At 39.8% G+C, this 72,089-nt stretch overlaps 1 protein-coding gene across 1 annotated transcript; it reads left to right on the top strand.

The window, feature by feature from the left end:
- The first annotated feature begins 41,662 nt into the window (after positions 1–41,662).
- tada2a (transcriptional adaptor 2A) lies at positions 41,663–56,507 on the top strand. Its single transcript, XM_034207050.1, has 15 exons — positions 41,663–41,802; positions 42,269–42,372; positions 42,454–42,513; positions 42,604–42,695; positions 43,132–43,289; positions 43,876–43,964; positions 44,191–44,263; positions 44,364–44,427; positions 45,662–45,705; positions 47,462–47,572; positions 48,318–48,389; positions 49,036–49,168; positions 54,030–54,073; positions 54,457–54,536; positions 55,799–56,507. Exons 1-15 carry the CDS (start codon positions 41,778–41,780, stop codon positions 55,982–55,984), a joined length of 1,335 nt encoding a protein of 444 aa, XP_034062941.1. The 5' UTR covers positions 41,663–41,777; the 3' UTR covers positions 55,985–56,507.
- Positions 56,508–72,089: the final 15,582 nt, after the last annotated feature.

Genomic DNA, 72,089 nt, shown 5'->3' with positions numbered 1-72,089 from the left:
AACAACTTTAAGGTGCATACCGCCACCTCCGGAGTCGGCTTGACTCGGTTTGCATTTATAAATAATGCACACATGTGTTTAATCAACCCAGTCTCACGGCATTTCGTGTTCACCAACACGATTTTTAATCTATTGATTCGTGTTCACCAACACGATTTGCCCCTTTTCTTCGTGTTGCACAGCACGATTTTAAAAGCAAAGTATTTCTACTGCCTGCAGCACGTCTTTTTCTCCGGTCGGGTCGAGGAAGACCGGAAGCTGTGTGGTTCATAAAAACATGTTCTTACTCAATATCAAGCCACAGTTATTGCTTTTATTTGAAATCGTATAATTTCGGACTTTTGTTGCCGTCTGTGAGGAAAATAAATGGGGCTCAGAGCCTCAGGATACTGAAATCTGTATTTTTTAAATCTTTTTTTCCTTCTAATTTGTTATTCTTTTCAAAATAACACACTGTTATTTACTCACCAATAACACACAATTATCCTTGCTTTTATTTATTGGTTTAATTCCATAATCTCGGGCTTTTTTGGCGTCCGTCAGGAACTGAATTTCAAAATAAAAATAACCGGAAACAGACGTAGGCATTTCGAGCGATTACCCAAGATCCTCAGCTATGGTTTTAAGCTCGCTTATTGGATGTTTTAGCCGCAATGCATGCTGGGATTTAGTGTTTATATGATATGAAATCCGAAAAACATTTTAAAAGAATAAAAGAATACTTAATTCCGAGCGCTCTTGCTTTTCTCTTTGAAAGTCATCACATAACGGCATTGTAATACACGGTTCGGCTGCATTGTATATTACAGATCTGCCGTAGTTCTTTATTTATAGAGCCCTGATGAGAAGACCTTTGGAAAAACTGAGAAAATGCCGCCGAAACTGAATACTTGACGTGGATCATAAATATATTCAACAATTAAACAACATCTTCAATTTCTCTTCACACAATACGTCTCCTTGCAGTATCAACACTAATTCGGCTGACTTTTACATTTGATCTAATTCACAGATAGGTTATATTTACACCATAACGGTGCACAGCTGATATAAAAGGACTGTAGTTTTAGATATTACTGATTTTCTTTGAATGTAAGAATGTAAATACTGAGTCTGAAATAGTATAGCAATATGCTGTAAAATTATGTGAAAGCATGCATAAAACTACACATTTTCAGAAAACAAAAGTGTCCTACACTAATAATACAAAGTTATTATGGCTGTGTGTACCTTGTGTGCACCGCCTAGTGGTTAAAGCACGTTATTGAATTATTGTGTTTTATTTGTTAAAAATATTAAGAGTACATACTTTCATAGGGGGAAAGTATAAATATAGAATATAACAAATCAAGAAGATACTATAAGTGATCTCTACAATAAAACAGTTTAGTGCAGAATGTACAAAGATATTAATAGGAGGTGCAAAACAGAAAAACGAATTAACCTTTATTTAAACATTAAATAACAGATTAAGGTCTTTTTTTAAATAAGAAAAAAACTTTGGGGGTATCTATCTACAGATAAATATTAAGCCTGACAAAGTACATAACGTCTAATATATTGCTTTCCTGCAATGTTAACTATGTTGAAGCACTTATTTTAACTGATATTATACATATGAATTATACTCTTATGTATGTAGATAGAATAAGAAATGTGCAGAATATGACAGTTTAATGGTGGAGGTACACACATATTGATAGATGTCTTGTAATGCACTGTTGAGGAACCTGTGACCCAAGTGTTTCATTCATTGCATAACTACACTATAGTTGTGTATATGATATGTCAATACACCTTTGAAAATCTTGAAAGGGATTTGCAAAATAGCCATAATATACAGTCTTTAATTAACTATTAGTAGAGAATAACGAGTAATGAATATACTTTATTACTCGTTTCCATTCATGTCAATTGCAGATACATGTTTAGTCTTCTCAAGCACCAACTATCAAATATCTCTCCTGATTGTTGGCACTTGACAATCACCTTACCTGAATTTTACTCAGGTGTAACTAAAGTCTGATTTAAGGGTTGTTTATATTTCACATAATTAATCAGAATCTGCAAAGTAACTCAAATAAATGCAGTGGAGTAAAAATACTAGGGATGCACCGAATATTCGGCCACCGAAAATTATCGGCCGAAAATGGTTAAAAAAGGCCCTTTCGGCTTTCGGCCGAAAAAATATCACCGAATGTCAGAACAGGCTTACGTTGGTAACCTAACGTGTTGTTGTGATTACGTAATAAAGACGCGGCGACCATGCTCGCGGCTGGCTCACAGGGGGGGGGGAACATTGACCTTTGTCATCGAGATTGCCCTGAGCCTTTAACAAATCGTATTAAATAATCTGATGACAGACTGTAAACAGAATAGCTGAAATTTTAACAAACTAAATAACTCAGTTACCTCTAATCATTAACCCATGTTTGTATCATGTAGTTAACTCCGTGTGTTGCTGCTAGCATACATAACACCTGACGTGGAAACGTTACTCGTGGATGGGGCTACAGAGCTGCTAGAAAGACGGTCGAACCCGGTACATTCCTCCGTCTGCATGCGGTGCACTTTTGCTAAATGTTTAGACAAATTGCTCGTGCTTACATGCTAAACTCTTACTGCACTTATGGTAACAAGTATTCTCCACATCGAGACGGGTAAAGTTTAACCACACCTCGGAGCGCGTTCTCTCCGCCATCTCCGCAGTGTTATGGAAGCAAACAAGAGACAGAAGTATTTGAATTGTATTAGACACCGAATTTATAGCATTGAAAATAATTACTTTGAAAATCATGTATCTAAATGTTTTTGCTCCGAATTTACCTATGTGAAATAAAAATGTAAAAATTCAAGTGAAAAAAATTCGAATGTTCAAATTCAGATCCCAAAAATTCGACGTCAAAAAATTCGATGTCAAAAAATTCGATGTATAAAATTCGATGTCCAAAATTGCGATGCAGGAGTTACGCAGACAGGATAAGCAATCGAGCCCTAATGCAACTTCGACTTCTGGCCTATCAGAGCACGGCTTTGTCAGTCATGTGATCACAACAACCCGGGAGAAAAATGACGGAGAACAGCGGGGCTCGCCGCTCGGGTAAGTAGTCAGTTTGTGCTCTTTATTTTACAAGCAGTGAGGGCTCGACAGCATTTGCATCTTACATTAGCTAGCTAAATGAGTGAAGTAGCCTTGTGCCTTGCTGTTAGCAAGCTCCGTTACCATTAATTGAAGTGAATCACAACGTGTGTGTGTGTGTGTGGGTTGGTTGGTTGGTTGGGGGTGACGGTTTGCAAAGTAACGTAACGATCACTTCGGTTAGATAAGTCAAGTAGACCATGCTACACTATACGAAATACTCTCTTACAAAAGCCCTGCATTTAAACATGTTAATGTTACTTTAGTAAAAGTATGCTAGTATAATTAGGAAAGTGTTGTTAAAGTAGACACAAGTTATACTATTATATTATATCATTTGATTTATTGTTATTACCGATGCACGAGTTGACTTAACTGTTGTAGTTGGAGCTCATTTTGAACAATGAGCTAACTAATTATTACTTTCATAATGGTGTAATGTGCCAACTATTTTCTACATTAATAGATGAAGGTCTGGTTTGTTAAAACTCTCAAAATAGTAGGACCAGAGCCCTAGAGAGTCTAGGGCTCTGAGTAGGACATGCTGTCATTAGTCCGAAGTGACACCTTTACAATGTTAAAGCTGTTAGATAAATGTAGTGACGTAAAAACTAAAGTATTCAAGATAGTGTAGTGAAAAAGAGATGTTTTTTTTTTTTTAAATGTTACCAAAACAAAATCTCTTGTTTTGGACTGACAGTAATAATTCAAGAAATAGTAGATAAATAAATACACACACATCAATTTGTTGTGGATGGAACACAACACATGGTGCTCTTACCTGTGATGCCTCCTCCACACATTATAACCAGACTGTATCATTCAAACTATAAGTAACAGTTCTAGCTACTTGACTTCAGACAAACAATTCAAAAGACAAAATCAACACAATTTATTGAAAGACCAATCTTTATTTCTCTCCTTTTGTTTGTGTTATTAAACCCTGTCAATCTAAAAAACTGAGCAACTCAACAGTTAACTTTATATTTCTTATTGTCCAAAGCATCTATTACACTATTTGTTCCCCTCTCATATTCACAGGATGGATGATTAGAGACTTTGGGGGAAACCTCAGCTTTATGAACGTCCTGTCTGTTGCGTTGGCCAGAGAGGGCTGAGGGTCTGAGGGAGGAGGACCAGACCTGATGGAGGAGGACCTGCACCAGCTGCACCTACAGAACTTAGCCCATGCTGGGCATAGCTGTTACCACCTGCACAGGCCTAGCCTGTCAATTAACAGATTAACATTTAGTGTAACTTATGTATATTATTTCGTTTTTATTTAAAAAAAATGGTGATGGTTCATGCTTGATAACTTTTAGTTCACATTTCAATAAATTGTATTTGCACTCCTTTTGTCCGTTATTCTTGCTGAAAATGTTAGATTACACATTCACATCCGACTGAAGATTGGCACCATTTATTTATGACGTTGCAAACTCTGCGGTACAAGGCACAAGTGATGTGAAGCTCATAAAGTGAGGCAAATGCATTTGATCAGCTGACTTTTTTTTTTTGCCAAACTTTATAGGCCTGACAATAATCACACTGTCTCTGAGGTGCAACGTAAAACACAAAACAACACAAATGAAGTTCCTGTTAGACTACAAAACTATTCAGTGTGCAGGTCTTTGTGTTACAATACAAGTGTCTCTTAGTGAATGTCCTGTACTGCTCTTAAATCTCATAACATCAGCTTCTCCTTTCCCTCTTGGATGTTCTTCTGGACCCTCGGAGAAAGAGAACATGGTGAAGCAGTCCTGTCTCTCAGGCATGTCCTTTCCTAACAGAAATATCAAAAAACATATTATTGCAGAGCAAGTGTGTTATTTAAGAAAGAGGTGTGTGTAAATGTATTATTAAAATAATATTTAACTGTTATCAAAACTTAGTGCAACTGTAGAAGCTTGCACTGTCCGGTTGTCTCACTGAAAGACAAAGGGTCGCAGCTCTCACTATGTTCAATAATATTTGCCTTAAATACATTGAAATGTGAAAGTTGAACAAAAAAGTGATGTTGCTTGGTAAAATGTAAATGTAACCTTTTGCTAAGAAAGTCCACTCAACATCACTGATGTGTAGGTGATCTAGTATTCAGTCATGTTTAATGGCATGTATATCAATGTATTAGAGTCATTACTTTATGCATTCTTTGTAAAGTATGAAAAAGGTGTACCTTGGAATCCGTGCTGAAGTTCTCTGCTGCTAGGACTCCAGATCTGTCTCTCCTCCTCTGGTCCAGCCTGTCTGGATCACCTTAAGGACACTTTGAACAAACAGATGTAAAGTTACATGTGTGGGTTACAGACTTCTTTACATGCAAACTACTTTGTATCTTCTTTTAAAAACAGGTCATAATCTTATTGTTATACTTAAGAAATTGCTGGATATCACAGTCCTTATACTGTATCAGTTTGATTGAGTATTATTTTGTAGGTCCTTTTTATTTTACTGTTACTTTGGATGAGGTTTTCATGAGTCAGTCAAATTAATTTGTTTTCAAATGCCATATTCATATGTATCACACACATAGGGGTAAGACACAAACCTATTGAACAAATGCAATGCAATGGATAAGCTTAATTTCCACTGAAGTCACAGATAACGTCATATATCATATTTAAACAAATCATTTCCTTGTCACTAAAGCATTGACTACGCTATTCATCGTCCTTAAATGCAGGAATTAAGTTACATGTTCCGTTGTACAGCCACGATAAGGCTGTTTCTCAAGTGTGATGATAATACAATTAAAAGAGGCATTGGTAATAATATTAAAAACAACAATGTTTGGGTCGTTCGTCGGATAGGCGGTTAGCTGCAATAAATAACTCCAGTTCAACAAACCATATTACAATATCTAAGGGAGCGTTATTTCTGGACCATCTTGAAATGTGACGTTCATATTTTAAAGATACACACATTTCATTGTGAGGTTGATTTAATATACACTAAGCCTCTCTTCAACAATACGTTGAAGTTAGCTAGTCTATTTTATGCTATAGTAGAGCATAGCGAATTTAAATGAACCTTAACAATGCATACAGTAACCTAAATAGCAAACTAACTATCTAACGTACAAGGATGACCTTATTTTAGCAACCTCAAACAGAAGCCTTTTGGTATACAGTAGCATCCCACTTAATGTTTTACACTCTTGGATGCTACGCATAGCATCGTTAGCACAGATGGAGCTACGATTGCTCAAATGCTACCCCAACTCTAAACATTCATTAACGTTAGCTTAATAAAAACACCAGTAACATAACATAAAGTACGCAGGGTTGACTTACCGAAGAAACTGCATTCATGGACGGTCTGTTTCAACCGCAGATAAATCCTATATTTGCAGGACGAATAGTCCACCAGGAGCCAACACAACAAACACGTTCCGAGTTCAAGTAGTGTTCTCCTCATGAGCTGAGCCGCTGTAGCATCACGGAGCTAACGGAGCTAACGGAGCTAGGAGCAGCAGTCCCGTTGTCATGAAGGGGGAATCTAACTATATACAGAATATGTTTTTGTAGATCCAGGCTAGAAACATGTTCATTTTCTTATGTTAAGTTGGACATTTTAATATAGGGTCTACGGGAATTGCTCCCATCTGCATCCATCGCCTATAGTTTGCAGCATTGGGCTTCACCGCACTGTCCCGGGGTTTGCCGCTTGGCTCTGATAGGCCAGAAGTCGGTTTGATTGCATTAGGGCTCGATTGCTTATCCTGTCTGAGTAGCCCGGATGAGGCTGCATCGCAATTTTTGACGTCGAATTTTACACACCGAATTTTTTGACATCGAATTTTAAACACCGAAATATTTGACGTCGAATTTTTTTCACTTGAATTTTTGGGATCTGAATTTGAACATTCGAATTTTTTTAACTTGAATTTTTACATTTTTATTTCACATAGATAAATTCGGAGCAAAAAAAATTCAGATTCATGATTTTCAAAGTAATTATTTTCAATGCTATACATTCGGTGTCTAATACAATTCGAATACTTCTGTCTCTTGTTTGCTTCCATACAGTGTGCTCCGCTGCATGTAGCAGCTGCGTGTGTGTAAACTGCCCCGCCCCCTCGCACACAGACGGGGGAGAGAGATCTCGTCTGATCGAAAATACATCATAGACGCATTTGTTGTCTTTGCATATTAGAAACGAGTTGGCGACACTAAGACTGCGATATCATGTTTTTTAGCAATAATACATGACATATATAAATGTACTGTATGCATTCAAAAGTGCTGAATAAATGTTTTATGGACCCATAATAGTGATTATTATTTAAGTTAAGTTTTGCCATAATCATGTCTATTTCCATAATCAGGTAGCTGAACAACATTGGTAAAAAATGTATACATTATATATATATATTTCTATTAATCATTTTCGGCATTCGGTTTTCGGCCAACTGTTTCCTATTTTCGGTATCGGTTTCGGCCAAGAATTTCCCATTCGGTGCACCCCTAAAAAATACCAGGTTAACCTCTGAATTGTAGTGGAGTAGAATTACAAAGTAACAATGAGCTGTCATGTGGGTATTAATGCTGCGCATTATGGACACAAGCGATTTTCACCCATTTATTAATTATATGTTTTACATTTGATAACACCAATGTGTTTAATACTGCCAACTTCTAATTGTGGGAAAAACGAAAACGTTCAGTAGAGACGTCCCATAGAACATTTTGTGAAACACAATAGCCAGCATGTGTAGTTCTGGGGGGGCGTTCGATTCCAGTTTTGGATAGTCTGGCGTGGTTTCGTTCCATTTCACACAGCTGTTTGACGCTCTGCGTAACCTTACGAGGACTGTAGTCCTAAACGATAGCTGGGGATTATGGGTAGTGTAGTGTCTTCGGCCATCCTAAAATCAGAAATGTTGACAATCGCAATGATGCTCGAAATGTCCCTTATAGGCCTACGTCTGTTTCCGGTTATTTTTATTTAGAAATTCAGTTCCTGACGGACGCCAAAAAAGCCCGAGATTATGGAATTAAACCAATAAATAAAAGCAAGGATAATTGTGTGTTATTGGTGAGTAAATAACAGTGTGTTATTTTTGAAAAGAATATCGAATTAGAAGGAACAAAATATTTTAAAATACAGATTTCCGTATTCTGAGGCTCTGAGCCCCATTTATTTTCCTCACAGACGGCAACAAAAGTCCAAAATTATACGAATTCAAATAAAAGCAATAACTGTGGCTTGATATTGAGTAAGAACATGTTTTTATGAACCACACAGCTTCCGGTCTCCCACGACCCGACCGGAGAAAAAGACGTGCTGCAGGCAGTAGAAATACATTGCTTTTAAAATCGTGCTGTGCAACACGAAAAAAAGGGGCAAATCGTGTTGGTGAACACGAATCAATAGATTAAAAATCGTGTTGGTGAACACGAAATGCCGTGAGACTGGGTTGGTTTAATCGTTAATGTCAGATATGTACTAAGTAAATACATTTGTTCCTGCTCAAGATTAGATTCAACTGTATTGTTATTGCACATATTACAGGTACTGAGACAACGAAATGCACTTTAGCTTCTAACCAGGTGCAACAAGCAGTAAAGTGGAAAAGTAATGTACACAATAGACAGAATAAAATATAGAATGAATTGAATGATGAATAAACAGTGAGGGGTATGAATACACTAGATATACACAGCAGCCTGAGAGCAGTATGAACAGTGTGTATGAATATGCTAAGATATATAAAGTATGAAAACGGTAAGCAGTGCAAGTATAGTATAAAATATATGGATATTAATTTAATGATGATAAATATTGTGGAACAATGATGAAAAATGTGAATGGAAGTGGCGACGTAAAACTGACACAAAACAACAACAAACTATTGCCCAGCCAATTGGAGAGTTTCATCACCAGCACGTGGAAAAAACCACCAATGAGCGCTCAGCTCGAGATACCAGCGAGTCGTTTCCCATCAAGCATTTCGCTTCCGCAGCCCGTGGAGAGGAACTGCGGCGCCTCGCCGCGCCTCGCCGCGCCTCGCCGCGCCTCGCCGCGCCTCGCTCTCAAGGCTGCGGGCGTCTTTGTCCCGCGAGATTTCAACGTCTCATGTAGGCAAGCCTCCAGAGCAAGTCGGACAAAATGACTAACCATCATGCAACGCACGAGCAAGACGTTGATCGAAATTGCGCAGGTCTGCGCAGGTCTCGCTTGTCTCAAACAAGCCTGTTGTCAAATGCCCTGCGGAGTGCGGACTCGTGTTCATATTTTCAAAACAAATGTCCATTGCAATCTAAAGATACCACGGTTGGAGGAGGAAGAAGTAATAGGCTACATGAAACACGTGAGTTAATGAGCCCCAAGATATCCGAATATGAGTTTAATTGAGAGACATTGCAAAACTTGGAAAGTTATCTTGCAATGTGGAGAGACTTTATGCTACAACAAACGGCATTAAAACCAGTGACCAGCAGTTATCTGGACAGCACAGCTTCACTGGATAGTGATGAATCCATCTCCATCTTCCACTCCAACCACCCCGCCTGCGTCCTGTGATGTAAACAAACCCAACACCATGTGCCCCACTAACAACCTGTGGTAAGATAAAATACTACTTTTATGCCCACCATGGCCATTCAATATAAATAATATACTGTGGTTATAAACTGTGGTGTGTACTTTTCCTAAAAACACATTTGAGGTGCTTGTAATTGAGTGTTTTCTAGAAATTAATGTTTCTTTTTTTCACACTAACTCAATAACAAACACTACATATATTTACATTGCAGCAATTAAACAATTAATACTCAAAGCTGCTCATCATGGGTATTTTAAGCACAAAAACAGCCAGTGGTTGACACCTCCGATAGGATTCTCTGACAGCTCTGATGAAAGAAAGGAGAGAGGTGTGAGAGTCTGTCGCCTCTGTTTTATATAGCTTAGTGTATGACAGAAGTTTGTTGAGGAGGTTTATTCATATCTGTTGCTTCCTGATATGTATGTGACCCGAAATAATTATGATCTTGTGACTGCTGACTGCATACACATCAGTGTTACCGAAGTGTTGAAGTGCCTTGATTTTCGCAGGAAGAGCACAACCCTGTGACAATTGATAAATTAACATGTATGTGTTTAACATAATGTGCTAGTAATAGTTACAATATTGGAAATTACTGTACTCTGATTCCTGTTGGCCATCTATAATATTTCTCCCTGACTAATGTGTAATTTAAGAAATAATTGAGTTAGCAAAGCAAAACTACAAGCATTGCCAAAAATCTGTGGCACCCATTGCGTTAGATTTCTGTGTATTTTTTTGTTATCTATATCCTTTTTTTCCTTTGAACATCTGAGAATAAAGTTCACTCCCAGAGTTTGGCATATTAATCAGCACCTTCTCAGATAAACAGTGCATGTTTAACTTTCATGGTCATGTGTGCAGCGTGTACGCAGGAGGTTTGTGGTTTGAGTCGCTGAACCTGAAAGGGCTCTTCGCTGACCGTTGCTTACACGAGTCGACATTCATGATGACAAATAATCCCAGCAGCGTGTGAACCTCTGGAGGCTTTCTGGTCATCAACAAAATTCTCTGTTGAAGAATGTCACTCCGACTGTACTCTGTGTCCATGTGGTGTGCTATCCACTACTTTATTCTTCAAATTCCCCTGCTACCTAGGCAGTTCTTCAATTCCAGTCCTATCCAAAGTGAAAAGGACACCCCTCTGTTAATAACTCAACCTTATTTATGCCAATGTTAATACTCACTCTCAGATCTCCTTCTATTACTTTCGGCCATAGCAGGCAGCTGTTTTCTGTGTTAAAGTTCTTAAGACACACAGCAGTGAGGCAAACATTTGGACCAGTCGGTGAAGAAGTATTTAGCATCTAAACAGCCAGATACTCTCAGGAGTTGGTTGAGACCAAACACCGAGCTAAATTCACCAGGTTGAGAGAGAAATACGACTTAAAAATAAATGTTAATTCTGCTTTGTAACAGCTGGATTTGTAAATGAGCAATTTAAATGGCAATAAAACAACAATGTTTTGTTAACATTGCCCATATTTTCATTCACTAGATTTCCGCCCAAAATAGATTTTCAAATCCTTTCCATGTAGGACTACATGAAAGCAGGAAGTTGATATGAACTTTGCTATGATTTTGTTGTTTTTCAATAGTAAAAGTAGCATTGTATTAACACTTATATTATTAGTTTAGATCGACCAGCCACACATCTTTAGAGAGGTTTAGCCAATGTCCCACAGTACCTCTATGGTTAAGATAGCATTACTTAGAGAAATAGAAAAGAGCTGTCTTTGCCTGAAGTCCAGCAGATAATCTTAACTCCAGCCTTCAACTCATAAGTAATGGCTTTCTGTGGCTCCAACTATGCAACCCATAATCTGGCTGTATGGTAAAGGCCACTTGGGAGATACATGAGCAGAGCAAAAGACCTTAAGATCTTCCAGGCCAGACAAAAATAGACATTTTATTGGTCTTTCAGCCTATTTTTATAGCCCATTTCCTGGAGTTCAACTGTACATTTTGTAAGATAACTAGCTGGTATCGTGATAAGTGATATTTAGTTATATATAGTAAAAGTGTTTTTTTTACCCCACATTAGGAATTTGTCAGAATAGGCAATGACAATACGTAAAATACTACCAATAAAACATATCATGCCTGATTTCTGTTGAACTTCAATCACATCATTTTGATGATTTGTTGTCAAAAAAAGAAAAAGCAATCTTTGAAAAATATTGTGATCAGTGCTTCTGTCTCTTAGAAACAGTGACGTTTTTTTAGATCTGTTTAGGGCATCCAATACAAATATCTTCAGCTTGAAGTTTCATGAAACTTGATTCAGTTGTGTAACTATGGAATAATCACTTTATTTGTTAAAACATTATTTTACTGATTAAAGAAATACTTTCTTGATTCTGCCAAAAGTAGTTTGCTTGTTTTGTGTTCCTCAAACAGCAACAAGCTGATCATAAATTGCTGTAATTTACCCATCCAAATTGAATATTTAAAAAAGCCATGAAGTAAACCATCATATTACATAACCTCTCTCATGTTTTTTTTGCCAGTTGATCACCTAAGATAAAAAGTACAAAAGCAGATTTGTAGCAGTAACTTCAACAAATAAAAAATAAAAAGTGTATTAAGATAAAAAGTCACAAATGAAGATTGGAGAAAGAATGTTAAATCAATAATTAAATACAATATACATTATTACTGTGAAATAATGTGTGGCAAACTTCTCAAAGCAATCTGATTGAAAATTAAATATATGTCTTCCTTTTTTTAAATGACTCAAAAAGATACTTTTCTTCAGTCCTGAGCCTGTAAATACACAGTAGGTTGCATACTACCAACAGTATAATTCAATGTTGTACTCATGGAGTAATGCCCTGCAGTAGCGATGTCACACTCCTGTCAAGCCCAGTCTAATCCTATTACAACCACTTTCATCATCACCAAGATATCAAGATTACATTTCCTGTGTCAACAGCGATTATACTGGTTGGGCAATGGGATTGCTGGAGCATCCAGATGGGCAGAAGCAACTGGAAGTGATCAGTAATAGTATAAGTATAGATTATGTAGTTCACCACAGGATTGGGTTGCTGCACAAGCCTTTGCCCTTCATGATATAAATGCTGCTCAATCATCCATCTGAAGAAGTAAAATCAAATCTATTTGGCCCTTCAGTTGCATTTCAATACTACAAAAATACAATATTTGTTCATCCCTTCATGATATAAAAAAAAGAGGAAATCCAGAGAAAAAGAGAGAAAAAATCTTGGCCAGATGGTGCAGCCAAGATTATCCTCTAAAAATGGCTTCCAGTCTCTCTGAGCTGGCAACACTGTCGTTTCAAAGAAGTAAACACATTCAACTCTGTGTCAAGCAGGTCTCTCCACAGGGGGTCTGCATGTTTAGTGTCTCTGTGTGTTTACTGTAACGCGGTCAGGGAAGGGTTAGTCAAATAAGGGTGGTTTGTCTTTTGACCCAGCTGCATTGAAACACACAGCACCACCCACACTCACACTGACCCCCCCCCCCACACACACACACACAAGCTGCTGCTATAGGCAGAGGACGCTGCCTTCCACATGCTTGCCTCATCTCTTACTCATTTGGAGACACCACCCCCGACCCCTGAGATCACCTCACTTCCTTATGTGAAAAATAAGCTCTGGTTTATTGAGGGAATGGTTTTCCAAAAGAGCAGGATATAACATGTAAAACACAGAATCCCCCTCCTCTGCTCGGTCAGGGTTTACCTCATCCTGAGCTGCAGGAACGGCTAGTTTCACTTCACCGGTGGGTGTTATTTTGACCATCTGAGGGAGAGAGAGAGGACGGTGTGAGGGGTGTCACTGAGCAGAGGTAGATTGGAGCCGTTGCCACGGTGAACGTGCTCTGTTCCACCAAGCTGGCCTCTGATTGGCCACAGCCAGGGCTGAGGGAAGGAAATTCTGCCAATTGGAAACAATTGATGTTTTGTTGCCGGGCCAAGCTGCCCTAACACAAAGCAATGTATTGGCAACAAGGTTGCTCCTCAGGTTTGAAAAGGTGACTCTTTAAAAAAAAGAAGAAAATCATTGGTCGTGTGCTGATATTTTTCCAAAATAAAATCCCATATTAAAATAGGAAGAACTATTCTGATCTGGGTATTCAGAAAACAGCTACTACACATCCCAGTAATTAAATTGTCAAATCATATTTAATTTATTTTTTAATAACTGTTATATTGGCTTATCGTCTCGTATCCAATATATATAACATCTCATTTGTATCATGGCAGACTTTTTTAATATCGGAAAATATTGAATCGCTTTCCGAAAATTACTTGTATTATTGCATTGTGATAAAACATAATTATGTTTTACATCCATAACAGCTGAGGCTTTATCAGTGTTTGTAAATGGTTGTCAATATATTTTCTTTTACAACTTGTTTAACAGGAAAGGTGTGCTCTTCTCTACCAATATGCTTACTAATGTGTTAGATATATGTCGAAGCCTGTTATTAAACAATGAAAATTGGTGAGGTTACCAAAATGTTTGGTTTGTTAAACCAGCAGACACTGTCTCTAGTAGCACATTAAAACTATTTACTGTAGCCATTCATAAATGAGCACCCAACTATTCACATTACCAAATATACAGAAACTTGTGTATCGATTTATGCAGGCTACCAGCTCAATAAATACTCTGACTACTGTGTCATCAAAACCCATGAGATAAGCAGACAACGCTTGTATCAAGTTTACATATTATTATTAGCTGCTGATGGCTTACTTTCTGAAAATAGCAGATTACCTTCAAAAGCTGAATATATCAAATAAAAACGTATTGCTGTACATCTCCGGCTTGCAATATGTAAGATTCAGGATTTATTTACTTACTTTATTACATTTGAGCTGTTCATACAAACAGACCCTCCTTACTTTTAATCAAATCTCATCCCTCTATTATGTCAGTTTGAAACTGTGGGACATAAACTTTCTGAACTTTATGCAAAGGATGAAAAACAATGAGCTCAGCATGCTCCATAGAGGCTTCTGTCTCTTCTGAGTATTCTTGTTTTTTTATTACTTCCTTTATAACTTGGTTGTGAGCAAGACAATGTATTCAGCAAATACTTTTATTTCCTTCTTATAATGTAAAACTGTTAAAGGTTGACAATAAAAGCATTCTGGATCTAAAATTAATCGTAAAATCTGTTCTTATTTACTTCCACATGTTGCACAATAAAAACGTAAAAAAGTTTTCCTCCACCAAAAAGTAATCTGTAGTTATTTTGATGACTGTGTCTGGCATGTGTAAAGCAAGTATGCAGCATGTCCTGATGTCTTTCATTAGTGGAACATCTCAAACAGCCAGAAACGGATTGTCAGCTGCACATGAGTAATTGAATCGGGCGCATGCTTAGACACTTGGCTCTAATTGCATTGCTCTTTTGGACCATAGCGACTTTTGTCGGGCTGAAATGTGCCCTTGCAGTACTGCTAATTGCATATGTAAATAACCAATATTTGGCCCCTAACAAGAACGGAGAGTTAACGCGATAAAAGGAATGTTCTTATTGTGGTTGATTTACAGCAGGATTGGCTGCCGTCCATTGTGGAGGTTGAAAACAGGGATCTGTTCAACTTTGTTTTATAACCGTTTCTATTACAAGAGATGATATTATTGGCTTTGTTTTGGTATGAAAATTATAAGGGGGCAGAAAAGGGGGAGGGTTTTAAGGGTGGGTAGTCTGATGGAGGAGGATAATGTACCAACTTACTAATTAGCCGCAATATTTGATCAGTTAGATGAATAAAAGTGTGTGGATTTTGAGTTAAAAAGTAATTAGTTAATTCTTACAAACAGTTCATTCATCTTCACATCAGCTTTTTTTATGCTTTGACAAAAGCAGCATTTATTGTTCCTATTTCAAAACTTTATTTAGTTTTAGTCTACCATACAAAATATGTCTTTATGATTGTTGTTGAAGAAATTAACAAACAATTAACTTCCGATATGTGTGTTGCTAGTTATATTATTGTTCCATTAAGATATAAATTGGAGTCAGTCAAATTAAATTATGTAGAACTAATTGTTAATGTTTGAGTAAACTGAAATATTGTATTTGACATTTTGGCGATTTAACGTTTTTAGACAGGTAGTTGCTAGATAAGCTGCACAGGAATATCCCTCTTATTGAGTTAAGACACTGGTGCCAAAGATCTGCCACAGCATTGAAAACTGAGAGCAGCAGAGGAAGGAAAGGCTTTAAAGTTCATCAGCATCGAGATGATTGCCTCACAGAGGTTGTGTCAAATCTAACAGGTTGAACTGAAAGTGATATGATTGTTTCAGTCAAGAGGGGGGTCCAAAGAAAATATTTTCACCACACTGCCAGGGCTTTGCTTTTTTTTAAACAAACATCTCCGACCCTATCCCTACCCAAATCATTTCCGTACAGTCCCTTGAAAGTCTCCTCAGAGTGAGTTATGTGTCCCACAGGGCGGGGCAGGGAGCATTGAGGACGATGGGGTCACGTTTCAATTTCCCTGCAGCGTTTCCTCCTCCCTCTCAATCCTGCTGCGGACTCTTCCTTATCCTCCTCCTCCTCCTCCTTAGGGTGTGTTGAGCAGTCATTCACATCTGGAGCCGCAGCCATGGGGCCAAACATGGCGCCATACCAGTACTGAGCCAACACCACAGAAACACAGAAACACAAAAACACACACATCCCTGTTGTGCCAAAATGCTGTTGTTTGGTGGCACCAGGGAGTTTGCTGCTCACACTTAACTCATTATTTATGCATGGAGAAGTACTGCATGTACAGTTGTTTCAGTAATACTACTGTAGGTTTTCATGTGGGTTGACAAAGTAGGGAAAAGAGTCACTCTACTTAGAAAAATCCCTCCCACTGAAGTGCCCTTGAAAGCTCCTTAAATTAATCCTGAGAAATTAACATAAGCAGATACCATTCCTTTCTCATTGAGGCAGGGCAGACCCTTGTGCATGTTAATTGTTCACAGCTTTTATAATCCAGTCTTCCACATGTGGGACCTGATCCAGTCTGCCTGTTTCTGATTAAGAATCGGACACGTGGAACGAGAGATGCTGAGAGGGATCTGTGGTACATTTTTCTGGGTTTGCAGGGATTCAAAACTATTGTCTTGATTGGCCGGCTGAAACTTTGCTGTCATGCTCAAACTTGTGATTATTGCTAATTTTCCCAGCTGGATGAAAATAATACATGCCTAGAACAGCTGGGTAATTATATCTGTGGATGAAGCAGGCAGAAGAGATTGGAAGATTCCTTCTTTTTTTGTTGGTAATATTTTAAAACACCACCCTAAAAAGAAGAAATTACGTAAAACTGCGAGAAAAAAGCGCAAGAGCACAAAATGTCTATCATCTTGTTTGATGATGGCGTCTAAAACAATGCACTGCTTTCCTTAGCACGGAGACCTCAGGAGAAAAAGATAGATACATAATAAGACTAGCAACAGTTCAGTTAATGGTCATACAATATTTTACAATTCCCTGACAAGAGGCTACAGGTGATCATGTGATTTTCCCGATCTTGCTGAATGCTCAGAAAAAGCTAGTAAATTAATATTTAAAAAAAGAAATGGCTAACTTATCATCTTACTTGATAATTGTTCCAACCTTTTCCTAAAACATAAAACACAAAAAGTTAAACCAAACCTTTCTTTTGATATTCACAACTAATTCAGCATGTTGTTTATTCATTACTTTAAAGTTATAATCTTTAGTGACTATGTATGTATATCACTCAAAAACTAAGGTTATCTACTTTGCAAGGACTGTGTAGATCAGATGTGGTTTGTCTGATGTAGCTAAATTCAAATGTTGCGGAGCTCTGATTGGTGCATGTGACATCACCCTTTTCCTGTGGTTGGTCGAAATACTAATTTAAATAATATAGAAATGTCCTATGTAAAAGAAAACATAGTTTTCAGAAAAACACATTTGTTTAAAAAAATGTTTTACTTGAATTAGGAAACCTTTGATATTTTTTACGACCCACTTATCACGCCATCTACTGCCGCCTGCCCATTCTGTGGCCCCTGTAGTCTCTTTCTTTATGGCCCTTGGCTGTATCCTGCATGCTGGAGCAGAGCAGGCTGCAGGTCTTGGGGTGATGGAAGATGAAGAATATGATCATTAAGCGGTGCTATTCTATATTGATGGGTCACAGGGGAGTCCTCCATCACCATCCATTCTGTTGTGCCTACACTCTCCGTCAGTGTGTCAGGTTTCAAACACATGGAGTGGATTAGCTATATGTGGCACTTTGCTGGGGAGACGTCCACCACACCCCGACTAAGCAGTGGCTGGTTTGTTAGGAGGTCCTGCTTTGTTTTCTCTATAAACACAATGTACATTTAAGACTTGTTGTTGCAGGATGGTGCCCATTTACTGCAGCCGAGGTCGCTGTTGTAAAGCAGTCTGAGGAATGTTGCTGGAATTTGACACCTATTGTAGAGCAGAAGAGTAATTCAATTAGACTAGACCATGTTGAGATTTTACTTTTGTAATTTAGTTCTCTTTTTGATACAGCTAATCAAAGCACACTGCTAATAGAGTGCCAGAGTGACGCATCCTAAAACCCGGAAGTAATAACTTTTATAATTTTCTAATCATAAATCTAATCAATAGATTTATTAATCGAAAATTATAAAAGTAGGGTAGACATGTGGATATTATCCGGCTGAAGAAAACGTGATCTGTGTCTTCAATTTGTGTCAACCACAGACCTTATTTCGAGCTATTTTCCAAAATCCTATGGAGAAATTGCATTGGTTTTTGTCGAAGGAACCGGAAGGAGTTTACTTCCGGGTTTTAAGATGCGTCACTGTGGCACTCTATAGAGGGTCATAATAATTTATTTATCTTTTTTTGTCAAATAGGGCAATGGAACAAGATGAAAATACCAATGTTTTTTTCATCCAGCAAAAATGTTACAACTTAAGCATTTAGCCCTTGTTCGGACCACACCTATCTTCAAACATGCCTTCATCATGATCGTAAGTTCGAAACTACACATCTATAAAGTTTTCTGACTGCATCGGTTCCAACGCTATCACTCTGACATAATATGTCCACAGACAGACAGAAATATAAACACATGGCAAAGTGAAAACAATATCAGCTCAAATCCTAATCAAAATCCTAATCAAACTCAACTCCTGAACAACAACAAGAAGCCCACGTTTTATGTACACAACGATGGAGAATCTTAACAAGCAGTAGTGGTCCACTGAAGAGACCAGCTACCCACTGGGAATCTGGTCTTCCGAAGAGGTACAGAGGAAGCTGGAGCACAATCGGCCATTGTTGTTGTTGTCGGTGTGAGCTGTGAGGGGTTTCCGCGCGGTTTGGCTTTATGAAGCAGGCACGCAAACGGTTACGTCATGACGCAAACGATGACGCAATGACGCAGCACCAGTCGGACTCTGGGCGGTGTGAAAAGAGCCGGAGCTAAACCGAAGAGCCGGTTCTGAACCTGAAAAGCTCTAGCACGGAGCTAGAACCGGAGTTGCGTTCGTGTGAATGAGGTAAAAGACACTTCAGAAATCCTGTGAGCTTAATTGAGATTATGTTTACATTGCACACATCCTCTGGTTGGACAGCACTCAACATTCCTGCTTTTTTAATACATCACAGTGACTCCAGCGTCCTTTGTGTCATTGTCAAAGCGGTTTGCCATGATTCACACATTCCACTTGTATAGATGCAGACTTTTACAGCCACAAGAAGAGTAAAACATTAAACCATGTACCACAGTCGAACAACTCAGGGACTTTCAGCTTTCATCATGAGCCACCAGTGATAAACCACTTGAGCAATTCATTAGCACAATATCAATGAACTTCTCCCTTTCAAAGAATGCTTGGCTGCAGTCCCAGAGCCTGGACACAATGGAGCTGAAACTGGAAGGTGCTCTTGCACTCTTACACATTAAAAAAATTGGACATTCCAATGGTTTCTCCAAAACTCCCATAAAAAAGGGAGGAGATTAAGCTGTCAGGACTGGTAATTGTGTCAGGAGACAACAGCGTAACGCCTAGTGTCAAATTACAAGCCATTTCAAACACTGAACTCTTTGCCTGAGGTGTGAAAACTCAGGATTAGTTAGACATTTTTGGAAATACCCTCATTTGTTTCCTGCAGATAGTTAGATGAGAAGATTGATACCAATCTCATGTACTGTAATTATGAAGCTAATACTAGCAAAATGTTAGTTTAGCTAAGGGAAACGTCTGCCTCGCTCAGTCCTATGGAAACACAATCTGCCTACCAACACCTCTAAAGCATTCATTTACATATATTTATATTTATATATATATATATATATATATACATACACATATTTTAAATGTATTTTTAAATAATATAAGCTAACCAGCTGCCACACCTTCATATTTATCTTAAAGAGGTGGAATTGGAATCAATCTCATTTGAATCCACTTAAAACCAAACTGAATTAAGTTTTCTCACCTTTACAACTGCTGAAGTTTCAGCTGTAAGGTATGAGAGTGTCACAACCACCTCAGCAAATCAGGTTCACCTGATAATATATAATATAAACTACATAATAAAATCTTGACTGATTAAATTTGCATTTGATTGAAAAGTGCGGGACTGAATCCACATGACAAAACACAGAACAGGAAAGCCAATGTGCCAAAATATAGGTTTGCAGTGACAATCCAGGTTATCTATAATAATCAGCAGTTAGGAGGAAAATTATGTCTTTGTCACTTCCCTGTCCATAACCCTTCTCCTCCAAGTCTCAACACTGCATACATAATAACAGCGTAGACCTGGTTAAGCCCACTGAAAATAGATAATGATGTGTTATCTCAGTCACTGGGGCTGTACAGTATAACGCTGAAGAAATCGTCAGGGAGGATGTGTCACGTTTCAATCATGTTCCTTTAGATGCAGCAATGCTCTGCTATGGTAATATCAGAGCTGTCTTATCAAGTCATGTACGTCTGTAACAGTGTCAGACTGACAGGATGTGCATGTGAAGGAGGGCACAGCTAAAGCTGGGCGGGTGTAGGAGCTTTGAAACATGCTTATGAGTGACTCAGAGGGTTATCTATAGTCTGGAGAGTCAACATTACGATGAAGAATTTACATCTGAGAGACTTCCTTCTGCAACAGTGAGTCTCGGGAAGTTTTAAAGAGGAGTCAGATCCAACAAACGTATCTGGTCATACAGTTTTTGATTCATAAGCAGATATTTTGAGGTATAAAGATGTCTAAGATCTCTGCCTCTGCCATGCAAGAGACAGGATTCTAATGTGTGGAGCTTGCAGCACTGAAATACGCCTCTATAATTTAAATTAAATCCAACTTGTCTTTCCAAATGCAGTGTCACTCTTGATAATCCACAAAAGAGATGCACTTTTTCCTTCTTCTCCAACACTGTGTATTGTATCGCACAGGTGTACAAAGAAAAGTGGCCGTTGAGTGTAATGCTCTAACCAAAGTTCAGAGTCAGCATGTTTATAAATTATCTTACAGTTGTTGTCTTTTATATATATTTTTAGTTTATCTTCCTTGCAAAATCCACAGATGAAAACTGTTTCACGATGCATTCTCAGTCCTCTCAGAGAGACAAAAAGAGAAAGAGTTCCTCTTACAGATATATAGCATCCCTGGAATCCACAAGGGAAAAGGACATCCCCTTCAACTCAAAACAATAAATCTACTGTAAGCCTCTTAAAACCAGTTTGTTACGTAACATGGGTGACAAAAGACACAACTCTGATCAAACAAGAATATGTCATAAGGTTGTGAGAAATGATGGCGATAACATTGTAATGGCCTTGAGTTGGTATAAATCTCACCCCACTGAGCCATTCAAGACAGCTAAGGATGAAGGGGTTGAGGTTTGAAGGTCATGAACTGTCTTTACGAGCTGTTTGGTGACAGATTATATAAAGATGGATGATAGGTATAAGAGGCGAATCACTGCCCGAAAGTCAATCCATCTCCTGTCACAGTCGTCAAAACGGACACAGAAAAACAGCAATGCATGGAAAACTATTAAAGAAAAACATCTAAGTTGGAAAGAAGCAGCTATCTGACAGAAAGTGGATTTTTAATACATACAAATCAAGGGCTCAACAATAGAAATCAATGATGGAGGATGAAGAGTATGAAACCCAAGCTGTAGATTTGACTTCAGCTTGCAGATGGACCCAGTCCTCACCCGGCTCCTCTGTCCAGCGGGGAGGGCCCTGACCTTTGACCCCAGCTGGATGCCATTTCTTGCAAGAGGGAGGGTTCTCCCTGCTGCCTGTGTACAACTGTTTTAACAACATAAGGAAAAAGTCATTCATCAGTGAAGACAGCCATATGTCTTCTAAACCCCCGCCCCAAACGGGGAACACCTCACATCTTCATCTGCTTCAGTCAGGACCTTATTGATTCTCTCTGTAGAGATTTATGTCACATGTCAAATGGAAATAGGATTTACTTGAGGGCAGTACGGTAGCCGCTGACCTCTGCTGACGAATACATTTCACAGAATGACTCACGTGGGCCATATGTCCCTGTAATCTGTGGAGTGGAATATTGAACAACAGGGTTTGAATTGAGGAGATAATGCCGTAATCCCCACCTGCAATTTTGAAATCCACTCGATAATCCTGGTTTATTGTAGAGACGCAGATTCATTTACTGTAAGCACATCATAACACTGTTATCTGCTATATGATTTTAGCAGAGTAGGTGTGTGTGAGTGTGTAAATTATCTGTGTAATGATCATATTACAATTGTTTACAATGAGCCTATGTTTTTGAGAACCATACTTTGTGTTATAGTCAACCTAAACAGGTCTACATTGAATATATAAATATTGTATTTACACATGAAACATGAACATAAACATGAAAAGTATAACTGTAATATGATCAGCCGTTTCCTGCTGTGTAGGCGGAGAACTGATAGTGCCACTGTAAAGATCCATTCACCCGGCAGTTCTTTGTTCTGTACAAATGGTGAGATATTTGCTTAAATGCAGGCATGAAGTGATAACAAGCATTCCTTTGTTTGTCCAAGTTAAAATAAAAAATAATGTAGTTGGAAAACTTACTTGATGCTGAAACACAAAGCTCCTTAAAGCTGATCATTCAGGTTTTTTCAATGTTTCAACATTTGTGATTTTACCCAATAGATTAAAGCTGCTTCCAGTTTTTTTATGTAATTATAGTTGGGTAATCCAGTGATTTCCAGACTGACCATGTCCCCAGCTGACTGTGTGTTTCGGTAATCTCTCTGTGAGGTTTATGAGGTCCTGAAGCTGCATGATTACCTCTCTGTGTGAAGCACTACTTCACACACTCAGGCAAAGTGCAGTGGACCTCATTGAATAACATCACCAGTTGTGGATGACAGCAGAAAGTACAACTACAACTACCAAAGACAAGCTTTCATGCAAAAAAACACGACTTCCATGTGTGCAGCTGCCTTTTTTCCAGAAAATGCTTTCATGCTCAGCACTTATGTCACCGAAATCAAGCGTTAAATAATAGAGGAGAACACATTTGTCATGTAGTAAGGAAGTTGCTTTTTATCCTCTGATACATTCAACTTGAGAGTTAAAGCATCTGTGGGAGTTGAAGCCTTGTCATGAATGAAACATGGTGCCATAAAAGCCCAGAGGGAGTGTTACCTTGCTCTTCGCACACTAGAGATCCAGTTATTCTGTCTGTACAAGACTCCCAAAAGTTTAAAGTCACACAGCACTTAAGTTGCATCATGTTACCAACTTTAGTATTTATAAGCCACTGTAGTGCATCCTAAGGCTGATTTGAAACATTAGGCTTTATGAGCAGCCTCAGCACTTATACCCCCTGATTAACACACAAGATCAGCACTTTTTATACCACACACTAACTTTTGGCACACTTTCTTTGTCTCTTTGTTCTTGCAGTTGGAGTTTGCTTTGATGGAGGTGCCGCTGGTAGTCTGGGTCCTTTCCATATGGGCCAAAAACACAGGGTCCCAAAGATAGCTAATGATCGCTAAGAGGCTGAAGAGGAGAGGTAAACAAAGGACGACCAAGCAGCCCAAACAGGGAGAGCTCTGTCAACATGGTGGTAATATGTCACCAGTCACCATGATACATGAGCTGGCACTTAGATGGTTTGGTAGGAAAGGTGCGTACAAAAGAACCCAAACCATTTAACATAGAGTATAGCTGAAAATAGTAAAAATGGGCATAGGTTGCAGAGTCAAAAAGAGTTAATCTCATCCAGTTATAATTAGGTTAGTTTATTAACACAGTAATGATTGTTTGTCATTTATATAGATTAATCTGGCAAATAAAAAAATGGGTTACTGCTTTCTATAACAATGTTTAGTATAAAGTGCACTGTCTTTTGCTGCATTAATTTGATTGATGATCAGCTCTAGCGCCACTTTAGGAGAAGCATCTTTAAACAAATATAAAGTAGAGGAAGAGTTGCCGACTTTATTTCAGTCATTGTTTTATGTCCTCACAAATTGGTGTTTGGAGAACAAGAGGACCTAGTTTTGTAATACAGCAAAGTGGAAATGAAAAAGTGAGGGGGAACCGTTTCTCATGACTCTGTCCAGTCATCGTGAATATACTCATTTATTGTTTTGTTTTTGTTAATTATTCACAAGAGGCTTTATTGTTGGTGTGTGTGTGTGTGTGTGTGTGTGTGTGTGTGTGTGTGTGTGTGTGTGTGTGTGTGTGTGTGTGTGTGTGAGTGTGTGGTGTGTGTGTGTGTGTGTGTGTGTGTGTGTGTGTGTGTGTGTGTGTGTGTGTGTCTGCGTGCACCAACGAATCTTGACTCCATACTCGCGTCACTGTGTGCCAAGCAGATCAGAGGACCGTTGAGGGATTCAGTGCTTGGAGAGTGTTGTGAGGGAAGTCCTTTGGCTTATACAGGAAGTGTGTAAACTGAGGTGCAGTGCAAACAGGAAGTGAGTGATGGATTTCAGGTTTTGTTGCAGTGGCGAGAAAGGAAATGCGCCAGAGTTCCTCAATCACTCCAGCACATGGTCGAGTTGCTAGAAGGCTGTTAAGTTGTTGCAATGCAGGAAAAGGATATTCTGGGGTTGATTGAGGGTCAAGGGGTCATATCATGCTATTCTTTACTAACTAAACCTTTGAAGCATCCCTTGTATCCTGAAGTTAATGAACAAACCTCTCTAAGCGCTGCTTTCGCAAAGGGTTTTACTTTGGTAGGAATGAAGATCAAATAAATTGAATAACACAACATAAAATAAGTGATAGGAGAAGAGGAAATGATTGGGTTCTTGTAGCACAGTGTTTGCAGTTCTTGGTGGTCTAGGCCTAGGGTCATGGCCTAGCCACATTTTACTCATGCTGCTTCATCTGCTGCAGACAGTCGTCCTCAAGTTGACACAGCTTACTTATTGTGAGACAGAAAGTTTATTTTTCGTCTCAAAATCTGAACTTTTATTTAATTTGTTTCACAGATTTAAGTCAAACTCTGTCATCGTAATAAGTCATTTTGTATGACATTACTTATAAACTATAATCCGTTACTAAAAGAACATGCATGTAAGAGTCGGTATCTTTGTAATCTTCTTGGATAAAACTAAAGTTGAGCTTTTCCTTGTTAAATAAGTAACATCAACCAGTTAAACTACTCCTCTACCCTTCCTCAACCACTCATCCTTCATCACTAAAAGTGAAAACCAAATGCTGCAATATGTGTGCCAGACAGCTTCTTCTCAATTTGACTGGCTTTATTGTTTGTGACTCATTCAGGATACAAATAAAAGCGTCTTCTACAAGCCTGAAAAGAGAGCATTCATCTGAAAAGTAGGCTGATGCTGTCTTTTTTACTGTCAGGGTTATAAAAATGCAGCTTCGTGAGCTCTGTACCGAGGATCAACAGCCGAGCCAAACCTGCTGATGAGACAAACAGAAAGCCTGGTGGTGGCTGGAGGCTCTTGATAACAGCAGAGCTCTCATCCTGTTTAATGTTAAATGCATCCGTTGTATTGGTACACATTTTTTTCATCCCCTGACATTCATTGTATTTATGTATTTACTTTTGCACTGGTAATCTTTCTTGAAGAGAGAGACCCACACTGCAGAATCAAGTCTTAACATTTTCTCCAGCCTACAGGCAGACGGCTGTGTGTGAGCTTTTTGTCCATGTAGCTGATGAACTCTTTGAGCAATGCTCCTCCATGACAGTGCGTCTTTTCCCCCTCAGACAGAGTTCAAAGGTCAGATACATACCTCTTTTTTACTTACTCTGCCTCTGGTGTGCTATTCCCCTGAAACGGATATAGCTGACACCAAAAAGATGGACTTACTTTCTCGCCACTTTTCTGCCACAGCTGCAGAGGTTAAAAAATAGCAACTCCATTCATATCTGACACCCTGACACCAAAGAGGGAATCACTGACTCACTGACACTTTGGACCCCCCAATGTCATAACATCACAAACTGCAAATAAACTCAGTTGTTTGAGAGTAGGCATATAACCAAACCAATACTTATTTGGTTGATTATATAAACTAAGAATAGTGTCAGTATCACCTTCGGCAGTTTGAAATATTTTTTCTTTTACATGACCTGTTGCCATCATTCTCCAAGAAAGCAATTCAACACTACTGCAGCAAGAGTCTGTCCACTTGCTATTACAGTGAGAAGCATAATAATGACTTTGAGCATATCTTCTGTGGAGGTCGATGCACAGCCATGCTGTCTGTGACACAGAGCAGGATGTATGTGCATGCCTGTACAGTCTCCCTGTAATCAGCACCCTGGCTGCTGGAGATAAGGCTCAGTGGCACAGTGTGAGGCTGCGGCTGGCTTTGTGCAAGCAGACTGCAGGGCGAAGCATTCACACCAGCAACACCACTGTGGACCCCTCTGTCAGAGGAGACAGTGGGACAATATTTCACTACTCCACCATCCTTACACCAGCCTAACATTGCTGAATTAGTCATCTAGGTCAGTAAATCCCACCTGGTGTATGAGGGGTACCTCTGCACTATCCAGGGGGTCCATGTAAAGATTGTTGAGCGCTGAGCTAATTTGAAAAGATATAGCAGATGATTTGATTAATATCTATCCAGTTATTGAGTCAGCTGCAAAGGCTAAACACCACTTTGAAGTGCATTGAATGCAAATGAAATATTAAGTAAAGTGCAGTATTAAGCTTAAAGTAATTGATAAAGTTAAACAAGTTGAAAAAGTACCCTTATCTTCCAATCCAGGTGCTTGTGCAAATGCAAAACAACATTTACACTGACAGTTCAACCATGTGAAAAATACCTTCAATATCAAATGATCCAACATTTGGAGTGATTTAGGATTTACTTGAGTTAATCCGTCATTTTTAATTATTATTATTCCTGTTTGTGCAACCCTGTCTCCTAAAAATTACGTTCCCACAGAACTAAACTGCATTCTGAATTACGTTTAGCTTGAAACGTATTTACTCCCACGTTACGTTCGTTATGAACGTATCTAAAATACGTTTATTTTCTACATATCTTCTAGAAACATATTTTCTCCCACGTTACGTTCCTTATGAACGTATCTTAAATACGTTTATTTTCTACATATCTTTGCCATTTATTGTCTTGCTTATAATAATGATAATAGTCATTTATAAATATCATTTTAGAGCACACCTTTGAAATCGAGAATCAGGCTCGATATATGGTTAAATTAAAATCAGTAGGCGAGGCTGTAATTTCGCCAGCTGTTACTCTCATGAGCGAGGCAGAAAATAATAGTTTTAACATGACAAAAAGCTGCTGTGTCATTTACCTCAAACATTAAAACAAATCCAGAGTTACGTGTTTCTGTACTTCCTCTAAGAAGAAAAGACAGTAAAAGAAGAGCTCTGTGGCTTCAGGCTTGATCGCCGTTCAAATGACAGCGTTGGTTTCCCCAAAAGTGGGCGGGGCTGTAAAGTGACGTAGATTTTACTATCATCTATTATTCAAAACCATTCTATGTATTCTAACGTAAATTACATGCCAGTGTTTTATCTTTTTATTTATTTGTTTTTATTTTAAATCGTATAAACGTCTGTGAGGAAAATAAATGGGGTTTAGAGCCTCAAAATACTGAAATCTGTATTTTTTAAAATCTTTTCCTTCTAATTTGTTATTCTTTTCTAAATAACACACTGTTATTTACTCAACAATAACACACAATTATCCTTGTTTTTATTTATTTGTTTAATTCTATAATCTTGGGCTTTTTAGCCGTAAATAAAGTCACCAGAAACAGACGGGACATTTCGAGATTTAGGATGGCCGAAGACACTACACTACCCATAATCCCCAGCTATCGTTTGGGACTACAGTCCCGTTGACAAACTCCGTGATGTTGGAGTGGTAGTGCGCCAAGGTTACGCCGAGCGTCAAGCTCTTTGAAATGGAACGAAAGCACGGCAGACTATTCAAAACTGGACTCGAACGCCCCCCGAGAAATACACATGCTGGCTATTGTGTTTCGCAACATGTTCTCTATGGCACGTATCTACTGGGAATTGTAGTTTTAAAAGACGTTTTTCCCAAAATTAGAAGTTGCCAGTATTAAACTGTGTACAGCCCTGGAGGTTTAGGCGATAGGAAACACATTGGTGTGTACACATTTAAAACATGTAATTACTAAATGGGTAAAAATCGCTTATATCCATAATGGGCAGCATTAATATATACCCACACGACAGCTTACTTTGTAATTCTACTCCACTACAATTCAGAGGTTAACCTGGTATTTTTACTCCACTACATTTAGTTTAGTTACTTTGCAGATTCTGATTAATGATGTGAAATATAAACGACCCTTAAAGCAGACTTTAGTTACACCTGAGTAAAATTCAGGGAAGGTGATTGTCAAGTGCCAACAATCAGGAGAGATATTTGATAGGTGGTGCTTGAGAAGATGAAACATTTATCTGCAGATCTCTATAAAGTATATTCATTACTCGTTATTCTCTACTAATAGTTAATTAAAAACTGTATAATGGCTATTTTGCACATCCCTTTCAAGATTTCAAGATTTTCTAAGGTTTATTGATCATATACACAACTTGGGTCGCAGGTTCCTCAACAGCGCATTACAAGACATCTATCAATATGTGTGTACCTCCACCATTAAACTGTCATATTCTGCACATTTCTTATTCTATCTACATACATAAGAGTATAATTAATGTGTATAATATCAGTTAAAAGAAGTGCTTCAACATAGTTAACATTGCAGGAAAGCAATATATTAGACGTTAAGTACTTTGTCAGGCTTAATATTCATCGGTAGATAGATACCCCCAAAGCTTTTTTCTTGTTTAAAATAAGACCTTAACCTAAAGTATTCTTTAATGTGTTAATAAAGGTTAATTCGTTTTTCTGTTTTGCACATCCTCCTATTAATATCTTTGTACATCTGGCACTAAACTGTTTTATTGTAGAGATCACTTAGTATCTTCTTGACTTTTTATATTCTATATTTCTATCATTGACCTTCTACTTTCCCCCTATGAAAGTATGTACTCTTAATATTGTTTTCATCAAATAACATTATTCAACAAAAATAATTCAATAACGTGCTTTAACCACTAGGCGGTGCACACAAGGTACACACAGCATACTAATAATAACTTTGTATTATTAGTGTAGAACACTTATGTATGTATAACATCTGAAGATGTGTAGTTTTATTCATGTTTTTACATAATTTTACAGGATATTGCTATATTATTTCACATGTTTTACTTCTACACATTAATATCTGATTTGTAAAACATCACAGACAGAAAGGTATATCCGTCATTTAATGGTACGCTATTGAAATTCTGAATCCATAGATGTGTCTCCCATCACCCAAATCCCCTGACTATTCTCTCAACTCAGTATTTACATTCTTATATTCAAAGAAAATCAGTAATATCTTTTAAAACTACAAGTCCTTTTCTATCAGCTGTGCACCGTTATGGTGTAAATATAACCTATTATCTACCAATTGGATCAAATATAAAAGTCAGCCGAATTACTATTGATACTGCAAGGAGACGTATTTTGTGAAAAGAAATTGAAGATGTTGTTTAATTGTTGATATATTTATGATCCACATCAAGTATTCAGTTTTGGCGGCAGTTCCTCATGTTTGTCTAGAAGTCTTCTCATCTATAAATAAAGAACTACGGCAGATGTATAATATTTAATGCAGCCGAACCGTGTATTACAATGCCGTTATGTGATGACTTCCAAAGAGAAAAGCAAGAACACTCTGAATTAGGTATTGTTTTATTTTTCGTTTTCGGATATCACAACTTATTAACACCATATCCCAGCGTTTATTGCGGCTAAAACATCCAATCAACGAGCTTCAAGCTGAGGATCTTGGGTAATCAGTTCGGTGGGTTTGTGGTGTGTATCGCTCGAAATGTCCCGTCTGTTTCCGGTGACTTTATTTACGGCTAAAAAGCCCAAGATTATAGAATTAAACGAATAAATAAAAACAAGGATAATTGTGTGTTATGGTTGAGTAAATAACAGTGTGTTATTTAGAAAAGAATAACAAATTAGAAGGAAAAGATTTTAAAAAATACAGATTTCAGTATTTTGAGGCTCTAAACCCCATTTATTTTCCTCACAGACGGGAAAAAAGTCCGACATTATACGATTTAAAATAAAAACAAATAAATAAAAGATAAAACACTGGCATGTAATTTACGTTAGAATAAATAGAATGGCTTTGAATAATAGATGATAGTAAAACGTCACTTTACAGCCCCGCCCACTTTTGGGGAAACCAACGCTGTCATTTGAACGGCGATCAAGCCTGAAGCCACAGAGCTCTTCTTTTACTGTCCTTTCTTCTTAGAGGAAGTACAGAAACAAGTAACTCTGGATTTGTTTTAATCTTTGAGGTGCAATAAACGACACAGCAGCTTTTTGTCATGTTAAAACTATTATTTTCTGCCTCGCTCATGAGAGTAACAGCTGCCGAAATTACAGCCTCGCCTACTGATTTTAATTTAACCATATATCGAGCCCGATTCTCAATTTCAAATGTGTGCTCTAAAATGATATTTATAAATGACTATTATCATTATTATAAGCAAGGCAATAAATGGCAAAGATATGTAGAAAATAAACGTATTTAAGATACGTTCATAACGAACGTAACGTGGGAGAAAATACGTTTCTAGAAGATATGTAGAAAATAAACGTATTTAAGATACGTTCATAACGAACGTAACGTGGGAGAAGATATGTTTCTAGAAGATATGTAGAAAATAAACGTATTTAAGATACGTTCATAACGAACGTAACGTGGGAGAAAATACGTTTCTAGAAGATATGTAGAAAATAAACGTATTTAAGATACGTTCATAACGAACGTAACGTGGGAGAAGATATGTTTCTAGAAGATATGTAGAAAATAAACGTATTTGAGATACGTTCATAACAAACGTAACGTGGGAGAAAATACGTTTCTAGCTAAACGTAATTGAGAATGCAGTTTAGTTCTGTGGGAACGTAATTTTTAGGAGACAGGGTTGGTTTGTGTCAGTCAGTACAATTTAGTAATATCAGAGTTAGTTTGAGATTTTATAAAAAATCTCATTAAATGTTTTAAGTAAGAACATCTCCCAGAGATTTCAATCTTGCCTGATCATACAGTAAACGTCTATGAACATGAAGGCTTTATATGTTAGTGTTCAAAGTATGTTACACTGAACTTTTAATGATGGACAGCCTCAGTAAGGGAAAAAGTATAATACATCAAAAAACATGTAACCTTATAAACCTTTGTCCTTTAATTTAGGGCATTGTTTTTACTAGAGGTCAGGGAAATATCTGCTAGAATTGACTGATTGATTGAAGGTTTAGGGAATCTAAACCAGATGCAGATTGTATGTGACCCCAAATGATTATTCTTTAAACATTTGACCTAAAAAAGGGGGAATTGAAACCCATGTTATTAACAAATAGTGGCTCTGTAAAGCATAATTTATCACCTCTAACCAGTCATTTATTACTTCAGCTTGGACAACACATTTCTTATATCATTTTGATTCTTCTCTGATTGCTGTTGGACATCAACTCAAGGAGGACTTTCAGAAAAACAAAGTCATCATTTCAACTACAGTACTGTAATATAAATCAGCTCCCAAACCCCTCAGTCAGGGAAAATACACTCCATATGAAAGACATACATTGCGTCAGCCAACAGAGTGGGGGGGGGGAATGTTTTTAGCATGCAAAGAGGGCTGTGTGTCTGTGTGAGCCAGGAGCAGCTCTTCAGCCAGAATCCATCTTTACGAGTCCACAGACACAATCACACTGGAACATGTGGTTTTGATCGGCTCACGTGCAAGGCCGAGTCCGAGGCCAGTTAATGCACCCGTACACAATGATCACTCACTCTGCTGCAGCAATGAGAACCACATGTCAGTGTAAACCCAAATACCTTGTTCCCAGTCCCTGTTTTCAGTCATGGTTTTGTCCCATGGGAGCTCTGTTCCCAAGCTCACAAACAATGGCTCTGTATTCATTCAACTTTTTTAAGCAGTCGTGAGACGCTGGAGTCTCAGCAAACACGTTTTATTGTGATACTGGATTTTATCAAAGGTGTAAATGAATCTTCTTATTTGTTGCCATTGATTCAGGATGTTTCTCAATCTTCCAACACTTTTGATTAGATAAGATTTCAAGCCGATACTGACCTTTGAATCAGCCTGTCCTCTTTGTGTTTCCTGTATAAGTGTTTTTACATTGGGAATGCAAGATACAGAGCAAATAAGCATTCAGTCGGAATCTTTCTGTTTCAGTATCTTTCTGGTGAATGTAAGTCCAATAACCTTAAGCTCTGACTTTGGTCTCCATTACCTTCTGACGGTAATATCTGGCTAAACTGCTAAATGCTCCACTTTGTTCCGTAAAGCTGAAGGGAGCTACAGATTCAAGTGATAATAAGGTGTAGGTTTATCGCAGCAATTGATCCCTTTCTCATTGTCAGACTTAATTTGTTACAAAAAATGATAGTTGCTTTAAACACTCAGATGTTTGGTTTAAATTCTTCTGAAAATCCCAAAGCTTCCAAATATACCAAGATATATTAAACTAGTTTTATAGACAAAGTAAATGTGTAAAATGATTCCCCAGACATGTGGAATATTTCCATTTTATGGAATGGTTTACACATAAAATACATGGGCTCTTGGCTTTGAGTATTTACTCTGTGTAACATCATACACTGGAGCATTGCAACAAGACAGAAGACACATGAGTCTGCCAGACAGCGTGAATTAAAATAGTTTTTCCATCTTTAGAGCCACTTCAAAGTGGAAAAAACTGGATCCTTAGGCCAAAGCCCAAGATTTTTCTGTTATGAGTTCCAGTTTTTTTAATCTGCTATTGTCTTTTACAATAAGTAAAATTTGACTTTGTGAACTTGCGGTTCGTATTTTCAATACTTTAGCATTAGACTAACTCAATAACATAAAGACAACATTTGCCATGTTTTCTGTAATAACCATTTGGTTCAGTTGATATGTATTTATTTCCAAAACCTTCCTTTTAGATTTCTGTCTCTCCCATTACTCAAGACACTTTCTCACTATCTGTCCCATTGGGATGCACTTATAAATGTACCCGTTTGCCCTGGTCAGGGCTGTGATGTCTGCAAGTTGGCAACAGCATGTCGTCCCTGTCCCTCTGCTGTTTGGTGTCCTGCATATGCTGACCGATCTGACTGTTAATAGCAAGCTTTGTACTCTCATGAACTGTTAACTGGTGAGAAAACCCTTCAAATTCCCCGCCCAACAGCTGGCTAATCCCCTCCGGTGATTTGGTCCCACAGAAAAGCCAGAGTGGACACCCAGACTGAGTTTATAGATACATGCATTTCTGCTGTGTAGTAGAAAGTGGACAGGTCGTCACCCTTAACTGGTGGCTGTGTGGGAAGACTGGTGACCGTCCAACATGCATGTGTCTTTATCTTCCTCTGTCTCTCTCATGCTGTTGTCATTGCATTCCTGCTCTGACCCTTCACTTCAACACGCATTCACTTCTAAAAGAGCAGGTGACAACCAGGAATACTTTCACTCTGTTGACAGGCAGCATACCACTGTGAGAGGAGAATATAGTGATGACATGACGCATTTGGAGCCAACCCGTAGAAATAAGACATTATAGATTAATGTTAGGCTCTCTTTAGTATCCAATGAGGTCAACCAGTCACGCTCTGAGGATATTTTTCTTCTCATTGAAACTCTAGGGCTCAAGGCCATTGATGCTCCAGCTACAACAGATTGGGCTTTTATAAAAAAAACTTCTTACATTGTCCCGCGTGACCCCTCACTGTTATTTCTGTCCATTCTCCAAACCGCCACCGTGGATAATGCATAATGCACGTCACCATTCTTCCCCCAGATTAAGCCCAGGGGGATATTGTGTTAGGGAGCCCTCTTCAATGTACTGAGAACCATGCAGGCAGACCGGGCTGCTGGGAGCAGGACTAAAGCAACAGGCCTGTGGTGTCTCTCTCCAGGGCGCCACTGGGAGAGCCCGAGTGTGTTAGCCATCAGGGCTCCAGCAGCTGATGTGTCCTGACATTGTTGTGGTAGAACCACTCTGCCGTAAGAGGTACATAGGAAACACGGTGCGGTTCACATGGGGAACTCTTTTTCCATCCACAGCTCGGTCTCAGTGGGGTGCATCGTCTGAGTGTGTGTGTGTGTGTGTGTGTGGTGTGTGTGTGTGTGTGTGTGTGTGTGTGTGTGTGTGTGTGGTGTGTGTGTGTGTGGTGTGTGTGTGTGTGTGTGTGGTGTGTGTGTGTGTGTGTGTGTGGTGTGTGTGTGTGTGTGTGTGTGTGTGTCTGCGTGCACCAACGAATCTTGTGTGTGTGTGTGTAAGGCAACATTTCCGCATTACTGCCACAGAAATATTTTCTCTAAATATCCCCATATTTAGATTTTTGATTGATTGGAATGCTGGACTTTGTACTTGCAATGGAGTGTTTCATTCACTTTATTTAAGTATATGATGTGAGTACTTTCTCCACCACCATCGTCCGGCTTTCCACATTGTTTGAATTAACCCAATGGCTCCTCAGACGCTGTGGCCTATTAGGTAAAACCTCTGAGCAGACCTTGTGGATTTCAAGTTTGCTGTACTGAGGCCTGACACATGCTTTCTCAGGGCTTGTGTGTCGAGGTATAAGCCGCCCGCGTGGGAAACACTTGCATTCCACACCCACTTGTTGACCTCCCTGAACTCTCACTTTGCTGATTCCTCAGTGTTACCTTGGCCTTGGGGAGAGGATGTCCACTGAGCTCACGTGGAGGAGGAACATATGTAGTGGGAACCTCTCGTTCAGCAAAAATAAACTGATGACACATTTGTGTGGGAGACATCTGTTTTCATTCATTTAATCACATCTTAAACGGCATGAGAGCTTTGTAGATACTGAAGGAAACGATTCTGGATCATAATTGACTTTTACATGACACGTAATGCAGAGTCATCTTAATTTCTACATGTCCCAGCCTGTGCTTGCATAAATCTATCAAGTGCTGCATGTCAAAAGTCATTTAAACCCCACTCAACACTCTTTACCTGACACAAAACCCAGATGATGCAAACAGGTACATCAGGAAAATTGAGTTTGACAAATATGTGATACTAATCTAGACTTTCATCAATACTTGAGCTCTTTGTTTAAAGATACATAACTCTGTTCTGAGTCGCTTTACACCACATGAGAATCTGATGAACTTCTTTGTGTGGCTCATGTTTGGTTTTGTATTATGAAAACATTTGCACATGGCAAAAATGTGTTTGTGATTAACAGCAGAATCTCTTCTGATTGTAAACCAGGTGTGATCTCCATGAGTGGTAATACAATTTAATGTGGGCTTAGGCCTTTGTGAGGTATTGAAAAGTCATGGGTTCAAATTCAATCCCTGAACCAAACGTAGGTCCATAACATATTAAAGAGATAATACACTTCCATAAAAAGAAAGAAAAAGAAAAGAAAAAAAGTCCAATTATCCTGACTTTAAATCCGTAATATGGGTTGAACTCTAAAAACCTCCTACATTTCCCATAATGCAACTCAAAGTCTTGTGATAAATACATTTGGTTGAATACATGTCTGCTTGGTCTTTGTGGCCCTTTTAAGCACCAAGTGGGAAGTGAAGTGATCCTCAATAAAAGGAGGCACACTGCATTGTCTGTAAACGCCACACCACATTGTTCATCTATCAACCGCTCTGAAGTTGCGTGGGAGGGACAAATTACAAATGTATGTACAATAACTACTAATAATAGCTATTCCATTATTGAAGTGGACCACTTCTCAAACCGCCCTCCCCAAACCCGTCTCTGATACCTGCTAAATCTTCTCATCTGTTTAATATTTTACTGAAACAAAATCTATTTTAAGTCAAATCTTCACGAAATATTTGTGCTGTACAAGTGAGCATTAAACATAAGGTTTCATGCGTTTGTTTTTACTTCAATGGAAATAACCTTTACTTGAAAGCCATCTAATTGTTATCTATTATTACTATTAGGAGGAATGTCTCAAAATATAATCAGTAAGGCCAATAAAGTGTCTTTCTTGGACATGAACTGTAAGAACAAAACATTTTGTACACACAATGTGTAATATATGAGACCCATTTAGAAACTGGACTTTTTAACTGTTACACAGCAACTGTATGTTAATGAGCAGGAGTGCCCAGATGGGGGCAGGTAGCCTTATACATCTCAGCTGAAAGCCTCCTTTTGAGAAAGATTACACAATTACTGCTGACATGTCCTTAAATTCGAGCTAAAAAAATAAAAATGTCTGTGCTGACCTTTATACACGATTCCAATTTGCAAAGCAAAGCTCTTGACGTGTACGACCACTCCAAGCAACCACTCATTGTGAGGATATCGATGGTACCCAGGTGTCCCCTCTAGTTGCTTTTTGTCAGAACTTATTTAAGGGCTTATGTTCATTTTACCGCTTTGCCTTTTTAAAGAGGCTTAATCTTATTTTAGAACATTTCCATGACAGGAGCAGTTTAACTCTTTTTCTTAGCCTTTAAGGCGTGTGCCAGATGCCCTCTTTTCTTTGGAGGGGCCCTCATATTCAAATCACAGCAGCTGGGAAGTGCTTTGGTAAGAGGCAAAGGAGTGGGCAGGGACTGGGGGAGTTTTTAAGGATGTAATGGGGTGGGGGTGTGCGTTTGTTTGGCCTCTGTATAATCAGGCACCAGTGGCGTTTTCTCCCGGAGGCCAAGGGAAGCCAGGCTTCCCCTGTTTTTTCGGATTGTAGTTATAATTTAAATAAATAAATAAAAACACTTTGTTTTGTTTCGATAATTCTCCTTTGCTGTGTGTTGCTGCCGGCCCGGCTCTCCCCCATTCTCATTGAGTATTTTACAAAGAGTGAAACAAACAGCGCCCCTCTAGATGTTATGGTGAAACAGTAGATTGCACTCACTGTTGCGAGAGGAGGCCAGCCGAATCTAGCTTCCCTTGGTGAAAAAAAATGGAGGGATTGACCAATCAGATGAGGCCCACGTGATGCCCCTGCCAACCTGTGATTGGTCAGGGCCATGCCAAGGGAAGCTAGCCGCCTCTTGCTTCCCTTCAGAGGCGGCTGGCGGCTGGCGATTTGATTGGACACTGCCATCCAATCAAATCACATCAACATCAGTTTTAATACTGTAACTGTCATCACCGCCGTTAGAAATTATCAAGCAAATGAAGCATTATGGAGGGTGGAGATTTGGCGTACTTAATCAAACATAACTTTACTAAACTTCCGCTACAGCAGCAACTAAAAATTAAATCAGATGACAGGCAAATGCCCGCACTCGAGCTGTGTGTACGCAGAGGAAAAAGGGAGAGAATCGGACGTTCAATGAGGACAATTATGTCCGCACGGAGTGGCTAACTGGAAGCGCTAAACTTCAGCGTCTAATTTGCTGGACATGTCTTCTTTTTGACAAGGATTCGTGCTCCCTGAACAATCCTTGGGCAACTTCAGGATTAATCGACCTTGCCAACCTGTCACGGGCAATTGAGAGGCACGGTAAATCCAAAAATCACATAGATTGTGTGATTGTCTGCATACATTAATAAGTAAAATGCTTAAATTAATAAGGAGAGTTTCAGCTGGAGAGTGCGTGCGGACCTTTCGGTTAGATAACAGGCGTGTGCAAGTCCTGCATCTGTGTGATACAAATGTGTGTAAAATGATACCGGGCGCTGTAATCACTCATCTGGTTACGTTATTGACCACCCCCCGACCCAAAAAATGGGCTTCCCCTACATTTTTCCCCACGCCACGCTACTGTCAGGCACACGTCTATAACAGAGAAACCCCAATGTTTCAGTCTTTGATCCACATAAGCAGCGTGAGGCCTGCAGGCTTGGGGTTTGCCTGGTCTTACAGGGCTTTTATTCTGGGTGTGAAGGCATAGGAGAGAGAGGTATTGTGGGGTGGCATGTGGCTGAAGAGACAGCAGGTTGTCTGCCCACAGGCAGGGATGCTGCAGCAGGGGCCGTCATAGGGGAGCACACATGTCACTCTGTCAGGCTTACATTATTTTCTTTGTTAGTCTCCATGTGGATAAGGGACGCTGCCTGCATTCACCGCCAATATCTGATTTAATACAGTATGCTTCCACATATGCTGAAAACTTTTTTTTCTTAATAATTGTTTTCAGACTACTTTTTCTTTATTGTTTTGTTGACGGAATGAGTAGTAACAGGTCCTTGCCAGTAATTGTATTAGTTAACTGTATATTAGCTTACGGTGTCCTCTGTGGGACCATTATTTTAAAAACAACAACAACACTTAAAGCTAGAAGTAAGTGGACGTCCCTCCTTGCATGTTTTTGGTCCCTTAGTTCTGATACAGGGAAATCTTAATGCTGCAATATCATAATATTTGCTTCCAACTTTGTGGCAACCATTTCTAGTTTGCCAAGTTTTCTTTATTCAGTTTGGCGTAGAATAACTTCACTGGCCTGCACAGAGCCCTAACCTCAAAACCTATCCAACACCTTTAGGATGAATTACAGCACTGAAAGCAGAGCCAGGCCTTATAGCCCAACAGCAGTGTTGGATCTCACTCTGCTCTTGTGGCTCCAAACTCTTCTTGTTCTCACAGGGGGGTTTGTTATATCAGCATCAACTACCATTATTTTGGAGGAAGAAATCTCAAAAAGGTGTCATGTTTGGCTGTTCAATACAGTTGTTCTGGGCCTCAGTGAGGGTTGTTCGAGGTAAAACTGCCAACTGTCACACAGAAAGGGAAGTTCCCCTTTTTAAAGACAAATAAATCGTAACGACCACAATGGATTGTTAAACAAAATGCATTATGGCAGTTAGCTGGAAACTCTACAGAGAAGCAAATACAACTGTCCCTTTATTGTGCACGGTCTGTCGGGAGGCCGCTCTGTCCTTATTCATATAGATGGGTGTTGCACAGGGACCCCACGCTGACTGAATCCTTCCCCAGAAGTCTAAGGAACCCCCAGAGGGTCAGGAGACTGGTCGTAATGTACGAAGCAACTGAACGCCCTTGTCTCTGTGGATCGTCCTCACAGAGATGGCTCAGGGTAAAAAGACACAAGAAGAACACTCACATTTAACCCAATGTGTGGTTTAAAGGCCACATTACTTTCCCTTTATGGGTTTAAAACTCTTGCATTACATAAAGTATTTGCTAAAATAAAAGCTACATTTTACTTTTATTTACTGGAATCTTAATTCAATTATATTATATAATTCCTCCCTAATTCTCAAAAAGGTGGCATATTTGAATGTGAGGAGCTGGGCCTAGTTTGACCATAACATTGCTCTGTGATGATTTCCAGCTAGCTGCAGCTAATGTCCCATCTGTACTGAATCAAATGCCTTTTTTACCCAAATCACACAATAACTATGCTTTCTGACTTTGTGGTTTTGAGACATGCAGAGTAGAAGTATTATGTGTCAAGGTTTTTAGATTGTTGTTTGCCAGATCCCCTGAAGTGCAGTCACCAGGGGTGTCCTTGAGCCACAGGAGTTGTATTTGATAAGGGGCCAGAGCTGGACACCTGCACTGGAAAATATCAGGAATGGAAGATATTTATTCTATTAGAGTAAGTTGTTTTTAAGGCAAGTGATTTTGTAATGGTGAGATTTACGAAGGGGGAAAATATCTGTCTGGCCATTATCCAACCTAACACAAACTGGCCTGTACATGGCTCATGTGGTGGTGTGTGCTCAGGGAAAGACAAAGAGAGACTTGCAAGGCGTTGATTTTTTTTTCTAAACATAAATGATGCAATACCGACGCCTTGTGGTAAAAGGGTGAATAACACAGTCATTTTATGAAATACTTGTAACGTTTATTTAGATCAAAGTTAGGTTAGGTTTTTGAAATGTGGTTTATGAATATGCATTTAAAAAAAGTATCCAGGCCCATAGTCAACTATTGGATGAGTAGTCATCCATCATAATGTGCTAGAGGCCTTCTAAGTAATTAAAAGAACAAGGCAGGACAACCATTTTCAACAACTCTATTTTTATTGAGACAGAAAAAGAGAGCACCAGACTTGTAACTTTATATTATTGGGTGACTATCTCCATACCTCTAGAAATGAATAACTAACGATATCTTCTCTGTAACTTTTGTGTTGTGAGAGCAAAGGTTGGAAAAGTATACTAGTGTAGGAATACTCTGTTACAAGTAAGTCCTGCATTCAAAATGAGCATCAAAATGTAGTTAAAGTGCCAAAAGTGAAATTACTCAATTTACAATTTACAAAAATATATTATGTGTTTTGATTATAATTATTGATGCATGATTGTGTTTATCATAGCTGATCAAGTTTGAGCTAACTTGAATGATGTTGTATACTGTATGCTAGCTTGTAAATGTTTTTTTTTGTTGTGTTGATATTTCACATTATTAATCCAAATCTACAAAGTAACTACAACATACATGCAGTGGAGTATAAGTACACTATTTACCTCTGAATTGTAGTAGGGTAGAAGTACAAAGTAACATAAAATGGAAATACTCAAGTGAAATACAATTACCTCAAACATGTTACTTAAGTACAGTATGAGTAAATGTACTTAACACCACTGTTTGAGAGTGATTAGACTAGGGGAAAATAGAAAAGAGCCACTAACAATAATGACATCTAACGACCCATTCTTTCACAGATGTTTGTAAAGGCAGACTGCATGGCTAGGTGCTTGATTTTATACACATGTGGCAATGGGACTGAATGAAGCACAATATATAGACAAAAGTATTGGGTCACCTACACATTACACCTACAGGAGCTTTTATGACATCCCTTTCCAAATTGTTAGGCATTAATATGGAGTAGCTCCCCTTTTGCAGATATAACAACTTCCACTCTTCTGGGAAGGCTTTCTACAAGATTTTGGAGTGTGTCTGTGGGAATTGTGTTGCCCATTCATCCAGAAGAGCATTTGTGAGGTCAGACACTGATGTTGGATGAGAGGGCTTGGCTCTAAATCTCCATTCTAGTTAATCCCAAAGGTGTTCAATGGGGTGAGGTCAGGGCTCTGTGCGGGCCAGTCAAGTTCTTCCACACCAAACTCATCCAACCATGCCTTTATGGACCTTGCTTTGTGCACTGGGGCACATTCATGCTGGAACATAAAAGGACCTTCCCCAAACTGTTTCCACAAAGTTGGAAGCATAGAATTGTCCAAAATGACTTGGTAAAATGAAGCATTAAGAATCCCCTGGCAATGGGGCTGAATGAAACACCTGAATTAAATGATTAAGAGGATACTTTTGTCTCTGTATACTATATGGACAAAAGTATTGGGTCACCTACACATTACAAACACTTTAATTCAATGAGTAAGAGGAGTGTCCGATTACTTTTGTCTATATACCATAGACAAAAGTATTTGGTCATCTACACATTACCCCTACAGGAGCTTTTGTGACATCCCATTCCTTAGATTCTAATACTTCTCCTTTTCCAGAGGATGGCAGTAATGCAACACTAGGACTCCAGAAACCTTCAAACCTGAAAGGAGAAGAAGAGCATCATTTATTCTGCTTTTATTTGTGATAAAACGTTGTCTTATGGATCGTTTGGCATCTTTTGGAAGTAAGTATCGGCAGTTAATGTTACCGCTGCAGCTTTACAGTAAACACACTGCTCGTTTCTAAAGTTACCTATAGTTTGCCATGTTAGCTTCGTTGCAGCTAGCATAGTTCTGCTATCGTTAGCACATAGCGTACACACATGCCGCAATGTAATAGATGTGTTGACTATAAACAGTCCGTTTTCTATTTTATTGTAGACATGTTCGACACGATATGCTGTTAAGTTAAGATATTTAGACCTAATGTTAGTTTAGCTCTCATAAGTAGCGTTAGCATCGAAGCTACCGTTATAAGCAGTGGTTTGTTTACATTAGCAGTGCTGGCTATCACTTAGGAGCCACTTTAAGATACATTTGTACTAATAGACATTCTCTAAGTAAGTGTTCAGTTTTCATTTTAGCTAATAATGATATAATAGTTTGCCCTGTTAGTCGGCAGTGATTAATCACTAATCATGTCCACTTCAGATGATGTTGATAAACCACCATGCAGAGGATGCTCATCCTATCTAACTGAGCCTTACATCAAGTGTGCAGAATGTGGACCCTTACCTTTTCTACTCTGCCTCCAGGTGAGTAGACAGTAAATGCATATACATTTTTATCAGAGCTCTTGTTTATTCCTAGACTGAAATTGAATGTTTTAATTTCAGTGTTTCACCAAAGGATTTGAACTCAAGAAGCATGAGAGTGATCACAAATATGAAATCATGGTAAGTTACATTCAAACACGTCTTGCATACAGACAATCACCACACTCAGGCATAGTATTTATTTACCCTCACTTTTTACTCATAAAACAGACATCAGACTTCCCTGTGCTGGAGTCTGGGTGGTCGGCACAGGAAGAGATGGCCCTCTTGGAAGCAGTCATGGACTGCGGCTTTGGAAACTGGTGAGTGATTTGTAACTTTTTCAGTTTATTATCTTGGTCAGATGGTCTCAAGATTAACTTAAGAACTGGTTTGCCTAGATGTAATCTTAATCTTCTCCCTCACATTTCATATTCATTTAATTAGACAAAAAAATATATATTTTGCAGACTGACATATTTTAATGAATGTTTGAAAACGCTTTGTAAGTGTTAAAAGCTTGCAATTAAAACAATAATTTAGTGGGATCAATTTCGTTTTCTGAAATCTTGAGTGAAGGACCTTTTCAGTTAGCATTTAGAGGACCAACATATGTTTCAATAACACTGTATTGTGTACTTTACTATTTGATATGTTACAAATATGTACTACTTTGTGGATATATTCACATACCATGGCAAACGATTTAAAATATTGCTTTACACTTACATTTGTATTTGTTCATTTGTTCTTCTGCAGGCAGGATGTGGCATATCAGATGCGCACTAAGACCAAAGAGGAGTGTGAGAGCCACTACATGAAGAATTTCATCAACAATCCACTATTTTCCTCCACTTTGCTCAGCCTCCGAAAAACAAAAGACTCCCGCTTTGCAGAGGGAGCTATTCCTTTTAAACGTCAGTATCCACATCATCTGCCTCCTTCAATATGGTTTTCACTAATGTTTCAGGAAGAATAAGAATCAGCAATTTCAGTAGTTATTCTCTACTCACATCTCCACAGAAATGTAGCGAACAGACAATCAAATAAGTTGGTTTAGTTATCTGTTTCCATTCCCAGCCTTGTAACTTGTCTGCATTAACATGAAGCAGTATACTGTCCGCTTTGAAAATGACAGTAATGCTGGTTTTTGGCACTTAGAAGCCACCAGAAGAAAGGTTTACATTGAAATAACAAAGTCAAATGAAATGAGTAGCCTGAGAGCCACTGACCATTTAGAGAGAAGCAGTTGGCGAGTCAGGAACTTTCTCAGTTTCTAGTTGGCTTCAGGTCTCCATCTGTCGTTCTCCACCTGTAATGTTCACTGAGCAGTTAGCAAACTCAAGGCAGAGAAAAAAACTGATATTTCTAATGAATACTGTTCGCAATGTTAAACCATATCTTGGGAGACTGTAGCAAGTGGCTAATTCTTGGTTTTGTGCATAATACTAAGATTTTATTTTTATTCTAAAGTGCTAATAATGTGTTTCTCTGATGTTACAGCCACTGATGACCCCCCTCGGCCCACTTTTGACTCAGTGCTGTCCAGAGACATGGCAGGATACATGCCTGCCAGAGCAGACTTCATGGAGGTGAGGGGATACATGTTTCCTTATCTTCTGTGTGCTAACAATGGCGACTCATTATTACATTTAATAAAGACAGTTACTCATGCCCTTATTGCCAATAGTTTGCTTTCACCCAGACTTATTTTCTTACATGAGTACTGATCTGAGATCACTAATCAGTTAAATGTTAACGGGAATATTAAAATTGAGCCACAATCTTATGCAAATAATTGTTTCACTGTCCTGATAGGAGTTTGACAACTATGCGGAGTGGGATTTAAAAGATATCGACTTTGTCGATGATGATTCGGACATCCTACGTGGTGAGTAGAATTCTAATATCATTTGGAAAAATACTTTTTTTTAAATAGTAGACAATGATTTGAACTGCAATATTTCCTCATATGTACTATTCTCTTCCAGCTCTCAAGCTGTCTGTTGTTGATATTTATCATTCAAGACTAAAAGAGAGACAGCGGAGAAAAAAGTAAGTCCTTTTTTTCTCCATCAAATCATGAACCTAGAATTGATGTACTCTGCATCATGTAATGACCCCTGTCTGTCATCAGATGGCACTGTAAGCCTCTACATTGACCTTTTGGAGCCTCATTTCTGACAGATATGTATCATGCTTTCAGGATGAATTAATTAATGTTATACTGAATTAAAATGTACAAGGCAAACAATTTAGAAATCAGTCTGAACTTTATTTATATTCATTAATTCGAATTGACATGCTAATATATTCATCGTTTTTACTCTAAAATCTATTATTATTTAGTTTTGCTTCACATTAAAGACACAAGTCCAGGGAGACTGGGGTTGTTCAGCAGAGTGATTATTGTTGCATATTTAAACCTTTTTTCAGGTTCTAATTACAAGCCACAGGGATTCAATCAGGTGCAACACACAAGCTGCGAGATCCTAACTATTATACAGATAGTCAACTAAATGTCAATCATGTTTGTTATTAATTTAACACGTAACAGTTCCATAGTACCACAAACTACATTCTTCAAAATGATCATACAGTTTAAGTTACATCTCTCAAAACTGAACATCATAACCTTCATGACGGTAGGATATTATTAAGCTAAGTGTACTTAATAAAGGGTCTTCTGCGTATAATTAGCATGTGTTTTGAACTATTGATCAAACAAAACAAGCCGTTACAGGAGGTGGGATGGAATAATGGATAATTGCAGCCCTATTCACTGTTAATTTTCTATAAAGAATACATTATTTGCACTTGAAGCTGTTAATCAGTTGGTGCTATTTCTAGAGGATCTCCTCCACTTTCAGCCTGTCAGCTGGCATTCTGGAACATCCATCATCAATCCTCACTGTGATGGATCCATCACTAAATCAACTATAAAGAGTTTGTTCCCCCCGAGCACAGTGAATGGCATGTGTGTTTCCAAGTTCCCTCTTTCCAAGGTCCTTATTTCATCTCTGCTAACTGGTAGCTTGTCAGAGGGGATCCAGGCAATTGACACGGGCCGAGACCCTCTCACCTGACCCCTGAACTTCAGAGTACACTTATAAAGGGAGAGCCTTTTTGAACTAACATCACCAAGCTGCTGTGTACAAGACAGATGATCAGTATATAATGAGTTTTCAATGGTTTTAATTGCATATGGCTAAACACCAGGTTTACTGTTGCAGAGCAATCAAAATATTACATTTGCATAGTCATTAATCGAAATCTCCGTTTCTTTCAGGGTAATCCGAGACCACGGGCTGATCAACCTGCGCAAATTCCAGAGTAAGTGCCACTGTGAAACTTACACGGGCTCGGCTGCGACAGTATTCATAGCAACTCAGCGAGGCATCTGATATCAAGCAGCCAAATTGCTGCTGAGGATTTCTAGGGATGCATGCAAACAGCTTTAGTGTAATAACAACCTCTATGGCCCCTCGGGTGGCTGAAGTGTGGCAACAGATCTCGTGTTTATGATCAGGGCTGCGAATAGTCTGTGGGCCAGAGTGTGCCACAGCATAATTGCTTCTCTGCAAGTAGATCCCCGTACGATGAGCGATGCTGTCATAATGACTGAAATGCAGGGGGCTGGGTTTATTGATCCACCTGCCACAGGTTGGATTTCAGCGAGCTCTGTAATGTTATTCTTTGCATCTCCTGGGTTTTTGCATCAGAGGTCAGACAGACGGCGAGGGGTTGTTTTTTTCTTTCTTTTTTACTATGACCGACCACCCATCCCATCATTTTATCTCTACGTGTTGCTCTGTGAAATTGTCTGCGGTTTGGAAGTTGAAGAGTTCTCCCCACATCCTTTATTTATGTATCCTCAAGCCTGCAGTTAGACCGGCTCCTTTTCCCCTCCCTCCATTCCCTTATCGCCCGAGTCTTTTTAGACAAAAAGAACTCAAAGTAGCTTTAGAGCTGCACTCGTTGTCATGGAGACTGTCAAAGACCGTGTGTCTCTACGGTGTGCGTCTGTGTGTGTGTGTCACATGCCATAATGGAGGCAGTATCCGAGCCCCGGAGGCTCACAGTGTCATGTCTCAGGGAGTGCAGGAGGCAGACTGACCAGCGTTGTTGTTTCAGGGCAGCAGTCCGTCTGAAGTCCTGTAAAGGGTTGTTGCATTAAAATTCAAGACAGTTTTTTTTAGTGTGTGGTCACTGGTCAGTGAAGGAGTGTAACCAGAGGTCCAGTGCTAATGTGTCTTGGTGAGAACGTTGACTGTGTCTCCACTGTTTTGTTAAAGCGCATAACTTCACCTGTTTAGCATGAGGAACTTCACCCATGGCAGCTGCTCATTAGCACTTACATGCAAAAGCCTGATGAACACACACAAACACACACTCCTCATACCTCTGGCTTCTGCACTTGTCTGTTACTCAGCAACACGAGCAATGCTTTGAGACAAACGCAACATGCTCTTGAGAGTGAGCTAAGTGGTGGGGAATACACAACTGCTGAGCAAATATCAGGGAGCGGTTTGTTGCTCTATCTGAGGTTTTAAAATATTTTTCTTATTCAGCTTTTGTAACTAGGGTTAGGGATCATTTTGTAAAAGAAAGGAAAATAAATCTACAATGAATTATACATTCTGGCTCTGATTAACACTTACCTAAAATGGCTGCTATTATTGATGAAATGTGAATCTCTGCTCCCTGTTTGGATGTTGGACAAATTGTAAAACATTCATGACTAGATATCGAGGTAACACATTACCCGTAAGCCCCACAGAGTCAAACAGTGGTGCTTTCAGAGATACAATTCTGAAGCTGAGCCGATGACATGGCTAAAGATTCTTAGTATTTTTAAAAAAGAAGTTGCAGAGGATTGCATGTTTTTGCTGTGTTGGGCTGACTTGTGCGTAATCGTCAAGCCCTCTGTGTTGTTGCTAGCAGTTTGATGCTATGACCAATAGCACATAGTTAGGAGATGTCATTAATGGGAAACATAAAGAGAAAAGGTGGATTTTTATTTAATGTATCTATTATATCTTTGTTCGTGTCTTCTGTCCACTCACTTCTCTACTCCTCTCTCTTCCAGTGCTGGAGCGATGTTACCCAAAGGAGGTGCAGGAGCTGTACGATGTCATGAGACGCTTTGCCAGAGTGGTTGGGCCGATTGAACATGACAAATTCATTGAGAGTCATGCATGTTAGTATCTGCCCGAGTACAGATGAATAGTTTCTGGGAGTCAGTCACAGAGAATTCATTTAACCACTTCTTTCCAGCTGCCTCAACACTACTGACGATTGAGGCTTCAAATGATGTTGTGTTTTTATTTTTGTGGGAAGGCAATGTCAGACTGCTTCCTTCTCTTTTACAAATGAAAATCCAACAAGAAGAGTACTAAGATAAGATGTCCTACTTTTCATACACACTCCAAATGCTGTAAAATGTATTATCTCTTCGATTTACACACGGCATCTATTGCACGTCTGTCCGTCCTGGGAGAGGGATCCCTCCTCTGTTGCTCTCCCTGAGGTTTCTCCCATTTTCTTCCCTTAAACTGTGGGTTTTTCTCTGGAAGTTTTTCCTTGTATGATGTGAGGGTCTAAGGACAGAGGGTGTCGTTTTTCTCATACTGATATTCTGAACAATCTGTGCTGTTGTATTTGCTGTAAAGTGTCTCTACTGTAGGCTATTTTTATTATATGTACAGCACTTTGGCTCGACCAAAAATCGTTTATAAATATGCTATATAAATAAAACTTGATTTGATTTCATTTGAAAAGAGGGCTTTTACCTTTGGGGAAATACTCTCATTGTTAGAAGTGGTATCAATCTTTTTATCTAAATAATCCCCTAAATCTAAAGCAAATGATCACATTACCCCACACTGTCAAGGTTTTTATTTTAAATGTATCTATACTATTCCTTCTTCTCCTTTTCCTTTCAGTGGAGTTTGACTTGAGGAGAGAGATCCGCAGGCTGAAGGAGTACAGGAAGGCAGGAATCAAGTCTTTCTGCAGTGAGTCTGTTTTTCATTCCTCCATCAGTTACAACATAAAAGATGCAAATTACGTTTCCATTTGAGTTTGGCTTTAAATGTGATGTTTTAATTATTATTTATAGCAGCATCACAGTGTATAATTATTAGGAATTTATAATGTTTCGCTAGTTTGCGGAAGCTTTGCACAGATTGAAACTGATTATTGTATTTCTATTTATCTAGCTTAGAATTCCTGGCATAGGCATATTTTAGGCCTAACTTTTTAATAAAAAAGTAGAGTAGTCTAACCTAAATTCTAAATTCCCCATCATCACTTTCAGAGGGTGCACAAACCTGTGATCTTTAACAACCAAGTTACCTTAAATAGCAACCACAACCGAAATGTTATATCACCCAGACTTTTTATTAAATGGCAGACTGCAAAACTATGTTGTACACCATAAATTGATGAGTCATGTTTCAGATTATGACACGGCAGTCCCCTTTTTAGGGGCTACTATCTGCAGTGGAAAACAAAGTAGAAAAATACATTTTATCAAAATGAGTTGTCAAGACGAAGCCTGCAGTGGAAATGAGACATTGGTCCCTACCCTGAACAAACTTTGTTTAAAGTTCCGCTCTCATGAAGTCTCTACTGACCTCTCTCTGTGTTTCCAACTCTCAGGCGCCAAGGTGTATGAGCGGGCGAAGCGTCTGCGTGAGGAGGAGCGGAGGAAGCGGACCATGCTGTGTGACGTGCTGCAGTACATCCAGGACGGCAGAGCCTGCCAGCAGTGGCTCAGCAAACAGGCAGCAATGTGAGACTTCCTGCTTGTTATCGAGTGTGTAACAGGAGGGCTGCTGAAGAGTCGCTGACCGCCGTCATTACACTCAGCACAGGCGAGCTGAGACGAATACGGCAGTCATTCATGTTACTGTGCACTTTAGTCTCAGTCTCTTTGGTATTTTTAGTCATTTTAATGTGACGCTGCTCACAAAGTATTTTCTGTGTGTGATATCCAAGATCCTTTAATCATTGACGTGAAAGAAAATCTTGAATGAGATATATATAGACATTTGTATTCATTGGGATAAACCCCTTGAGATGCACCATCTCGTTTTCAAGGGGGTCCCGACAATAGCAACAACTTACAGACATACATAAACAAAAAGACAAAATGCAAAACATGACACACAAGACAAACCACATACAGTCTGTTAAGTGAAATTCAAGCAATGCACACAATCATTACAATTTTCATCAATATCAGTTTAATTAATAACAAGTACAGACCAGTTGAAAGTGAGATGATAATGCGTGTTTAAATAAACCCAATGATGCAAGAGATCTAATAGCAGCAGGTAAAGTATTCCAGTCTGTTGGGACTTTGAAAATGAACACTCTTCTGCCAATCAATTTTTTTGCAGAGGGGACAGAGAAATAAATCTGAACAGAATGTCTAACTTGATGATTTGGCGAGTAGGGTACAAAATACTGCTTTAAATAAGGGGGATAGTTAAGATAAATGCATTTAAATATCAGCTGAAGCCAATGCGTGTGTCTTCTTACATTTAAAGAAGGCCATTTAAGTTGGTTATACATTGTGCAGTGATGTGTACGAAAAGGACAACCAAGAACAAATCTGCATAGTCTATTGTAGGCTATGTTGAGTGGAGCAAGATCTGATTTATGTGCATTTTGGTAGACAACATCACAATAGTCCATAATCGGAAGAATAAGTTGAGAAGCAATTCTCTTTCGGACACTGAGCGTAAAACAATTGCGAGAGCGGTGTAAAACACTGATTCCGTAATTGACTTTTTGTATTGCATGCTTTATATGTAGTTTAAATGAAAGTTCAGAGTCTAGCCATCCACCAAGATATTTAAAGCTATCAACTTTATGCAGAAAAGTGCCATCCTTACATGTTATTAGGTTTGGATTTGAGCTTCTGCCTGGTACCAAAGACTATGGTATAAGATTTTGTTTTGTTAAGCAGTAGTTTATTGTGTGATAGCCAGTCCTGTAAGATATTAAAATCCAATTGAAGAGAGATCTGAATTTGTGAAAAATCAGATTTGGATGTATATATGACAGTGTCATCAGCATAAAGGTGAGTCCAACAATTAATGAGACAAGAAGATAAATCATTTATGTAAATAGAAAACAGAAGTGGGCCCAGAGTTGATCCTTGGGGTACACCCTTTTGTTGGATCAACAGGTCAGACTGTTTTCCATTAACAGCAGAGATGGAGTACTCGAGTCCTGGACTCGGACTCGAGTCAGACTCGAGTGCCGATTTTCGTGACTCGACTCGGACTCGCGCACTGATTGACGTGACTCGGACTCGTGAATTCTTGCGCACGCTAACTTGGACTAGGACTCGTGAATTTTCCCCCCCACGATGACTCGGACTCGACTTGTACATTGACGCTCTGACTCGTGAATTTTTCCTCCCACTATGACTCGGACTCGACTTGTACTCTATCCTGGCATATGCACCTGTGAGGCGAGTTCACGGACTGGGCCCCGCTATTCCAGTCTAGAGATGTCTAGAGACACACCCCGCATCGTGCTGTATGCTTTCACACATTCTGCTTCCACATTGGAAAAGAGCAGCGCAAAATGCTGTTATGTGAAAACAATATTGAAGAGAAGGCTCCGTAACACATTACTCTAAGGATCGAGTTCAGACATATGCCCACAGCCCTGGTCAAGGACTGCCTACCCACCCTCTGTCCCTACATGGTGGTCATCATCAACGCTTCTCTGGCTCCTGGTATAGTCTCCACCAGCTTCAAAATGGCCTCAGTCACCCCCATACTCAAAAAACCTGGCCTGGACCCTGACGACCTCCAGAACCACCGGCCAATCTCCAACCTTCCCTTCCTCAGCAAAACTCTGGAAAGAGTGGTCGCCGGCCAACTCCATCTGTACATGTCCAACCATGAGCTCTATGAGCCCTTCCAATCCGGCTTCAGACAGCAACACAGCACTGAGACCACCCTCATCAAGATCACCAACGATCTCCTCATTGCTGCTGACTCTGGCCGCCTCAGCATCCTCATCCTCCTGGACCTCTCTGCAGCGTTTGACACCATCTCTCACAACATCCTCCTCACCCGCCTCTCAGACCTCCTAGGTGTCACTGGCACAGCACTGTCCTGGTTGACATCCTACCTCCACAACAGGAAACAGTTTGTCTCCATCAGTGGCTCAAACTCACCCCCGGCCCCAGTCCACCACGGTGTACCCCAGGGCTCTGTGCTTGGCCCCCTCCTGTTCACCATTTACATGCTCCCCCTCGGCCAGATCATCCGACATCATGGACTCAATTTCCACTGCTACGCTGATGATACCCAACTGTATCTCAGCACCACTCCATCCTCCCAGCTCCCCCCACAGTCTCTCATCAACTGCCTGCATGACATCAAAACATGGATGTCTTCCAACTATCTTAAGCTGAACAGCAATAAAACAGAGCTCATGGTTGTGGCACCCAAGGCCCTGCTCCAGAAGGTTGGTGACTTCGTCCTCGAGGTCGACGGCTGCTCCATCTCCCCATCTCCTGAAGCCCGCAACCTGGGTGTCATCCTCGACTCCACCCTTTCCTTCCATTCCCACGTCAAATCTGTGACCAAATCGGCCTTTTACCACCTAAGGAACATTGCCAGACTCCGACCGTCACTCTCGGAGTCGGTTGCCGAAACCCTAGTGCATGCGTTTGTCACCACCCGCTTGGACTACTGCAATGGTGTCCTGTTCGGGGTTCCCAACAAAACCCCGGACAGGCTCCAGTATGTCCAAAACTGTGCTGCTAGGGTACTCACGCACACAAAGCCGTGGCAGCACATCACTCCCACCCTCATCCACCTACACTGGTTGCCGGTCAAGTCTTGCATATCCTACAAAGTCCTCCTCCTTACCTACAAGTCCCTCCATGCCCTTGCCCCCCAGTACCTATAGGAAATCCTTCACCCACATGCCCCACCCTGGAACCTGCGGTCCTCAGACTCTGGCCTGCTTCCCACCCCCCGCACCAAACTGCGAACCTTCGGGGACAGAGCCTTCAGTGTGGCAGCCCCCACCCTCTGGAACGCTCTCCCTGCGGAGATTCGCAACATCCCCACACTCGACGCCTTCAAAAGGGCCCTCAAGTCCCATCTGTTTGCCAAGGCTTTCGGCCTCTAAATCGATCTGTTGTTTTGTCTGTCTGACTTTTGTTTTGTTATGTTTGTTTTTGCCCTATTACTTGTAAAGCGACCTTGGGTCCCTTGAAAGGCGCTATATAAATCCAAGCTATTATTATTATTATTATATAGGCTGTCTTGAACACTATCATCAGAGTAACGTGATCTAATCAATAAATAAAGATTCAGCCAACATGAAAGCACATGGCTACTTAACATGCAGAATGACATCATTTTGCATGCTAAGTAGCCATGTGCTTTCTGGGGCTAAATCTTTATTAGTAGTTAACCTGTAAAAGTGCCTTCAAAATAAAAGTCCCGATCTTATTACTATCAAAATAAAAGTGCAAAACGAAAACTTTACCATAGGAAAATATTGGCATACAAATATAATCACTTCTCTAAAAGGTAACTCATTTTAAATATAGTTAGACATATTAAAGGTCATTTACAATAATAATATTAATATTAGTAATAAGCTTTAGCACCTATTACAAGAATTGTAGCCAAACACGCTTCACAGCAGTTCAATAGACAGATTAGTATAACATGACAGGATAAAAGCAATGTAGAGGAGCAGCTACATTTCAACACATATATCCACGAAGGTTAATACATGAAGACTTGTGACTCAGACTTGACTTGGACTCTTCTTAGGTGACTCGGACTTGAACATAGGTAATGATGACTCGGACTCGACTCGGACACTCCTTGGGTGACTCGGACTTGGACTTGGACTCGAACACAGGTAATGATGACTCGGACACTCCTTGGGTGACTCGGACTTGGACTCGACCACGACTCTCCCTTGGTGACTCGGACTTGGACTCCAAGAGTGGTGACTCGAGAGTGACTTGGACTCGTGAATTGGTGACTTGACTACAACACTGACAACCACACATTGCTTTCTACTGTGAAGGTACGATTTAAACCATAACACTGTATTATTAGAAAGGCCAATGCCGTGAAGTTTATCCAAGAGCAGATATCGATCAACGAAATCAAAGGCTTTTGTCAAGTCAATAAAAATGGCACCTGTGAGTTCACCATCATCTGCAGTAGAGTACAAGTCATTCGTAATTTAAGTAGGGCAGTTGTTGTGGATTGATTAGGCCTGAAACCAGATTGAACCGAAGATAAAATATTATAAGTATTGAGATAATGTGACAGTTGATTATAAATTATTTTCTCCAAAACTTTGGAAATAGAACAGATTATAGAGATTGGTCTATAGTTATTTGTATCAAGTAAATCACCACCTTTATGCAGTGGAATGATGCGTGCACATTTCCAAATAGTCGGCAACTCACAGGTGGACAAAGACAGGTTGAACAAATCAGCAAAGATGATTCATGTCTTTTGGATGACGATCCCAGTGAGGTTAAAGAATAGTGGACAAAGCCCAGGAGTAATAGTGTTGGACTTGCGTGTATATTTGTGTGTATAAATAAGTTGCAGAGATGCTAACACTTTTCTTTTTCATTACAGAGACGCTGGTATCACTCCAGCTGTCACAACAATCACAGTGTCAGGTACAGAGCTTATCTCCTCCCCCTCTGTTCTTCCTCCTCTCTGTCTCCTTGGCACGGCCCCAGGCACAGTCACATTTAATGCACACGCTTCTCCAGAAATACACTCGAGAAATAGACCCCTGGCCTGCATGCTTATTTATCTTGCTGGTTTTACCCTTTAAATTAGCTCCCTTTCCTCTAGAGCAAAAATGTGACGCAGACTCCCACGCTGCTATATTCACACAATATGAAACACACTGAATAAACAGACTAAATATTTGTTTCCCTGTCCCCTCCCAGCAAAGGAATTGACTGCATTTTGTCCGCCTGCTATTATTTGTAATGTAGACCAACACTAGGGTGCTACAAGCCTGTTTGACTGTTGTTGAATGTCTCCTCCACAGCAACAGGTAGGCGGAGCGCCCCCCCTCTGAACCTGACTGGACTGCCGGGAACAGAGAAACTTGATGAGCGGGAGAAAGAGGTACAGCTCTTTCTTATCTGAGTCCAAAGGGTCTTAAAAAATTACTTCATTATGCTAAAGTCTTATAACTTTTTCGACAACATCTAAAAAGCAAAAACTACCTACCAGCCAAAATGGCACTAAATGTATTCCAGTATCACATATGCATTCATGATAATTACATAATAATAGGTGGAGACGTGTTAAACAGTGTGTTTAGCTAGAACCCAGTCAGCTTTTAATTGAAAATTCTCGCCTCTTTAACACAGTAGTGCAGATAGGATTTACACTGGAGAGATTTCACTGTACCAGCTAGGCTAAGAGTCCAAAGACAAGGCAGCAGCTCTGTAAGGCTGTAGTTGTTTGAAAATCCTAACATGCTGATTTGAGGCAGGTATGTTGTTGTTCACCATCTTAGCACATCAGACCTGCTTTTGGTGCTTAATTATAAGTCAGAGGATCATGAAAGTTGGTAGGATGAATTCTTATGGGAACATCAATAATAACAATATCACGACTAACTTCATTACGGTCCATTTATTTGTTGTTGAGTTTTCAGTCTTGACCAAAACTGTGTACTGTATTGACGCTTCCACTCGCCTGTCCATATGTCTTGAACTGGGTCTAATTGTCAGTTGCAGACATTGCTATACTACCTCTACTACTGGAGTTTCAGACACTGATCTGACAAGCTCCTTGTTTTTAATATACTGAGGCCTTAAAGGGGACCTATTATGCGAAATGCACTTTTGTACGTCTTTTATACATGAATATGTGTCCCCGGTGTGTCAGGGAACTCACCAAGTGTCACAACCCTCTCTCTTTTCCTCCATACCCAAATCTCTAAAAACAGGGCTGCAAAGGATCTGATACAGATTTGAATGTTCCTGATGTCAGAAAAGGGGTGCTCCGCCTATATGGGCAACTCTCCACCTATCAGGGGAATGGGGGGTTGGGCCACGAACGTGTCCGTTCACATGAGACCGCTCGAAAGCGCTGGAGACGCTGTAGTACATATGCCAGGCATGTAAGTGGCGCTGTAGTCACAGAATCAGCCCTTGCAAAAACAGTGCTGGAATAGAGCAAATAGAGCGAAATGAGGCATGGCTAAAATGCATGATCCGTTTGGTATTTGGAAAAAAAACCTTCACAAACATGTTTTATATAGGTATGGCCCTACAATATATTTTTCAAATATAGCATGATAGGTCCACTTTAAATAAGAAATTGTATTTGTTTTTAAATGTACCTCACTGACCCTTGTATGTGTGTTGTGCTTGTAGTTATGCCAGGTGGTGCGGCTGGTGCCGGGGGCTTACCTGGAATACAAGCAGGCTCTGCTGAATGAGTGCAGACGGCAGGGGGGGCTGCGGCTGGCTCAGGCCCGCGCGCTCATCAAGATCGATGTGAACAAAACTCGCAAAATCTATGATTTCCTAATTAAGGAAGGCTACATCACTAAGGCCTAGGAGAGTAGGATTTGACCACAGGGGATTGTGGTTAGTATTTTATTGTTTTTATTTTAACTTTGTAAGCCCGTGTTTTGAAAGAAGTTTGGATTGTTGCTGCTCCTTTGACATTTTGTAACGTGTGTAAGATCTGTTTGTGTTTTTTAGTCTAAAATCTATTCAAATGGTATTCTTTGTATAATTGTCTGTCAGAAAAACAGGGGCTCATATAACAATGAGGATGTATTAATTTCTCCTGTCTTAAAATGTTTATGAATTAAATGTGTATCTTGACGGTTTAGCTTAAGTGAAGAGACATGAAGACTTAAGTCAGTGCTTAACTATACAAGCAAAAACATGAAACTGTGTCTACCGGCTGACATTTCAACATATACGTTGGATAACATTTCTAATAATTCATTGATTATTAACTTGACTTATCTGAATTGATTGGATCCGTTCATTCAATAAAATGTGTATTGAAGTCAAAAACTGCTCATAAACTAAACGTATATATAAAAAATAAAGCATCTTTTTTATTTTTTTTATTCTGTCCTTGGAGCTAAAACAAATGCTTATTTTGAGAAGCTTAGTAGAAAATTACAAACCTGAAAATGAACTATCATGGATTCCTGTCTATGAATGACCTCTGTGCCTTCCAGATGATGAATAATATGGATATTTTTTGTGGAGTCATAAAATTCAGTCTCCTGCAGGCTTTTTTGATTGATGCTTCACAGCACCATGACTGTAAGGGGCCTCAGTGACCCGGTCCTTTCTGTGGACGTGTTTGCCGGGTGTGTCGAGGCAGAGCTGAGATGATCTAACAGCGGCAGGAGGCCACCAGTCCCGAGAGGCTAATCTGAGCAGAGAGCAGTCCGCTAACAGCCTGATTATAACGGCAGATTCAACCTTTGAATATAAGGGCAGCTGGGGAGGCTGAAATGCAGGGATGGGATCTGGATTTTAGAGGGTGTGAAGGAGGAGAAATTCAGATGTACTTTTTTTTTTTGTTACCCCTACTTGTATCTTGTCAAATCAAAGCTCCACAACAAACGAGAAGCAGCTGAGTTACTGCTTTACCTTTTGCTCATTTCACAGGAAACAGTTTGCCTCACGTCACACTTGACATCTTTACCCTGAGACTCGGCTCCAGCCAGCCGCAGCAACCTAGGCTTTGATCTATCTTCTCCATCTTTATTTTCAGTTTAAAGCTTGAGCTTTCAGGGCTGCAGAAAGTGGCAGCCTGTGTTCAGCCTGCTGTAAAATGACATGAACAAATGTAATCTGCATTTTATGGATTCAAAAGTGACACACATCTATCAGAACAATCTGCACTGACTGAGAAGTGGTCCGTATATCACTGACGACAGGCTTTCGCACAGTTGAAGCAGAGCCACAGTCAATTCCCCCAATTTCCCATAAAATAAGATGGACGTTTATTAATCCCCGTGGGGAAATTCAAACAGCAACAGGGTAAGGGTGAAAAACAGGACAGCACAGATTCACACAGATGAATAAAATCCAAAATAAAATCAAGATAAAAATAATAATAATAAAAAACTATGAAATGAATAAAAGTGAGCATATATAATTCCCCAATGGTTATAAACAATCTAGCAGGTGCTATATAATCGCCTGACATAATTGTGTGACGTCCCAGTAGACTGACCGCAACGACATATTTTCACATTAGTTGCTATGGATGAGGGTTTGTTATAGTCATGTTGCATTTGACCAATCACATTCCTTGCTTAATCAGAGGTGATTTCACTCAGCGGCAGTTTGCAATTACACTTTTGTTAACAAGTATTGCTCAAGCACCCTTGCAGGCGATTTATAAAAGTTTCCAAATTAAGTCTGCCTTTTACAGTTAAAGTGCCCGTGAAGTGCATGTTTTTGCGCCAAAATGAAATGGCAGTTTCATTCCTTACATATCATTGCGCCTGTTCATGGCTAAAATAATTTTTAATTATTACTTAATTAATTATTAATTTGAATAATTACGGCCGTCTAAGCCTACCGGAAGTTGCAGACGATAGCGGCTGTGACGTCACAAGATGGGCCCTGTTGTGATTGTAAACATGGCGGAAGACTGAAGGGTCCTTTGCCTTGTTTAAAATCTCTGCTTGGGCTCAGCCTCTGGGAAATAATTAGCTTATGTACATGTCATGTGCTAGAGTATTATTAAACTATTAAATTATTAAACCCACTGAGATAACTTAGGCTACAGTTTACAATCTAATCACTCAGAGTCCTTTACCTCCCTGAGCTGACGTTATCTCTCTCAGTCCCACAGGAGAGGACTCTCCCTCTCCTTATTGTTGAAACAGCTAATCTCCGTTAGCTCCGAGCTAGCACCAGATGCTAACAACAACCCTGTAACTCTCTCAGTCTCTCTTTCTCTCTCTCTCTCGAATCGACCAGTGGCCTTTATTTGTCATGAACAATCAACGAATCTACGAAACAATGACACCAGCCAGGCTCACCTTCATCTTTTGGGAACAGAAACATCGCCACTTCGGCAGACTTGACATTAATACGGCCAGCGGCAATGCATCGCTTCCCGTGTGTTTTTCCTCCCTTTTTCTTCACTGTCGCCTCCATTGTCAGGTTTTCTCGATTGGCAATCACTTCCAGTCGACTCCGACACACTTTCCAGTAAAATACTCGCTCAAAAACTTTGATAAATTCGACTTTGAAACAGAGAAACAATAAACTGTGATGAATGTAAACACTTCGGCGGCGACCATCTCGTGACGTCACGCAGTAGATCGCAAGCCACGCCCAGGCGGAGGTCAACTGCGGATTTCCCTGCGGCAAATTCAAAACTCGTCAAATTCGTTGCTATTCCAACATCTTTTGATATGGTTCCAATGGACAATTTTGGTCATTACTATACGTATTAGCATAACAGATCATGCACAGGCGCACACTTCACGGGGTCTTTAAAGGGGACCTATCATGCAAAATGCACTTTTGTACGTCTTTTATACATGAATATGTGTCCCCGGTGTGTCAGGGAACTCACCAAGTGTCAGAAAACACAACCCTCTCTCTTTTCCTCCATACCCAAATCTCTAAAAAAAACGGGGCTGCAACGGATCTGATACAGACTGATCCAGATTTGAAATTGTTCTGACGTCAGAAACGGGGTGCTCCGCCTATATGGGCAACTCTCCACCTATCGTGGCATGGTAACATCATGGTAACATGACGCTCGTGCCTCGCCCCCCTCCTTTGCAGGGGGGCGTGGTCAGCTGCAGCTCATTTGCCACAGAATCAGCCCTTGCAAAAACAGGGCTGGAATAGAGCAAATAGAGTGAAATGAGGCATGGCTAAAATGCATGATCTGTTTGGTATTTTGAAAAAAAAACTTCACAGACATGTTTTATATAGGTATGGCCCTACAATATAATATTCAAATATAGCATGATAGGTCCACTTTAAGTTAATATTTGTTTGATCTTTTATTTCAAGTTATACGTCTATTTTGGATTATTACATATATATATATATTGTTACACCGGCTAAGTTTATCTTGCCTTATTCCCATTGAGGCCAAGTTGAGCTAAGAGTTATAATAGTCTTGACAGCTTTATTTATTTCTCCAAGGACGTGTATGTCTCTGTCTGTGACTGTCTCCTCTGACTCATATGCCCCTGTCACACCAACGCGTTTTCAGCTCCGGCTCGGAGCTGGAGCCTGAAAAGTACAGTTTTTTCCTGTTCACACCGTAGAGGCGCCGCCTCTTAGCTCCGGAATCCGGTTCACTTCCAGCTCCAAAAAATTGTCGGTCTAGAGCAAGCGGCAAACTCTGGGGAACAATACGGAAGTGCCACACACTGCAGTTCATACATGGGCCGCTAGGGACTGGCTGCAGAAAGGAGCAATTTCCATAGACCCCCATGTTAAAATGCCCAACTTTACAGCAGAAAAAAACATGTTTCTACCCATGGATGCTATAAATATTATTATCGATATAGTTAGATTCCACCTTCATGATTATGAATCTGTGAGTGAATTGTTTTCTAACACGACCCTTTTATTTATATTAGGTCTTAAAGTGTTTGCATAAATTAGGGCGTGGTCACGTTGATGGACACGTACATGCCTCACTGTCAGCTAACAGCAACTTTTAGGGAATATTGTTACAAATACCAGACAATTAAAATGTCGTGCTGTGCGCTTGAATGTACTAACAGAACTTCCAAGAAGTCTAAAATGATAATATTATACATGTTAACCCCGTTCGCAGGTGTTTGTGTGCTTGGTAGCTTAGCTTGTTACTTATTAGCCAGCTAAGGACGTAACCCTTTATGCATACATATACATTTTAGTTTATGATTCAGCCTTGGGTAAGACTTTTATAGTCTATGGCTATGACGCCCATAATGCTAAACGGGAGCAAATGTTAATAGGGGACCCAATTATCCCAGTGGTGGCCGCCGGAGCTAACTGAGCCGCAGGGGGCTAGCTCCAGCCGGTGTCCCGGAGCTAGCCCACTGCGGCTCCGTTAGGTCCGGGCGGTGGAGTCCGTCTTTTCTCAACGTGTGAATGACAAGCATTAAGAATAACAAAATATTGCTAATTCTCTTGCAGGTTGTCTCATTTGATTATGAATGTAACGTTTATATAGGGGAACTACACTGTTAGCAGTAACTTGGTATGCATGTATTTCATGTTAGCTTAGCTTCTTAGCCTGAGCTAGCTCTGTTTACTTCCAGTTCGGAGGCAGCAGGTCCCGCCTCGGCTCCGCCTCTTTGCCCTTTGCAGGCGGGATTAGACTCTGACGTCACAGTCGAGACGTTAGTGGCCGACTCCGCCTACTAAGGGCTTCACGGCAACTCTGCAGAATCCTATGGGTGACGTCACGGACACTACGTCCATTTATATATACAGTCTATGGTCTAGACCAGTGCTTCTCGTGGTCCGTGAGCGCCCCCTAGTGGTCCGTGAGTATATTGGTAACATTGCACATTTTAAATAAATAAATACATTTAAGTTTTCCGCACTCTCGCGGGAATATCTCCGCAATGGAGCGAGCTTAAAGATCAAATGCAAAGCTTCCAAATATGCTACATTTTTATAGAAATGTTGTTTTTAAGACTGCCTGTATTTTTTATTTGATTTAAATCGAGATAATACACCCAAAAAAAAGCTTTTTATTGATCCATGGGTTATTGTTGTGCTTTTTGTTGTACGAACGGTGCGGGATCTGGGAGAGTTTTACATGCATTTCCCAAAGACCAAATCATCCGCAAAAAATGGATTTTTTTAGTGAATCGTGTTGGATGGCAACCGACAAAATGGAGCAAGTTGTGTTCTGACCACTTTGCGTGTGATGCATACGACGTTGATCCTGCTATCATGAAGTCTGTTGGTGGAGAAGCATTAATAGCACGTCGGAGGCTGAAACCCGGAGCCGTCCCCTCCATATTTCAGCACAAGAAACCACTGAAAGAACGAAAGAGCCGGGCGATGCAGAAACGCCAAAGAATTGAGGTAAACAACTTTTGATTAGATTTCAAAGCGCACGGAGCACAGCAGATAACGCAGATAACGGAATTGCAGTTTGATTGCTTATAGAGGTGGGCACCGTTAGATTCTGTGTCTTTACGATCATAAACAATGTGTTGGATGTGGAGCTAGGATAAGTAATAAGGGCGCTAGGAGTGATTTCGGTGCAGTAATAGGTTAGCATTTTTCGCTCGGGGCTAATTCACTGTTAGCATTGTAGTTTATCTGCAGCTCATTCATCGCTCCTCCACTCATAACGGAAAATATGCATTATGATAGGGATTAAATCCACTATTATTCCTCCTGGCCCAATTAAAAATGCCCCCCGCGCAATTAAAAGTGACTGTGAGCACTTAGAAAACCCAACATTCTTCTAACCACTTCATTAGGCCTATGCATCAAAAAAGCCCTCCGCCATGCTTTCATTTCTTTCAGCCGAGTGGGTGCTTATAGAGGTGGGCACCGTTAGATTCTGTGTCTTTACGATCATAAACAATGTGTTGGATGTGGAGCTAGGATAAGTAATAAGGGAGCTAGGAGTGATTTCGGTGCAGTAATAGGTTAGCATTTTTCGCTCTGGGCTAATTCAGAGTCTCACTGTTAGCATTGTGTTTGGTTGTGATGGTTCCCAAATTACCCAGTGGTGAGTCCGCCTGGACTTTATTTTTCTAAACCTCTCTAAAAAGGTCAAACGTCACTTGTTTTGCATCAATCTTGATACAGGGTACTTATTATATGTTATAGTTTTGATTCCTAAAGCTTTTAGTCTATAGTCTACTCAGAATCAGACATGATAACGAAACTAAGTTGTACTATCGGCGGAAGCAGCTGTGAGCGATAAGCCAAGGTTTGTTTGTTTGGCCACTGTGACATCACGCGACGCCATCTTGCGGAGGAGCGGCTGAGAAAATAAATCGTCGGACTTGGTGTTGGGGGTTGAACAAAATAAATATTGCGCATTGCCAGACGCATATTATCTCCAATTTTAATACTGAAATATCTTAGATAGTGTTGTAGCTATATGATTTCAATTTTACTGGCAATTATAAAAAAACCTTTGCATTTGATCTTTAAGTTTAACTTTCGATTGCATGATATAGCCCAGCGCAACACCTTCATCACACATGTTGCCACTTGTTTGTACCATTTCCAGGCGATTTGTAATCTGTTCTAGAAAAACGATGTGATTTTGGATATTTGTGGAGTTAGGTGGTCCGCGAGTGTTTTTGTATTGGTTAAGTGGTCCTTGGTGTGAAACAGTTTGAGAAACACTGGTCTAGACCATGGGTTGGCAACAGGCGGCCATTGTTGGACCGCCAGCAATAATATTTGGCCTGTAATTTTGAGAATCAAAAATAAAATATTATTTAGATTTTTTTTTTACAACATAGGACCGACAGTCGCACATCAGGGTTTCCGTTAGCCGCCGATCGATATTCACATATTAATTCACTCTTAATAGTTTGATCGGTGTTCTCTATAAAGGCCGATCAGGAGAGCTGGATCTGATCGATATGGACATAAACGCAAGTGAAGTATAACCGGACCGAGAGAGAGATCAGATCAGCTGCTGAGTCTGATGGAGACACGCAGATCTGCATGATCACCTGAAACCCCGCCCGCTGTTTAGCGAGCTGCATGAGAAACTGACGGGCTGTCAAGAGAGAGAGGGAGGGAGAGGGGAAAAGAGAGCATCCGTTTCTCCCGTGTTATTATTCAAAGTTAATGTAAACTTTGTAATAATGTACTTCATCTAGGACTACAAGTAGTTTGTTCGAATGTAATAATTATGTTGTTTGTGGAATCATTTATGGAAAAATGAATCTGAATTTTTTTATCTGTAACGATTATAAACTGAAGCAATATAAAAATGAGCCCCATTAACTGAGTTTTAAACATCAGCATATCCGGTCCTAGTCCGGTGATTACCTGCTAACGGAAACTCTGCTACACAATTATTATTATTATTATTATTGAAACATGACCGGTAAGTTTCAAATTTGTCCGGTAAAATAAATTCTGTCCCGACATATCCGCTTACATTCATAATGTCAGCGGAGGGAGGGGAAGCGGCGCTGTGGAAGAGCAGAGTGGCGAGTGAGAGCTGTCATCTTCCCTTTACAAGCTTCAAACATGCGCACCTCCGCCAAAAAAAGAGCACCGTGTCATTTGAAAAAAGGCGCATTTGCGTACCAACATTGAAAGAGAGAGAGAGAGAAGGGAGAAGAGAGGAGAGAGAAGAGAGAGAGAGAAATATATTTGCGAGTTGCATATGAACCTATGATATGAACTCAGGGGGGCCGGCCCGTAGCGTTGGCGTAATAGATGTTCGCCTAGGGCGCCAGATCTGGGGAGGCGCTGCGCTGGCAGTTCTGGGAGGGAAAAAACATTTTTGACCGTTGATGCTCATCCTAATTTTCGGCCTTGATGTAACAATATTTATAATTAAGTAAATGTAACACCCTTTTCATCCCGGTTACACGTTTCATTTGCCTTGTACGATGGACGCTGTAAGTGATTAAAATGGGGGATGTTGGCTTATCTGGCGCCCGCAACTCACAGCCACAATGCGAGTGAGCGAGGGAGAGAGGGAGGGTGCACCGGTACCGGCGCTGTTGTTATTAGAATCTGGTGCTAGCTGCTTTAACGGATATAAGAAGAAGATGTTTCTACAATAATGTGGAGGGAGAGTCCTCTCCAGTCAGACTGAGAGGCTGATACTACAGCTCAGTGAGGTAAAGGACTCTGAGTGTTTAGATCAGGGGTTCTCAAAGTGCGGCCCGCGGGCCAATGGCGGCCCTCGGAAATGTTTCTGGCGGCCCGCGATAGTTAATGTGACACGCTGAAATGCATGCGTTATATTTTAATCCTCCATGGTTGTATCTAGTAAGAATTAGAATGAGTAGCTTTCCAGCGGTATCTCCTGTGAGACTGTAACCAGGGCACAGCAGCCAATATGGCTGCTCAAAGCAGCTTGACTTTACACTGTGGGATTGGTGGATTTGTGTGTCCGTCAAGGAAATCTCGGCCGGCAGCCATCAAGGTCTGAAATGACCAATGGACATCGAGAAATCACTAAGGGCCTACCCACCAAGTAAAAAAAACATAAACCACGTGTCTCCCATCAGTTTACGTCTGTGAGGAGAGAGAGAGAGACAGATAAAATGGCTAAAAAAAACTTTACAGTTGCCGACTTCGCTAGAGATTTTTTTCGCTAGCAGCAGTGAAGATAGACCCTCAGAACCTGAAGTCTTCGACTCTTCTGAAGAAGAAGAATACAAAGACAACAACAAGGATCCATTTGGACATGGGTAAGTGTAAATATTACAGTAATAGTGTAGGCCTACTGGCAATGTGTGGGGAATACCGCGAAAATGAACAATAGGTTTATTGATATATATTTTTTATCGATAGTCATGAACTTTTTATTGGGACAAAATAGACTCTCCATTAGCAAACGTTTACTCTGTGTTAACGTTATTTTGGTGTGTAAAAGTGAGATTACATGTGTAGATGATTAAATTAATCATTTATTCGTCCCACAACGGAGACATTTACAGTGACATGTTTTTGCCATCGATTATTTTATCATACTGTTCTGTACAGATGAGACTTTGTCATAGATTTATTTATATGTGTGCCTGTTATTATGTTACCATCCTGTACAGATGAGACTTTGTAATCAGATGTAGCCTATGTATATGTGTGTCTGTGATTTTATACTGAATGTAAAGTAACTGGAAATACCTGTGTGTGTGTGTGTGTGTGTGTGTGTGTGTTGTGTGTGTGTGTGTGTGTGTGTGTGTGTGTGTGTGTGTGTGTGTGTGTGTGTGGTGTGTGTGTGTGTGTGTGTGTGTGTGCGTGCGTGTGTGTGAGAGAGAGAGATCGAGAGAGACTCCTTCTGCAACCTCCCAAACTTTATTTTTATGTGTGCATTGTTATTTGTGCTTGAGCAACATTTTACTTGAACTTTATTTCAATGAAATTAGTTGTAATTATTGTCCTACACAGGCGGCGTTTATCCAGCAGCCACAACATCCATCTGTGCCGGCCCCCAGGTCAAGATCTACTGTGGCTCAAGGGCCTTCACCAGAGCCATCACCACCAAGGACCAGCAGACCAGCATCACTACAGCTGCCTCCACCTCCATCTGCGGCTGCCACCAGGTCAAGATACACCTCAGCACAAAGGCTCCACCACAGCCATCACCTTCAACCCAGCCAGCAAGGAGGTCTCATGGAGGTCTCGTATAGCACTTGTACACCCCACCTACACAGCAGCCCATGCACCATCACCCCCACCTACACAGCAGCCAGACCCACTGTCTTGGAAGACAGACAAAGACCTTGACACTGTCTTGACATTTATAATGAATAGTTGGTTGAAAGTTATGATGTTCAATATTGTAAATAGTGAGATTTTCCAGTTTCTTATATTTATATAAATTGTTGGTTGAAAAAAACATATTTATAATAAATTGTTGGTTGAAAAAAAAAGGTTGAATGCTCAATTTGTATTTGTACACATCACATGAACCTTGGTATGTAATATGAAGTCATTATTCAGTCCTGATGTATCTCAGTCCCTGCTGTGGTGAAAGTAGAGTGATAAACACCTATTTTACTCAAAATTTGAATTGAATGTTTTTCATTTTAGACATGAATAACACATTTATATACAGTGTAATTCAAATATGTCACTGCTTAAGGGATCCTAAGACTTTGGTAACCAAATCTAAAACACCAAAACAATTCGATCACATGAGTAAATTTGTGTTTTCACAAGAGTTTTGAAGATTTTCCAAAAATCGGATTTCACATTTTAAGCTTTTGAGCTACTTATCTCATCAAACAGTGCTCTAAGGTGAGCAATATGCATATATAGCAAGACCAGAGATTGTCCTGAGCATTTTGATATGTAACACATGGGGTGCCATGTCAGAAGAAATACATTTAAAAGGTAATTTAAGAAAACATCTAAAAATCGAGAAAATACCCTTAGACTCCAGAGGGTTAAGAATGGTAAAACTGCGCCCCCTGGGTTGTCATTCCTAAATTATGAATGACAGCTTGTGGAAAGTTTGCTAGACTACTGGTTGCATGGCAACTAGGCATCTCGCGAGTTGCGGTAATTGGTTAGTACAATAAAGAAAGGATTTGTTTTGGAATTATTTTGTGTTCCGTTTTTTCTTGGGCAGCCCTCAATCCAATATTGGGTACCTAAATTGGCCCTCACTCATCAAAACTTTGAGAACCCCTGGTTTAGATAGTTCACTTTAGTCTAAGTTAAAACGGTTTGGTCACAATTTATGTAAACACATATTTCCAAGGCACTCCTTTATAATTATTGGGATAAACAGGTTTGAAATCATTCCAATGTATACTATAGGACAGCAACCACAAATATCCTTTAAAACTGGAGAGATTAAAAAAAAATGCATAAATAAATGTTAAGGTAAAATAAGATATGAATGAACAACATAAATAAAATAAGTTACATTAATTTGTTATTGGCTATGGTAGGTTATTGGTTATGTTCACATATACTTATTTGATTACATCCACTTTTCTAAGATGACAACAGAGACTTTCGACCCAATTTGCTAATTGCAGACTCAACCAGAGAGAAAGTAGTAGGCCTCCATCATCAGCTACCATGTCTGACAGAGAGGAAGACAGTGAGGAGAACAGTCAGGAGGGTAGTGATGACAGCTTGTAGGATTACTGGTCGTGCTAATGTTGTCTTGTGTTCACCTCTGCATGTGTGTTCTGTGTTCACCTCTGCATGTGTGTTCAGTGCCGTGTGTCTGGCAAATAAAGTCAAGACCCCCTCAAAAGTTACGGTTTATTTCATTTTAAGGATGAGCACCAAGCAACATCTCCAGGTGCTCCTTTGAGAACCAGGGTAAAAAAGTTATGTGCACCCCTGTTAATAACTCTACTTTACTCAGTGGAGGCTCGTCCATTGAGGAAAGGAAGGACCATCCTCCCTAAAATTTCAGAGAAAAATTAACTTTGAAGAGAACAATAAATACACCTCAATTTAAAAGATAAGTCTGTTAAAATACAGATAATACCCCTGGCTTTGGGACTGAAATGGGGCTAGAGAGGACGAGCCTCCCTTTGGGAGGGTCTAGCCAGAGGCTCTGGATTGGGCGCCTATATCATCAGTGAACCAATCAGCGGATCTGACTGCGCATCAGAGTGTTGATGGGGAGGGTTATCAGCGATATCAGAGTTTTTTATGAACAGGGGAACAGGGGCGCTGCGCCCTCTTACCAAAATCAATTCCTTGAATTAGGCTTTAATTATGTTCTGGCCCGCCATCTTGCGGCTCAGCAAAAAATTGGCCCACGGCCAAACTTACTTGCCTACCCCTAGTCTAGACTAGAGGCAAGAGCTTCGGAGCTAAGAGGCGGCGTCGCTTACGTCTCTCTTACGTCGAGGCAGGGGCATGTGATGTTTGTAAAGTTCCAAGTAAAGTCGTCCCTTGTAAAGTCGTCCGATGCCTTCCATTTCGTTTCGTAAGAGGATAACCAAAGCGAACAGCGCTTCAATACAATCGGCCATTGTTGTTGTCGATGTGAGGGATTTCCGCGCGGTTTGGATTTTATGAAGCAGGCACGTAAACGGTGACGTCATGACGCAGCAGCGGCAGCTCTGGGCGGTGTGAACAGAGCGGGAGCAGAAATGGAAGCTGAACCAGAAAAGCTCCCGCTCGGAGCTAGAAAGGGAAAAGCGCTGGTGTGAAAGCCGCATTCGAGGCTGATGTGAATGAAGACGGTAGACAATGGGGTGATCAAGTCACAAAAAATTATTTTGTTTCTTTCCGTTAACCGTCAAGTGGGAAATAAGTATTTTTTGTGTTTCTCTTAGTATCCTAAGATACTGTTATGTTTGGCTGTGAAAAAAATATATATATTATGAAGGGCTATCTATTTCTATTTATTTAGTTTTTTTTTAGAAAGGGGCAGGTCATATAAGATTGTTTTCTTCTCCCTGCTCCTTTTCGCACAATGGAGTGTTTGTAGACTGACATGTTTTGTTGGCAATTATTGTACATTGGGTTTTGCGTACCATGAGCGGGACAAAATGGAAATGAAATTGGCCTTCTTTTATGCTGCACTTATCGCATTTATTCAACATACAGAATGTGTTATATCAGGCTGAGCAGACTCCTCACCTGTTACCCGACACACGCTGTGTCATGGCCCTCTCTCGTCACTGTGCTGTCTGTGCTGTAGTGGCAGGAGAGCAGATGTTGATGTCACGCTCTGCATGTGTGCAGAGATGCAACATCTCTCAACCCACCCACACAATCTGCCTCTCAGATGCTGTCTCCTCTTTGCCTCCTGCTCTCATCTGGTCTCAGCCTCCCTATGAAGGTAAATTGATGCTGACTTCCTTTCAGAGGGAACTTGTTGTACGATGTATGATCTCATAAGCCTCACATATAGAGAGAGGAGACAAACACACTTCCCTACAGTTTGAAAGCCTGTATCCTTGCTGTGCTATTTCAAAAACTCAAAACACATTTCACAAGTAAGATAGATAATTAAGATCATATAAATAAACAATATTCTGTATCAGGATTCATTATTTTACATAATTTCAAGATAAGTGATGTTTTTAAGGTTAGGGTTATGTTGTTTTTCTATGGAGCACATGTTTTTTTCTTTTTTTATCCTCGTGTTGTTGTTTTGTAGGAGGAATTCAAGAGTTATGTATCCACAAACAATAATGCTTTAAAAGTGATTTAAGAACAGGAAGCCCTATTGTCCTAAATAGCCTACCATTCTGCTTTTGACTTTAAAATAGGGAGCAAAAGTCTTTATAAGTATTTGTTGTTGTTTTTACCATTAACCATGGTGTGTGCTTTTTGTGGTTTTTCTTTTGGATTTGCAAGCTTAAAGGTAGGGTATAGGTAATTCACTTCAGAAACACTTTTTGTTATATTCCATGGAATGCTCTTAACATCGCGATAACAATGAATAAATTAAATGCTTTGACAATAAATATATACAAAGATTTCATCTGTGGAAGCCGTGGCGCTGTAAAAAGCAAGTCCAATGATCTGCCCGGCCCGGGTCAGATAATTGGATGGCCTACCTGCCTGTCAGCCTTCCATCTCGTGCACAAGCTTATCTCGTGCCCTCATTGGTCATGTGCGCGTTCGTGTGTGTTGGAGGAGGGGCTCTGTAAGGAAGTCTGAAGGAAGGGGAAGATTTTCTTCGGTTGTGTACTTTCAAATTCTAGCACACTCGAGCTGGTTTCTCCATTCTTACCTACCCTACCTTTATGTAATAGAAGTTATATATCATCTTTGTAGCTTTGTATCAGTTCATCATTAATCAATGACACATTTCTCAGGAAAGATGGATAATCAGGATTGCATAAATTAATCAGGATTAACTGTTTTCCATAATTTGATTATTTTCTATACGATTTTTATCCCAAGATCCAGATGAAATAATCTGAACATCATTAAAATATGATAATTGGCTGTCAATTATGTCTATACTTGAAGTTTTTAATGGTTACAGCATTCAGTCAGACATATCCTTTCATGCCTAGTCCTGGAGCTAGTTATGTTCTTATTAAAACATTTTCTTATTCGAAATTAAGAAGAAAACACAACATCTACTGGGAAAAATACAGCCATAGGTTTAGGAGTTTCTCTGCTGGTGTCTTTTTAAGGTCTGTACATTCAGAAATGTACTTAAAATGTGGGTCTTGCGCATTGGTGTGACAACATAGTTCAAATGCATCACCTGATGATGGCAGCTCCTGCCGTGTGTTTCATATAAAGTATTAGTTTTTTAATTTATGGAATGCCAGGAAAGAAAATAGTAAATAGGCTATACATGTTATTGTTCTGCTAGAAAAATATCGTATTCCTGTCAGCAAATTCTCAAAGTATAAACCCAAACTCTCTTTCCATTTTTCCATCCAGTCATTCATTTTGACAGACAATGACAGGCGAACGCAGCAGTCACACAGCATGAATTTGGTAGTAGTGCGGCAATCATGCGACAGTCACGACTTTGGGTTGTGCATACATCTATCCTCTAAACCTGTGTCTTTAAAATGTGTTATTATTTTAGCTATTTTCAGGCTCTGTACAAACTCATACTGCAGATTTAATCCGATTACATTTGGTTCATACGTTCTAAAGACTTTTAGGGTAAAAGTTATAAAAATCTTGCATTTGTATTAGTTGCTTTAGCTGTAGCGTGCTAAAAAAAATGTGTACAACTTGCCATAAAACAGAAAGTTGGTGTAACTCCAATGTACATTTTCCAATCAGCCCCACATCTCACATGCATGATAAGGGTTCAGGCCTAGTCTTAACACCATCTGCTAACAGGAAATCAGCATTATGTGACACACACCATGCAAATTACATTAAGAAATGACATTGTCAGCTCTACACTTGATATAGAGCAACATGTTGTTTGTTGAGCGTCAAATAGGTGACACATGAAGTGGTGCAAGATTTTCAATATATAATTTCAACTCATCATCACACTCAAATGCCAAAGCTGTTGGTCTCAAATGGTCCCATCAATAAAACACAGCGGCCACCAGTAACCCGAGGAGAGCCTGGATGTGTGAGGACCCATTTTGTGTTGCATGCAGTTTAATTCATTTTAACTGTGCTGTTATTCAGGGAAAAATACGTGTCCCACATCTGTTGCCTGTGTTGCTGTAACCCTAATATGGGATTAGTTTTGTATCATAAAGATAAAGCAACACTTTCTCAGAATAAAGCAAAACTATGAGTTTAAAAGAAGAAAAAATGAGTCAAGCAAAATAAAATACATTTCAAAAATAAAACTATAAGCTGCAAACAAATCATTTGTGTAATCATGTAAACTATAAGTCTTTTTTCTTTGTTTTAACATAGGTATTTGTTTGCAGTTCTTGTTTCTTGTTTCTCAATGATCAGACTTTTGCTCTCGCTGCAGCTTTCTCATTTGCGCTCCCTCATTTTTTGTTTTCGATTTTGATACAAACATCCCCGGTGGGCGGAACTTTCAGGGGTGTGTCCCCATTGGCTACTCAGTTTTTGAGTGACAGCCCACTACACCACAGATCATAAAGTGCAACTCATGCAGCAAACTCCGGAATCCACTCGGCCATGTGTGTCGGTGTCTCCTGGGGAGTTTTCATGAAAATATCGGACTTATCTTATGGATTGCTGTGCATTACACTTGTGTTGTGTAGTTTATACTTTATTCCAACTTTAAATATTTTAATACCTGAACACACTGCTGCTGTAAAATAATTTCCCAATTTGGGATCGATAAAGTGTCTGTCTATTTCAGTGACGTGCGGTGAGGTTCATGGCTGGTGAGGCACTGACTCTTTCTTTTAAATTTGACCTTAATCGAAATATTCGGTTATTTTCAAAAGCTTTTTTAGTCTGATGCTTCAATTCATTTTAAACAGACCGTTCAACAAAAGGATACCCAAAATCCAAATATTGGATTGTTCTTTCTTAGTAAGATCCCATTTACATTACAATTGTGGTCTTACCTTGACTTGAAGATGAAGTCCATGCTTTCCTTCTGGACAACAATCTCTAATACTTTTTTGTAAAAGTC

The sequence above is a fragment of the Gymnodraco acuticeps genome, unplaced genomic scaffold, assembly GCF_902827175.1.
Source record: "Gymnodraco acuticeps unplaced genomic scaffold, fGymAcu1.1, whole genome shotgun sequence".
In the NCBI taxonomy this organism is placed as follows: Eukaryota; Metazoa; Chordata; class Actinopteri; order Perciformes; family Bathydraconidae; genus Gymnodraco; species Gymnodraco acuticeps.
The sequence above is the reverse complement of the archived record's forward strand: the minus strand, read 5'-3'. Positions and strand labels throughout refer to the sequence as shown.

Excerpts from the sequence above, each read along its gene's own strand:
- tada2a (XM_034207050.1), top strand. The coding sequence starts at position 41,778 with ATGGATCGTTTGGCATCTTTTGGAA. Across the intron at positions 41,803-42,268 it reads TCGTTTGGCATCTTTTGGAA|ATGATGTTGATAAACCACCA; the intron begins GTAAGTATCGGC and ends TGTCCACTTCAG. Across the intron at positions 48,390-49,035 it reads AGGAATCAAGTCTTTCTGCA|GCGCCAAGGTGTATGAGCGG; the intron begins GTGAGTCTGTTT and ends TCCAACTCTCAG.